Source organism: Narcine bancroftii, chromosome 1, assembly GCF_036971445.1.
Source record: "Narcine bancroftii isolate sNarBan1 chromosome 1, sNarBan1.hap1, whole genome shotgun sequence".
In the NCBI taxonomy this organism is placed as follows: domain Eukaryota; kingdom Metazoa; phylum Chordata; class Chondrichthyes; order Torpediniformes; family Narcinidae; genus Narcine; species Narcine bancroftii.
Genome location: NC_091469.1, coordinates 314089884 through 314160786, shown reverse-complemented (window position 1 = coordinate 314160786; position 70903 = coordinate 314089884).

Genomic DNA, 70903 nt, shown 5'->3' with positions numbered 1-70903 from the left:
GGTGATTAGAAGCAGGGAATAAGAGTTGGGGAATCAGAGGAGGGGAATCAGTATTGGGGATTCAGAGGCGGGGAATCAGCGATGGGGAATCAGAGTCGGGGAATCAGAGTTGGGGAATCAGAGGCAGGGAATCAGAGTTGGGGAATCAGAAGCGGGGAATCAGAGATGGGGAATCAGAGGTGGGAAATCAGAGATGGGGAATCAGAGGCGGGGAATCAGAGTTGGGGAATCAGAGGCGGGGAACCAGAGAGAGGGAATCAAACGCGGGGAATCAGAAATGGGGAATCATTAGTGGGGAATCAGAAATTGGGAATCAGAGGTGGGGAATCAGAGATGGGGATCAGAAGCAGGGAATCAGAGTTGGGGAATCAGAGGAGGGGAATCAGTATTGGGGATTCAGAGGCGGGGAATCAGAGATGGGGAATCAGAGGCAGGGAATCAGTGGCGGCAACCTGAGGCGGGTAATCAGAGTTGGGGAATCAGAGGTGGGGAATCAGAGGTGGGGCATCAGAGGCAGGTAATCAGAGTTGTGGAATCAGAGATGGGGAAACAGAGATGGGGAATCAGAGGCCGGAAATCAGAGTTTGGGAATCAGAGGTGGGGAATCAGAGGCGGGGAATCAGAGGTGGGGAATCAGAGGCGGGGAATCAGAGATGGGGGTCCAGAGGCAGGGAATCAGAGTTGGGGATCAGAGGCGGGTAATCAGAGTTGGGGAATCAGAGGTGGGGAATAAGAGATGGGGAATCAGAGGTGGGGAAACAGAGGCGGTGAATCAGAGGTTGGGAATCAGAGGCGGAAATCAGTGTTGGGTATCCGGCGCGGGGAATCAGAGTTGGCGAATCAGAGGTGGGAAATCAGAGTTGGTGAATCAGAGTTGGGGAAGCAGATGTGGGGAATCAGAGGTGATGAATCAGAGATGGGGAATCAGAGGCAGGGTATCAGAGGCGGGGAATCAAATGCGAGGAATCGGAGGTGGGGAATCAGAGTTGGTGAATCGGAGGCGGGGGAGCAGAGGCCGGGAAGCAGAGGAGGGGAATCAGAGGTGGGGAATCAGAGGCAGGGAATCAGAGGCGGGGAATCAGAGATGGGGAATCAGAGGCGAGGAATCAGAGGCGGGGAATCAGAGGCGGGGAATCAGAGGCCGGAAATCAGAGATGGGGAATCAGAGGCGGGGAATCAGAGGCTGGGAATCAGACGCGGGGGATCAGAGGCAGGGAATCAGAACTGGGGTATCAGTGGCGGTGAATCAGAGGCGGGGTATCAGAGGTGGGGAATCAGAGGCGAGGAATCAGAGGCAGGGAATCAGAGGCAGGAAATCAGATGTGGGGAATCAGAGGTGGGGAATCAGTGGCCGGGAATCAAAGGCCGGGAATCAGAGGGCGGGAATCAGAGGGCGGGAATCAGAGGCCGGGAATCAGAGGCCGGGAATCAGAGGCCGGGAATCAGAGGTGGGGAATCAAAGGCCGGGAATCAGAGATGGGGAATCAGAGGTGGAGAATCAGAGATGGGGAATCAGAGGCGGGGAATCAGCAGCGGGGAATCAGAGGCGGGGAATCAGAGGCAGGGAATCAGATGTGGGGAATCAGAGATGGGTAATCAGAGGCCAGGAATGGGAGGCCGGGAATCAGCGGCCGGGAATCAGAGGCCGGGAATCAGAGGTGGGGAATCAGAGGCCGGGAATGAGAGATGGGGAATCAGAGGTGGTGAAACAGAGATGTGGAATCAGAGGTGGCGAAGCAGTGGCGGGGAATCACATGCGGGGAATCAGAGGTGGGGAATCGGAGCTGGGGAATCAGAGGCGGGGAATCAGAAATTGGGAATCAGAGGCGGGGAATCAGAGATGGGGATCAGAAGCAGGGAATCAGAGTTGGGGAATCAGAGGAGGGGAATCAGTATTGGGGATTCAGAGGCGGGGAATCAGCAATGGGGAATCAGAGGTGGTGAATCAGAGGCGGGGAATCAGAGGTGGGGAATCAGAGGCGGGGAATCAGAGTTGGGGGTCCAGAGGCAGGGAATCAGAGTTGGGGATCAGAGGCGGGTAATCAGAGTTGGGGAATCAGAGGTGGGGAATAAGAGATGGGGAATCAGAGGTGGGGTATCAGAGGCAGGGAATCAGAGATGGGGATCAGAGGCAGGGAATAAGAGGCGGGGAATCAGAGGTGGGGAATCAGATATGGGGAATCAGAGTGGGGGTATCAGAGGAGGGGAATCAGCGATGGGGAATCAGAGGCGGGGAATCAGAGTTGGGGAATCAGAGGCGGGAAATCAGAGGCGGGGAATCAATGGCGGCAACCTGAGGTGGGTAATCAGAGTTGGGGAATCAGAGGTGGGGAATCAGAGTTGGGGAATCAGAGTCAGGGAATCAGAGATGGGGAATCAGAGGCGGGGAATAAGAGATGGGGAATCAGAGATGGGGAATAATAGGTGGGGCATCAGTGGTGAGGAATCAAAGTTGGGGAATCAGAGATTGGGAATCAGACATGGGGAATTAGAGGCGGGGAATCAGAGTTGGTGAATCAGAGATGGTGAGTCAGAGGTGGGGCATCTAAGGAGGGGAATCAGAGCTGGGGAAACAGAGATGGGGAATCAGAGATGGGAAATCATTGGCGGGGAATCAGCGTTGGGGAATCAGAGGTGGGGAATCAGAGGCGGTGAATCAGAGGTTGGGAATCAGAGGCGGAAATCAGTGATGGGTATCCGGCGCTGGGAATCAGAGTTGGCGAATCAGAGTTGGGGAAGCTTATGTGGGGAATAAGAGGTGATGAATCAGAGATGGGGAATCAGAGGCAGGGTATCAGAGGCGGGGAATCAAATGCGAGGAATCGGAGGTGGGGAATCAGAGTTGGTGACTCGGAGGCGGGGGAGCCGAGGCCGGGAAGCAGAGGAGGGGAATCAGAGGTGGGGAATCAGAGGCAGGGAATCAGAGGCGGGGAATCAGAGAAGGGGAATCAGAGGCGAGGAATCAGAGGCGGGTAATCAGAGGCGGGGAATCAGAGGCCGGAAATCAGAGATGGGGAATCAGAGGCGGGGAATCAGAGGCTGGGAATCAGACGCGGGGAATCAGAGGCGGGGAATGAGAACTGGGGTATCAGTGGCGGTGAATCAGAGGCGGGGTATCAGAGGTGGGGAATCAGAGGCGAGGAATCAGAGGCAGGGAATCAGAGGCAGGGAATCAGATGTGGGGAATCAGAGGTGGGGAATCAGTGGCCGGGAATCAGAGGCCGGGAATCAGAGGGCGGGAATCAGAGGCCGGGAATCAGAGGCCGGGAATCAGAGGCCGGGAATCAGAGGCCGGGAATCAGAGGTGGGGAATCAAAGGCCGGGAATCAGAGATGGGGAGTCAGAGGTGGAGAATGAGAGATGGGGAATCAGAGGCGGGGAATCAGCAGCGGGGAATCAGAGGCGGGGAATCAGAGGCCGGGAATCAGAGGTGGGGAATCAGAGGCCAGGAATGAGAGATGGGGAATCAGAGGTGGTAAAACAGAGATGTGGAATCAGAGGTGGCGACGCAGTGGCGGGGAATCAGATGCGGGGAATCAGAGGTGGGGAATCGGAGCTGGGGAATCAGAGGCGGGGAATCAGAAATTGGGAATCAGAGGCGGGGAATCAGAGATGGGGATCAGAAGCAGGGAATCAGAGTTGGGGAATAAGAGGAGGGGAATCAGTATTGGGGATTCAGAGGCGGGGAATCAGCGATGGGGAATCAGAGGCGGGGAATAAGAGTTGGGGAATCAGAGGCGGGGAATCAGAGGTGGGGAATCAATGGTGGAGAATCAGAGGTGGGAATCAGAGGTAGGGAATCAGAGGTGGGGAATCAGAGCTGGGGAATCAGAGCTGGGGAATCAGAGGCAGGAAAACAGAGATGGGGAATCAGAAGCGGGGAATAAGAGATGGGGAATCAGAAATGGGGAATCAGAGGTGGGGCATCAGTGGCGGTGAATCAGAGTTGGTGAATCAGAGATCGGGAATCAGAGATGGGGAATCAGATGCGGGGAATCAGATTTGGGGAATCAGAGATGGGGAATCAGAGGTGGGGCATCAGAGGCAGGGAATCAGAGTTGTGGAATCAGAGATGGGGAAACAGAGATGGGGAATCTGAGGCCGGAAATCAGAGTTTGGGAATCAGAGGTGGGGAATCAGAGGCGGGGAATCAGAGGTGGGGAATCAGAGGCGGGGAATCAGAGTTGGGAGTCCAGAGGCAGGGAATCTGAGTTGGGGAATCAGAGGCGGGTAATCAGAGTTGGGGAATCAGAGGTGGGGAATAAGAGATGGGGAATCAGAGGTGTGGTATCAGAGGCAGGGAATCAGAGATGGGGATCAGAGGCGGGGAATAAGAGGCGGGGAATCAGAGGTGGGGAATCAGATATGGGGAATCAGAGTGGGGGAATCAGAGGAGGGGAATCAGCGATGGGGAATCAGAGGCGGGTAACCAGAGTTGGGGAATCAGAGGCGGGGAATCAGAGGCAGGGAATCAGTGGCGGCAACCTGAGGCGGGTAATCAGATTTGGGGAATCAGAGGTGGGGAATCAGAGTTGGGCAATCAGAGGCAGGGAATCAGAGATGGGGAATCAGAGGCGTGGAATAAGAGATGGGGAATCAGAGATGGGGAATAAGAGGTGGGGCATCAGTGGCGAGGAATCAAAGTTGGGGAATCAGAGATTGGGAATTAGACATGGGGAATTACAGGCGGGGAATCAGAGTTGGGGAGTCAGAGGTGGGGCATCTAAGGCGGGGAATCAGAGTTGGGGAAACAGAGATGGGGAATCAGATATGGGAAATCATTGGCGGGGAATCAGCGTTGGGGAATCAGAGGTGGGGAATCAGAGGCGGTGAATCAGAGGTTGGGAATCAAAGGTGGGGAATCAGACTTGGGGAATTAGAGGCAGCGAATCAGAGGCGGGAAATCAGATATGGGGAGTTAGAGTTGGGGAATTAGAGGCGGGGAATCAGCGATGGGGAATCAGATATGGGGAATCAGAGGTGGGGAATCACAGGTGGGGAATCAGATGCGGGGAATCAGAGTTGGGGAATCAGAGTTGGGGAATCAGAGATGGGGAATTAGAGTCGGGGAATCAGAGGCGGGAATCAGAGGCGGGGAATAAGAGGCAGGCAATCAGAGGCTGTGAAAGAGTTGGGGAATCAGACGTGGGGAATCAAAGGTGGGGAATCAGAGGCTGCGAATCAGAGATGGGGAATCAGAGGCGGGGAATCAGTGTTGGGGAATCAGAAGCGCAGAATCAGAGATGGGGAATCAGAGGCGGGGAATCAGAGGCGGGGAATCAGACACGGGGAATCAGAGGCGGGGAATCAGAGATGGGAAATTAGAGGCAGCGAATCAGATGCGGGGAATCAGAGGCGGGGAATCAGATGCGGGGAATCAGAGGCGGGGAATCAGAGATGGGGAATCAGAGGTGGAGAATCAGAGATGGGGAATTAGAGGGGGGGAATCAGATGCGGGGAATCAGAGGTAGGGAATCAGACACGGGGAATCAGAGGCGGGGAATCAGAGATGGGAAATCAGAGGCAGCGAATCAGATGCGGGGAATCAGAGGCGGGGAATCAGATGCGGGGAATCAGAGGCGGGGAATCAGAGATGGGGAATGAGATGCGTGGAATCGGATTCGGGGAATCAGAGTTGGGGAATCAGAGGTGGGGAATAAGAGATGGGGAATCAGAGGTGGGGAATCAGAGGCGGGGAATCAGAGATGGGGAATGAGATGCGTGGAATCGGAGTCGGGGAATCAGAGGTGGTAAATCAGAGGCGGCGAAGGAGAGGCTGGAAATCAGATGAGGGGAATCAGAGGTGGGGAATCAGAGGCAGGGAATCAGAGGCCGGGAATCAGAGGTGGGGAATCAAAGGCCGGGAATCAGAGATGGGGAATCAGAGGTGGAGAATCAGAGATGGGGAATTAGAGGGGGGGAATCAGATGCGGGGAATCAGAGGTAGGGAATCAGACACGGGGAATCAGAGGCGGGGAATCAGAGATGGGAAATCAGAGGCAGCGAATCAGATGCGGGGAATCAGAGGCGGGGAATCAGATGCGGGGAATCAGAGGCGGGGAATCAGAGATGGGGAATGAGATGCGTGGAATCGGATTCGGGGAATCAGAGTTGGGGAATCAGAGGTGGGGAATAAGAGATGGGGAATCAGAGGTGGGGTATCAGAGGCAGGGAATCAGAGATGGGGATCAGAGGCAGGGAATAAGAGGCGGGGAATCAGAGGTGGGGAATCAGATATGGGGAATCAGAGTGGGGGAATCAGAGGAGGGGAATCAGCGATGGGGAATCAGAGGCGGGGAATCAGAGTTGGGGAATCAGAGGCGGGAAATCAGAGGCGGGGAATCAGTGGCGGCAACCTGAGGTGGGTAATCAGAGTTGGGGAATCAGAGGTGGGGAATCAGAGTTGGGGAATCAGAGGCAGGGAATCAGAGATGGGGAATCAGAGGCGGGGAATAAGAGATGGGGAATCAGAGATGGGGAATCAGAGGTGGCGAATCACAGGTGGGGAATCAGATGCGGGGAATCAGAGTTGGGGAATCAGAGTTGGGGAATCAGAGATGGGGAATTAGAGTCGGGGAATCAGAGGCGGGAATCAGAGGCGGGGAATCAGAGGCGGCGAATCAGAGATGGGGAATCAGAGGCGGGGAATCAGTGTTGGGGAATCAGAAGCGCAGAATCAGAGATGGGGAATCAGAGGCGGGGAATCAGAGGCGGGGAATCAGACACGGGGAATCAGAGGCGGGGAATCAGAGATGGGAAATCAGAGGCAGCGAATCAGATGCGGGGAATCAGAGGCGGGGAATCAGATGCGGGGAATCAGAGGCGGGGAATCAGAGATGGGGAATGAGATGCATGGAATCGGAGTCGGGGAATCAGAGGTGGTGAATCAGAGGCGGCGAAGGAGAGGCTGGAAATCAGATGAGGGGAATCAGAGGTGGGGAATCAGAGGCAGGGAATCAGAGGCCGGGAATCAGAGGTGGGGAATCAAAGGCCGGGAATCAGAGATGGGGAATCAGAGGTGGAGAATCAGAGATGGGGAATCAGAGGCGGGGAATCAGCGGCGGGGAATCAGAGGCGGGGAATCAGAGGCAGGGAATCAGATGTGGGGAATCAGAGATGGGGAATCAGAGGCCAGGAATGGGAGGCCGGGAATCAGAGGCCGGGAATCAGAGGCCGGAAATCAGAGGTGGGGAATCAGAAGCCGGGAATGAGAGATGGGGAATCAGAGGTGGCGAAGCAGTGGCGGGGAATCAGATGCGGGGAATCAGAGGTGGGGAATCGGAGCTGGGGAATCAGAGGCGGGGAATCAGAGTTGGTGATTCAGAGGCGGGGAATCAGAGATGGGGCATCAGAAGCGGGGAATCAGAATTGGGGAATCAGAGATGGGGAATCAGAGTTGGGGAATCCTAGGCGTTAAATCATAGATGGCGAATCCGTGGCGGGAATCAGAGGCGGGGAATCAGACGCGTGGAATCAGAGCTTGTGAATCAAAGATGGGGAATCAGAGGCGGGAAATCAGAGGCGGGGAATCAGAGGCGGGGAGTCAGACGCGGGGAATCAGAGGCAGGGAATCAGAGGCGGGGAATCAGAGGCCGGGATTCAAGTCCGGGAATCAGAGGCCGGGAATCAGAGGTGGGGAATCAGAGGCCGGGAATTAGAGATAGGGAATCAGAGGTGGTGAATCATAAATGGGGAATCAGAGGCGGGGAATCAGACGCGGGGAATCAGAGGTGGGGAATCATTAGCGGGGAATCAGAAATTGGGAATCAGAGGTTGGGAATCAGAGATGGTGATTAGAAGCAGGGAATAAGAGTTGGGGAATCAGAGGAGGGGAATCAGTATTGGGGATTCAGAGGCGGGGAATCAGCGATGGGGAATCAGAGTCGGGGAATCAGAGTTGGGGAATCAGAGGCAGGGAATCAGAGTTGGGGAATCAGAAGCGGGGAATCAGAGATGGGGAATCAGATGTGGGAAATCAGAGATGGGGAATCAGAGGCGGGGAATCAGAGTTGGGGAATCAGAGGCGGGGAACCAGAGAGAGGGAATCAAACGCGGGGAATCAGAAATGGGGAATCATTAGTGGGGAATCAGAAATTGGGAATCAGAGGTGGGGAATCAGAGATGGGGATCAGAAGCAGGGAATCAGAGTTGGGGAATCAGAGGAGGGGAATCAGTATTGGGGATTCAGAGGCGGGGAATCAGAGATGGGGAATCAGAGGCAGGGAATCAGTGGCGGCAACCTGAGGCGGGTAATCAGAGTTGGGGAATCAGAGGTGGGGAATCAGAGGTGGGGCATCAGAGGCAGGTAATCAGAGTTGGGGAATCAGAGGTGGGGAATAAGAGATGGGGAATCAGAGGTGGGGAAACAGAGGCGGTGAATCAGAGGTTGGGAATCAGAGGCGGAAATCAGTGTTGGGTATCCGGCGCGGGGAATCAGAGTTGGCGAATCAGAGGTGGGAAATCAGAGTTGGTGAATCAGAGTTGGGGAAGCAGATGTGGGGAATCAGAGGTGATGAATCAGAGATGGGGAATCAGAGGCAGGGTATCAGAGGCGGGGAATCAAATGCGAGGAATCGGAGGTGTGGAATCAGAGTTGGTGAATCGGAGGCGGGGGAGCAGAGGCCGGGAAGCAGAGGAGGGGAATCAGAGGTGGGGAATCAGAGGCAGGGAATCAGAGGCGGGGAATCAGAGATGGGGAATCAGAGGCGAGGAATCAGAGGCGGGGAATCAGAGGCGGGGAATCAGAGGCCGGAAATCAGAGATGGGGAATCAGAGGCGGGGAATCAGAACTGGGGTATCAGTGGCGGTGAATCAGAGGCGGGGTATCAGAGGTGGGGAATCAGAGGCGAGGAATCAGAGGCAGGGAATCAGAGGCAGGAAATCAGATGTGGGGAATCAGAGGTGGGGAATCAGTGGCCGGGAATCAAAGGCCGGGAATCAGAGGGCGGGAATCAGAGGGCGGGAATCAGAGGCCGGGAATCAGAGGCCGGGAATCAGAGGCCGGGAATCAGAGGTGGGGAATCAAAGGCCGGGAATCAGAGATGGGGAATCAGAGGTGGAGAATCAGAGATGGGGAATCAGAGGCGGGGAATCAGCAGCGGGGAATCAGAGGCGGGGAATCAGAGACAGGGAATCAGATGTGGGGAATCAGAGATGGGTAATCAGAGGCCAGGAATGGGAGGCCGGGAATCAGCGGCCGGGAATCAGAGGACGGGAATCAGAGGTGGGGAATCAGAGGCCGGGAATGAGAGATGGGGAATCAGAGGTGGTGAAACAGAGATGTGGAATCAGAGGTGGCGAAGAAGTGGCGGGGAATCAGATGCGGGGAATCAGAGGTGGGGAATCGGAGCTGGGGAATCAGAGGCGGGGAATCAGAAATTGGGAATCAGAGGCGGGGAATCAGAGATGGGGATCAGAAGCAGGGAATCAGAGTTGGGGAATCAGAGGAGGGGAATCAGTATTGGGGATTCAGAGGCGGGGAATCAGCAATGGGGAATCAGAGGTGGTGAATCAGAGGCGGGGAATCAGAGGTGGGGAATCAGAGGCGGGGAATCAGAGTTGGGGGTCCAGAGGCAGGGAATCAGATTTGGGGATCAGAGGCGGGTAATCAGAGTTGGGGAATCAGAGGTGGGGAATAAGAGATGGGTAATCAGAGGTGGGGTATCAGAGGCAGGGAATCAGAGATGGGGATCGGAGGCAGGGAATAAGAGGCGGGGAATCAGAGGTGGGGAATCATATATGGGGAATCAGAGTGGGGGTATCAGAGGAGGGGAATCAGCGATGGGGTATCAGAGGCGGGGAATCAGAGTTGGGGAATCAGAGGCGGGAAATCAGAGGCGGGGAATCAATGGCGGCAACCTGAGGTGGGTAATCAGAGTTGGGGAATCAGAGGTGGGGAATCAGAGTTGGGGAATCAGAGGCAGGGAATCAGAGATGGGGAATCAGAGGCGGGGAATAAGAGATGGGGAATCAGAGATGGGGAATAATAGGTGGGGCATCAGTGGTGAGGAATCAAAGTTGGGGAATCAGAGATTGGGAATCAGACATGGGGAATTAGAGGCGGGGAATCAGAGTTGGTGAATCAGAGATGGTGAGTCAGAGGTGGGGCATCTAATGAGGGGAATCAGAGCTGGGGAAACAGAGATGGGGAATCAGAGATGGGAAATCATTGGCGGGGAATCAGCGTTGGGGAATCAGAGGTGGGGAATCAGAGGCGGTGAATCAGAGGTTGGGAATCAGAGGCGGAAATCAGTGATGGGTATCCGGCGCTGGGAATCAGAGTTGGCGAATCAGAGTTGGGGAAGCTTATGTGGGGAATCAGAGGTGATGAATCAGAGATGGGGAATCAGAGGCAGGGTATCAGAGGCGGGGAATCAAATGCGAGGAATCGGAGGTGGGGAATCAGAGTTGGTGACTCGGAGGCGGGGGAGCCGAGGCCGGGAAGCAGAGGAGGGGAATCAGAGGTGGGGAATCAGAGGCAGGGAATCAGAGGCGGGGAATCAGAGAAGGGGAATCAGAGGCGAGGAATCAGAGGCGGGGAATCAGAGGCGGGGAATCAGAGGCCGGAAATCAGAGATGGGGAATCAGAGGCGGGGAATCAGAGGCTGGGAATCAGACGCGGGGAATCAGAGGCGGGGAATCAGAACTGGGGTATCAGTGGCGGTGAATCAGAGGCGGGGTATCAGAGGTGGGGAATCAGAGGCGAGGAATCAGAGGCAGGGAATCAGAGGCAGGGAATCAGATGTGGGGAATCAGAGGTGGGGAATCAGTGGCCGGGAATCAGAGGCCGGGAATCAGAGGGCGGGAATCAGAGGCCGGGAATCAGAGGCCGGGAATCAGAGGCCGGGAATCAGAGGCCGGGAATCAGAGGTGGGGAATCAAAGGCCGGGAATCAGAGATGGGGAGTCAGAGGTGGAGAATCAGAGATGGGGAATCAGAGGCGGGGAATCAGCAGCGGGGAATCAGAGGCGGGGAATCAGAGGCCGGGAATCAGAGGTGGGGAATCAGAGGCCAGGAATGAGAGATGGGGAATCAGAGGTGGTAAAACAGAGATGTGGAATCAGAGGTGGCGACGCAGTGGCGGGGAATCAGATGCGGGGAATCAGAGGTGGGGAATCGGAGCTGGGGAATCAGAGGCGGGGAATCAGAAATTGGGAATCAGAGGCGGGGAATCAGAGATGGGGATCAGAAGCAGGGAATCAGAGTTGGGGAATAAGAGGAGGGGAATCAGTATTGGGGATTCAGAGGCGGGGAATCAGCGATGGGGAATCAGAGGCGGGGAATAAGAGTTGGGGAATCAGAGGCGGGGAATCAGAGGTGGGGAATCAGTGGTGGAGAATCAGAGGTGGGAATCAGAGGTAGGGAATCAGAGGTGGGGAATCAGAGCTGGGGAATCAGAGCTGGGGAATCAGAGGCAGGAAAACAGAGATGGGGAATCAGAAGCGGGGAATAAGAGATGGGGAATCAGAAATGGGGAATCAGAGGTGGGGCATCAGTGGCGGTGAATCAGAGTTGGTGAATCAGAGATCGGGAATCAGAGATGGGGAATCAGATGCGGGGAATCAGATTTGGGGAATCAGAGATGGGGAATCAGAGGTGGGGCATCAGAGGCAGGGAATCAGAGTTGTGGAATCAGAGATGGGGAAACAGAGATGGGGAATCTGAGGCCGGAAATCAGAGTTTGGGAATCAGAGGTGGGGAATCAGAGGCGGGGAATCAGAGGTGGGGAATCAGAGGCGGGGAATCAGAGTTGGGAGTCCAGAGGCAGGGAATCTGAGTTGGGGAATCAGAGGCGGGTAATCAGAGTTGGGGAATCAGAGGTGGGGAATAAGAGATGGGGAATCAGAGGTGTGGTATCAGAGGCAGGGAATCAGAGATGGGGATCAGAGGCGGGGAATAAGAGGCGGGGAATCAGAGGTGGGGAATCAGATATGGGGAATCAGAGTGGGGGAATCAGAGGAGGGGAATCAGCGATGGGGAATCAGAGGCGGGTAACCAGAGTTGGGGAATCAGAGGCGGGGAATCAGAGGCAGGGAATCAGTGGCGGCAACCTGAGGCGGGTAATCAGATTTGGGGAATCAGAGGTGGGGAATCAGAGTTGGGGAATCAGAGGCAGGGAGTCAGAGATGGGGAATCAGAGGCGTGGAATAAGAGATGGGGAATCAGAGATGGGGAATAAGAGGTGGGGCATCAGTGGCGAGGAATCAAAGTTGGGGAATCAGAGATTGGGAATTAGACATGGGGAATTACAGGCGGGGAATCAGAGTTGGGGAGTCAGAGGTGGGGCATCTAAGGCGGGGAATCAGAGTTGGGGAAACAGAGATGGGGAATCAGATATGGGAAATCATTGGCGGGGAATCAGCGTTGGGGAATCAGAGGTGGGGAATCAGAGGCGGTGAATCAGAGGTTGGGAATCAAAGGTGGGGAATCAGACTTGGGGAATTAGAGGCAGCGAATCAGAGGCGGGAAATCAGATATGGGGAGTCAGAGTTGGGGAATTAGAGGCGGGGAATCAGCGATGGGGAATCAGATATGGGGAATCAGAGGTGGGGAATCACAGGTGGGGAATCAGATGCGGGGAATCAGAGTTGGGGAATCAGAGTTGGGGAATCAGAGATGGGGAATTAGAGTCGGGGAATCAGAGGCGGGAATCAGAGGCGGGGAATAAGAGGCAGGCAATCAGAGGCTGTGAAAGAGTTGGGGAATCAGACGTGGGGAATCAAAGGTGGGGAATCAGAGGCTGCGAATCAGAGATGGGGAATCAGAGGCGGGGAATCAGTGTTGGGGAATCAGAAGCGCAGAATCAGAGATGGGGAATCAGAGGCGGGGAATCAGAGGCGGGGAATCAGACACGGGGAATCAGAGGCGGGGAATCAGAGATGGGAAATCAGAGGCAGCGAATCAGATGCGGGGAATCAGAGGCGGGGAATCAGATGCGGGGAATCAGAGGCGGGGAATCAGAGATGGGGAATGAGATGCGTGGAATCGGAGTCGGGGAATCAGAGGTGGTAAATCAGAGGCGGCGAAGGAGAGGCTGGAAATCAGATGAGGGGAATCAGAGGTGGGGAATCAGAGGCAGGGAATCAGAGGCCGGGAATCAGAGGTGGGGAATCAAAGGCCGGGAATCAGAGATGGGGAATCAGAGGTGGAGAATCAGAGATGGGGAATCAGAGGCGGGGAATCAGCGGCGGGGAATCAGAGGCGGGGAATCAGAGGCAGGGAATCAGATGTGGGGAATCAGAGATGGGGAATCAGAGGCCAGGAATGGGAGGCCGGGAATCAGAGGCCGGGAATCAGAGGCCGGAAATCAGAGGTGGGGAATCAGAAGCCGGGAATGAGAGATGGGGAATCAGAGGTGGTGAAACAGAGATGGGGAATCAGAGGTGGCGAATCAGTGGCGGGGAATCAGATGCGGGGAATCAGAGGTGGGGAATCGGAGCTGGGGAATCAGAGGCGGGGAATCAGAGTTGGTAATTCAGAGGCGGGGAATCAGAGGTGGGGCATCAGAAGCGGGGAATCAGAATTGGGGAATCAGAGATGGGGAATCAGAGTTGGGGAATCCTAGGCGTTAAATCATAGATGGCGAATCCGTGGCGGGAATCAGAGGCGGGGAATCAGATGCGTGGAATCAGAGCTTGTGAATCAAAGATGGGGAATCAGAGGCGGGAAATCAGAGGCGGGGAATCAGAGGCGGGGAGTCAGACGCGGGGAATCAGAGGCAGGGAATCAGAGGCGGGGAATCAGAGGCCGGGATTCAAGTCCGGGAATCAGAGGCCGGGAATCAGAGGTGGGGAATCAGAGGCCGGGAATTAGAGATAGGGAATCAGAGGTGGTGAATCATAGATGGGGAATCAGAGGCGGGGAATCAGACGCGGGGAATCAGAGGTGGGGAATCATTAGCGGGGAATCAGAAATTGGGAATCAGAGGTTGGGAATCAGAGATGGTGATTAGAAGCAGGGAATCAGAGTTGGGGAATCAGAGGAGGGGAATCAGTATTGGGGATTCAGAGGCGGGGAATCAGCGATGGGGAATCAGAGTCGGGGAATCAGAGTTGGGAAATCAGAGGCAGGGAATCAGAGTTGGGGAATCAGAAGCGGGGAATCAGAGATGGGGAATCAGAGGTGGGAAATCAGAGATGGGGAATCAGAGGCGGGGAATCAGAGTTGGGGAATCAGAGGCGGGGAACCAGAGAGAGGGAATCAAACGCGGGGAATCAGAAATGGGGAATCATTAGTGGGGAATCAGAAATTGGGAATCAGAGGTGGGGAATCAGAGATGGGGATCAGAAGCAGGGAATCAGAGTTGGGGAATCAGAGGAGGGGAATCAGTATTGGGGATTCAGAGGCGGGGAATCAGAGATGGGGAATCAGAGGCAGGGAATCAGTGGCGGCAACCTGAGGCGGGTAATCAGAGTTGGGGAATCAGAGGTGGGGAATCAGAGGTGGGGCATCAGAGGCAGGTAATCAGAGTTGTGGAATCAGAGATGGGGAAACAGAGATGGGGAATCAGAGGCCGGAAATCAGAGTTGGGGAATCAGAGGTGGGGAATAAGAGATGGGGAATCAGAGGTGGGGAAACAGAGGCGGTGAATCAGAGGTTGGGAATCAGAGGCGGAAATCAGTGTTGGGTATCCGGCGCGGGGAATCAGAGTTAGCGAATCAGAGGTGGGAAATCAGAGTTGGTGAATCAGAGTTGGGGAAGCAGATGTGGGGAATCAGAGGTGATGAATCAGAGATGGGAATCAGAGGCAGGGTATCAGAGGCGGGGAATCAAATGCGAGGAATCGGAGGTTGGGAATCAGAGTTGGTGAATCGGAGGCGGGGGAGCAGAGGCCGGGAAGCAGAGGAGGGGAAACAGAGGTGGGGAATCAGAGGCAGGGAATCAGAGGCGGGGAATCAGAGATGGGGAATCAGAGGCGAGGAATCAGAGGCAGGGAATCAGAGGCGGGGAATCAGAGGCCGGAAATCAGAGATGGGGAATCAGAGGCGGGGAATCAGAGGTGGGGAATCAGACGCGGGGGATCAGAGGCAGGGAATCAGAACTGGGGTATCAGTGGCGGTGAATCAGAGGCGGGGTATCAGAGGTGGGGAATCAGAGGCGAGGAATCAGAGGCAGGGAATCAGAGGCAGGAAATCAGATGTGGGGAATCAGAGGTGGGGAATCAGTGGCCGGGAATCAAAGGCCGGGAATCAGAGGGCGGGAAGCAGAGGGCGGGAATCAGAGGCCGGGAATCAGAGGCCGGGAATCAGAGGCCGGGAATCAGAGGTGGGAAATCAAAGGCCGGGAATCAGAGATGGGGAATCAGAGGTGGAGAATCAGAGATGGGGAATCAGAGGCGGGGAATCAGCAGCGGGGAATCAGAGGCGGGGAATCAGAGGCAGGGAATCAGATGTGGGGAATCAGAGATGGGTAATCAGAGGCCAGGAATGGGAGGCCGGGAATCAGCGGCCGGGAATCAGAGGCCGGGAATCAGAGGTGGGGAATCAAAGGCCGGGAATGAGAGATGGGGAATCAGAGGTGGTGAAACAGAGATGTGGAATCAGAGGTGGCGAAGCAGTGGCGGGGAATCAGATGCGGGGAATCAGAGGTGGGGAATCGGAGCTGGGGAATCAGAGGCGGGGAATCAGAAATTGGGAATCAGAGGCGGGGAATCAGAGATGGGGATCAGAAGCAGGGAATCAGAGTTGGGGAATCAGAGGAGGGGAATCAGTATTGGGGATTCAGAGGCGGGGAATCAGCAATGGGGAATCAGAGGTGGTGAATCAGAGGCGGGGAATCAGAGGTGGGGAATCAGAGGCGGGGAATCAGAGTTGGGGGTCCAGAGGCAGGGAATCATAGTTGGGGATCAGAGGCGGGTAATCAGAGTTGGGGAATCAGAGGTGGGGAATAAGAGATGGGGAATCAGAGGTGGGGTATCAGAGGCAGGGAATCAGAGATGGGGATCAGAGGCAGGGAATAAGAGGCGGGGAATCAGAGGTGGGGAATCAGATATGGGGAATCAGAGTGGGGGAATCAGAGGAGGGGAATCAGCGATGGGGAATCAGAGGCGGGGAATCAGAGTTGGGGAATCAGAGGCGGGAAATCAGAGGCGGGGAATCAGTGGCGGCAACCTGAGGTGGGTAATCAGAGTTGGGGAATCAGAGGTGGGGAATCAGAGTTGGGGAATCAGAGGCAGGGAATCAGAGATGGGGAATCAGAGGCGGGGAATAAGAGGTGGGGAATCAGAGATGGGGAATAAGAGGTGGGGCATCAGTGGTGAGGAATCAAAGTTGGGGAATCAGAGATTGGGAATCAGACATGGGGAATTAGAGGCGGGGAATCAGAGTTGGTGAATCAGAGATGGTGAGTCAGAGGTGGGGCATCTAAGGAGGGGAATCAGAGCTGGGGAAACAGAGATGGGGAATCAGAGATGGGAAATCATTGGCGGGGAATCAGCGTTGGGGAATCAGAGGTGGGGAATCAGAGGCGGTGAATCAGAGGTTGGGAATCAGAGGCGGAAATCAGTGATGGGTATCCGGCGCTGGGAATCAGAGTTGGCGAATCAGAGTTGGGGAAGCTTATGTGGGGAATCAGAGGTGATGAATCAGAGATGGGGAATCAGAGGCAGGGTATCAGAGGCGGGGAATCAAATGCGAGGAATCGGAGGTGGGGAATCAGAGTTGGTGACTCGGAGGCGGGGGAGCCGAGGCCGGGAAGCAGAGGAGGGGAATCAGAGGTGGGGAATCAGAGGCAGGGAATCAGAGGCGGGGAATCAGAGAAGGGGAATCAGAGGCGAGGAATCAGAGGCGGGGAATCAGAGGCGGGGAATCAGAGGCCGGAAATCAGAGATGGGGAATCAGAGGCGGGGAATCAGATGCTGGGAATCAGACGCGGGGAATCAGAGGCGGGGAATCAGAACTGGGGTATCAGTGGCGGTGAATCAGAGGCGGGGTATCAGAGGTGGGGAATCAGAGGTGAAGAATCAGAGGCAGGGAATCAGAGGCAGGGAATCAGATGTGGGGAATCAGAGGTGGGGAATCAGTGGCCGGGAATCAGAGGCCGGGAATCAGAGGGCGGGAATCAGAGGCCGGGAATCAGAGGCCGGGAATCAGAGGCCGGGAATCAGAGGCCGGGAATCAGAGGTGGGGAATCAAAGGCCGGGAATCAGAGATGGGGAGTCAGAGGTGGAGAATCAGAGATGGGGAATCAGAGGCGGGGAATCAGCAGCGGGGAATCAGAGGCGGGGAATCAGAGGCCGGGAATCAGAGGTGGGGAATCAGAGGCCAGGAATGAGAGATGGGGAATCAGAGGTGGTAAAACAGAGATGTGGAATCAGAGGTGGCGACGCAGTGGCGGGGAATCAGATGCGGGGAATCAGAGGTGGGGAATCGGAGCTGGGGAATCAGAGGCGGGGAATCAGAAATTGGGAATCAGAGGCGGGGAATCAGAGATGGGGATCAGAAGCAGGGAATCAGAGTTGGGGAATAAGAGGAGGGGAATCAGTATTGGGGATTCAGAGGCGGGGAATCAGCGATGGGGAATCAGAGGCGGGGAATAAGAGTTGGGGAATCAGAGGCGGGGAATCAGAGGTGGGGAATCAGTGGTGGAGAATCAGAGGTGGGAATCAGAGGTAGGGAATCAGAGGTGGGGAATCAGAGCTGGGGAATCAGAGCTGGGGAATCAGAGGCAGGAAAACAGAGATGGGGAATCAGAAGCGGGGAATAAGAGATGGGGAATCAGAAATGGGGAATCAGAGGTGGGGCATCAGTGGCGGTGAATCAGAGTTGGTGAATCAGAGATCGGGAATCAGAGATGGGGAATCAGATGCGGGGAATCAGATTTGGGGAATCAGAGATGGGGAATCAGAGGTGGGGCATCAGAGGCAGGGAATCAGAGTTGTGGAATCAGAGATGGGGAAACAGAGATGGGGAATCTGAGGCCGGAAATCAGAGTTTGGGAATCAGAGGTGGGGAATCAGAGGCGGGGAATCAGAGGTGGGGAATCAGAGGCGGGGAATCAGAGTTGGGAGTCCAGAGGCAGGGAATCTGAGTTGGGGAATCAGAGGCGGGTAATCAGAGTTGGGGAATCAGAGGTGGGGAATAAGAGATGGGGAATCAGAGGTGTGGTATCAGAGGCAGGGAATCAGAGATGGGGATCAGAGGCGGGGAATAAGAGGCGGGGAATCAGAGGTGGGGAATCAGATATGGGGAATCAGAGTGGGGGAATCAGAGGAGGGGAATCAGCGATGGGGAATCAGAGGCGGGTAACCAGAGTTGGGGAATCAGAGGCGGGGAATCAGAGGCAGGGAATCAGTGGCGGCAACCTGAGGCGGGTAATCAGATTTGGGGAATCAGAGGTGGGGAATCAGAGTTGGGGAATCAGAGGCAGGGAGTCAGAGATGGGGAATCAGAGGCGTGGAATAAGAGATGGGGAATCAGAGATGGGGAATAAGAGGTGGGGCATCAGTGGCGAGGAATCAAAGTTGGGGAATCAGAGATTGGGAATTAGACATGGGGAATTACAGGCGGGGAATCAGAGTTGGGGAGTCAGAGGTGGGGCATCTAAGGCGGGGAATCAGAGTTGGGGAAACAGAGATGGGGAATCAGATATGGGAAATCATTGGCGGGGAATCAGCGTTGGGGAATCAGAGGTGGGGAATCAGAGGCGGTGAATCAGAGGTTGGGAATCAAAGGTGGGGAATCAGACTTGGGGAATTAGAGGCAGCGAATCAGAGGCGGGAAATCAGATATGGGGAGTCAGAGTTGGGGAATTAGAGGCGGGGAATCAGCGATGGGGAATCAGATATGGGGAATCAGAGGTGGGGAATCACAGGTGGGGAATCAGATGCGGGGAATCAGAGTTGGGGAATCAGAGTTGGGGAATCAGAGATGGGGAATTAGAGTCGGGGAATCAGAGGCGGGAATCAGAGGCGGGGAATAAGAGGCAGGCAATCAGAGGCTGTGAAAGAGTTGGGGAATCAGACGTGGGGAATCAAAGGTGGGGAATCAGAGGCTGCGAATCAGAGATGGGGAATCAGAGGCGGGGAATCAGTGTTGGGGAATCAGAAGCGCAGAATCAGAGATGGGGAATCAGAGGCGGGGAATCAGAGGCGGGGAATCAGACACGGGGAATCAGAGGCGGGGAATCAGAGATGGGAAATCAGAGGCAGCGAATCAGATGCGGGGAATCAGAGGCGGGGAATCAGATGCGGGGAATCAGAGGCGGGGAATCAGAGATGGGGAATGAGATGCGTGGAATCGGAGTCGGGGAATCAGAGGTGGTAAATCAGAGGCGGCGAAGGAGAGGCTGGAAATCAGATGAGGGGAATCAGAGGTGGGGAATCAGAGGCAGGGAATCAGAGGCCGGGAATCAGAGGTGGGGAATCAAAGGCCGGGAATCAGAGATGGGGAATCAGAGGTGGAGAATCAGAGATGGGGAATCAGAGGCGGGGAATCAGCGGCGGGGAATCAGAGGCGGGGAATCAGAGGCAGGGAATCAGATGTGGGGAATCAGAGATGGGGAATCAGAGGCCAGGAATGGGAGGCCGGGAATCAGAGGCCGGGAATCAGAGGCCGGAAATCAGAGGTGGGGAATCAGAAGCCGGGAATGAGAGATGGGGAATCAGAGGTGGTGAAACAGAGATGGGGAATCAGAGGTGGCGAATCAGTGGCGGGGAATCAGATGCGGGGAATCAGAGGTGGGGAATCGGAGCTGGGGAATCAGAGGCGGGGAATCAGAGTTGGTAATTCAGAGGCGGGGAATCAGAGGTGGGGCATCAGAAGCGGGGAATCAGAATTGGGGAATCAGAGATGGGGAATCAGAGTTGGGGAATCCTAGGCGTTAAATCATAGATGGCGAATCCGTGGCGGGAATCAGAGGCGGGGAATCAGATGCGTGGAATCAGAGCTTGTGAATCAAAGATGGGGAATCAGAGGCGGGAAATCAGAGGCGGGGAATCAGAGGCGGGGAGTCAGACGCGGGGAATCAGAGGCAGGGAATCAGAGGCGGGGAATCAGAGGCCGGGATTCAAGTCCGGGAATCAGAGGCCGGGAATCAGAGGTGGGGAATCAGAGGCCGGGAATTAGAGATAGGGAATCAGAGGTGGTGAATCATAGATGGGGAATCAGAGGCGGGGAATCAGACGCGGGGAATCAGAGGTGGGGAATCATTAGCGGGGAATCAGAAATTGGGAATCAGAGGTTGGGAATCAGAGATGGTGATTAGAAGCAGGGAATCAGAGTTGGGGAATCAGAGGAGGGGAATCAGTATTGGGGATTCAGAGGCGGGGAATCAGCGATGGGGAATCAGAGTCGGGGAATCAGAGTTGGGAAATCAGAGGCAGGGAATCAGAGTTGGGGAATCAGAAGCGGGGAATCAGAGATGGGGAATCAGAGGTGGGAAATCAGAGATGGGGAATCAGAGGCGGGGAATCAGAGTTGGGGAATCAGAGGCGGGGAACCAGAGAGAGGGAATCAAACGCGGGGAATCAGAAATGGGGAATCATTAGTGGGGAATCAGAAATTGGGAATCAGAGGTGGGGAATCAGAGATGGGGATCAGAAGCAGGGAATCAGAGTTGGGGAATCAGAGGAGGGGAATCAGTATTGGGGATTCAGAGGCGGGGAATCAGAGATGGGGAATCAGAGGCAGGGAATCAGTGGCGGCAACCTGAGGCGGGTAATCAGAGTTGGGGAATCAGAGGTGGGGAATCAGAGGTGGGGCATCAGAGGCAGGTAATCAGAGTTGTGGAATCAGAGATGGGGAAACAGAGATGGGGAATCAGAGGCCGGAAATCAGAGTTGGGGAATCAGAGGTGGGGAATAAGAGATGGGGAATCAGAGGTGGGGAAACAGAGGCGGTGAATCAGAGGTTGGGAATCAGAGGCGGAAATCAGTGTTGGGTATCCGGCGCGGGGAATCAGAGTTAGCGAATCAGAGGTGGGAAATCAGAGTTGGTGAATCAGAGTTGGGGAAGCAGATGTGGGGAATCAGAGGTGATGAATCAGAGATGGGAATCAGAGGCAGGGTATCAGAGGCGGGGAATCAAATGCGAGGAATCGGAGGTTGGGAATCAGAGTTGGTGAATCGGAGGCGGGGGAGCAGAGGCCGGGAAGCAGAGGAGGGGAAACAGAGGTGGGGAATCAGAGGCAGGGAATCAGAGGCGGGGAATCAGAGATGGGGAATCAGAGGCGAGGAATCAGAGGCAGGGAATCAGAGGCGGGGAATCAGAGGCCGGAAATCAGAGATGGGGAATCAGAGGCGGGGAATCAGAGGTGGGGAATCAGACGCGGGGGATCAGAGGCAGGGAATCAGAACTGGGGTATCAGTGGCGGTGAATCAGAGGCGGGGTATCAGAGGTGGGGAATCAGAGGCGAGGAATCAGAGGCAGGGAATCAGAGGCAGGAAATCAGATGTGGGGAATCAGAGGTGGGGAATCAGTGGCCGGGAATCAAAGGCCGGGAATCAGAGGGCGGGAAGCAGAGGGCGGGAATCAGAGGCCGGGAATCAGAGGCCGGGAATCAGAGGCCGGGAATCAGAGGTGGGAAATCAAAGGCCGGGAATCAGAGATGGGGAATCAGAGGTGGAGAATCAGAGATGGGGAATCAGAGGCGGGGAATCAGCAGCGGGGAATCAGAGGCGGGGAATCAGAGGCAGGGAATCAGATGTGGGGAATCAGAGATGGGTAATCAGAGGCCAGGAATGGGAGGCCGGGAATCAGCGGCCGGGAATCAGAGGCCGGGAATCAGAGGTGGGGAATCAAAGGCCGGGAATGAGAGATGGGGAATCAGAGGTGGTGAAACAGAGATGTGGAATCAGAGGTGGCGAAGCAGTGGCGGGGAATCAGATGCGGGGAATCAGAGGTGGGGAATCGGAGCTGGGGAATCAGAGGCGGGGAATCAGAAATTGGGAATCAGAGGCGGGGAATCAGAGATGGGGATCAGAAGCAGGGAATCAGAGTTGGGGAATCAGAGGAGGGGAATCAGTATTGGGGATTCAGAGGCGGGGAATCAGCAATGGGGAATCAGAGGTGGTGAATCAGAGGCGGGGAATCAGAGGTGGGGAATCAGAGGCGGGGAATCAGAGTTGGGGGTCCAGAGGCAGGGAATCATAGTTGGGGATCAGAGGCGGGTAATCAGAGTTGGGGAATCAGAGGTGGGGAATAAGAGATGGGGAATCAGAGGTGGGGTATCAGAGGCAGGGAATCAGAGATGGGGATCAGAGGCAGGGAATAAGAGGCGGGGAATCAGAGGTGGGGAATCAGATATGGGGAATCAGAGTGGGGGAATCAGAGGAGGGGAATCAGCGATGGGGAATCAGAGGCGGGGAATCAGAGTTGGGGAATCAGAGGCGGGAAATCAGAGGCGGGGAATCAGTGGCGGCAACCTGAGGTGGGTAATCAGAGTTGGGGAATCAGAGGTGGGGAATCAGAGTTGGGGAATCAGAGGCAGGGAATCAGAGATGGGGAATCAGAGGCGGGGAATAAGAGGTGGGGAATCAGAGATGGGGAATAAGAGGTGGGGCATCAGTGGTGAGGAATCAAAGTTGGGGAATCAGAGATTGGGAATCAGACATGGGGAATTAGAGGCGGGGAATCAGAGTTGGTGAATCAGAGATGGTGAGTCAGAGGTGGGGCATCTAAGGAGGGGAATCAGAGCTGGGGAAACAGAGATGGGGAATCAGAGATGGGAAATCATTGGCGGGGAATCAGCGTTGGGGAATCAGAGGTGGGGAATCAGAGGCGGTGAATCAGAGGTTGGGAATCAGAGGCGGAAATCAGTGATGGGTATCCGGCGCTGGGAATCAGAGTTGGCGAATCAGAGTTGGGGAAGCTTATGTGGGGAATCAGAGGTGATGAATCAGAGATGGGGAATCAGAGGCAGGGTATCAGAGGCGGGGAATCAAATGCGAGGAATCGGAGGTGGGGAATCAGAGTTGGTGACTCGGAGGCGGGGGAGCCGAGGCCGGGAAGCAGAGGAGGGGAATCAGAGGTGGGGAATCAGAGGCAGGGAATCAGAGGCGGGGAATCAGAGAAGGGGAATCAGAGGCGAGGAATCAGAGGCGGGGAATCAGAGGCGGGGAATCAGAGGCCGGAAATCAGAGATGGGGAATCAGAGGCGGGGAATCAGATGCTGGGAATCAGACGCGGGGAATCAGAGGCGGGGAATCAGAACTGGGGTATCAGTGGCGGTGAATCAGAGGCGGGGTATCAGAGGTGGGGAATCAGAGGTGAAGAATCAGAGGCAGGGAATCAGAGGCAGGGAATCAGATGTGGGGAATCAGAGGTGGGGAATCAGTGGCCGGGAATCAGAGGCCGGGAATCAGAGGGCGGGAATCAGAGGCCGGGAATCAGAGGCCGGGAATCAGAGGCCGGGAATCAGAGGCCGGGAATCAGAGGTGGGGAATCAAAGGCCGGGAATCAGAGATGGGGAGTCAGAGGTGGAGAATCAGAGATGGGGAATCAGAGGCGGGGAATCAGCAGCGGGGAATCAGAGGCGGGGAATCAGAGGCCCGGAATCAGAGGTGGGGAATCAGAGGCCAGGAATGAGAGATGGGGAATCAGAGGTGGTAAAACAGAGATGTGGAATCAGAGGTGGCGACGCAGTGGCGGGGAATCAGATGCGGGGAATCAGAGGTGGGGAATCGGAGCTGGGGAATCAGAGGCGGGGAATCAGAAATTGGGAATCAGAGGCGGGGAATCAGAGATGGGGATCAGAAGCAGGGAATCAGAGTTGGGGAATAAGAGGAGGGGAATCAGTATTGGGGATTCAGAGGCGGGGAATCAGCGATGGGGAATCAGAGGCGGGGAATAAGAGTTGGGGAATCAGAGGCGGGGAATCAGAGGTGGGGAATCAGTGGTGGAGAATCAGAGGTGGGAATCAGAGGTAGGGAATCAGAGGTGGGGAATCAGAGCTGGGGAATCAGAGCTGGGGAATCAGAGGCAGGAAAACAGACATGGGGAATCAGAAGCGGGGAATAAGAGATGGGGAATCAGAAATGGGGAATCAGAGGTGGGGCATCAGTGGCGGTGAATCAGAGTTGGTGAATCAGAGATCGGGAATCAGAGATGGGGAATCAGATGCGGGGAATCAGATTTGGGGAATCAGAGATGGGGAATCAGAGGTGGGGCATCAGAGGCAGGGAATCAGAGTTGTGGAATCAGAGATGGGGAAACAGAGATGGGGAATCTGAGGCCGGAAATCAGAGTTTGGGAATCAGAGGTGGGGAATCAGAGGCGGGGAATCAGAGGTGGGGAATCAGAGGCGGGGAATCAGAGTTGGGAGTCCAGAGGCAGGGAATCTGAGTTGGGGAATCAGAGGCGGGTAATCAGAGTTGGGGAATCAGAGGTGGGGAATAAGAGATGGGGAATCAGAGGTGTGGTATCAGAGGCAGGGAATCAGAGATGGGGATCAGAGGCGGGGAATAAGAGGCGGGGAATCAGAGGTGGGGAATCAGATATGGGGAATCAGAGTGGGGGAATCAGAGGAGGGGAATCAGCGATGGGGAATCAGAGGCGGGTAACCAGAGTTGGGGAATCAGAGGCGGGGAATCAGAGGCAGGGAATCAGTGGCGGCAACCTGAGGCGGGTAATCAGATTTGGGGAATCAGAGGTGGGGAATCAGAGTTGGGGAATCAGAGGCAGGGAATCAGAGATGGGGAATCAGAGGCGTGGAATAAGAGATGGGGAATCAGAGATGGGGAATAAGAGGTGGGGCATCAGTGGCGAGGAATCAAAGTTGGGGAATCAGAGATTGGGAATTAGACATGGGGAATTAGAGGCGGGGAATCAGAGTTGGGGAGTCAGAGGTGGGGCATCTAAGGCGGGGAATCAGAGTTGGGGAAACAGAGATGGGGAATCAGATATGGGAAATCATTGGCGGGGAATCAGCATTGGGGAATCAGAGGTGGGGAATCAGAGGCGGTGAATCAGAGGTTGGGAATCAAAGGTGGGGAATCAGAGGCAGCGAATCAGAGGCGGGAAATCAGATATGGGGAGTCAGAGTTGGGGAATTAGAGGCGGGGAATCAGCGATGGGGAATCAGATATGGGGAATCAGAGGTGGGGAATCACAGGTGGGGAATCAGATGCGGGGAATCAGAGTTGGGGAATCAGAGTTGGGGAATCAGAGATGGGGAATTAGAGTCGGGGAATCAGAGGCGGGAATCAGAGTCGGGGAATAAGAGGCAGGCAATCAGAGGCTGTGAAAGAGTTGGGGAATCAGACGTGGGGAATCAAAGGTGGGGAATCAGAGGCTTCGAATCAGAGATGGGGAATCAGAGGCGGGGAATCAGTGTTGGGGAATCAGAAGCGCAGAATCAGAGATGGGGAATCAGAGGCGGGGAATCAGAGGCGGGGAATCAGACACGGGGAATCAGAGGCGGGGAATCAGAGATGGGAAATCAGAGGCAGCGAATCAGATGCGGGGAATCAGAGGCGGGGAATCAGATGCGGGGAATCAGAGGCGGGGAATCAGAGATGGGGAATGAGATGCGTGGAATCGGAGTCGGGGAATCAGAGGTGGTAAATCAGAGGCGGCGAAGGAGAGGCTGGAAATCAGATGAGGGGAATCAGAGGTGGGGAATCAGAGGCAGGGAATCAGAGGCCGGGAATCAGAGGTGGGGAATCAAAGGCCGGGAATCAGAGATGGGGTATCAGAGGTGGAGAATCGGAGATGGGGAATCAGAGGCGGGGAATCAGCGGCGGGGAATCAGAGGCGGGGAATCAGAGGCAGGGAATCAGATGTGGGGAATCAGAGATGGGGAATCAGAGGCCAGGAATGGGAGGCCGGGAATCAGAGGCCGGGAATCAGAGGCCGGAAATCAGAGGTGGGGAATCAGAAGCCGGGAATGAGAGATGGGGAATCAGAGGTGGTGAAACAGAGATGGGGAATCAGAGGTGGCGAATCAGTGGCGGGGAATCAGATGCGGGGAATCAGAGGTGGGGAATCGGAGCTGGGGAATCAGAGGCGGGGAATCAGAGTTGGTAATTCAGAGGCGGGGAATCAGAGGTGGGGCATCAGAAGCGGGGAATCAGAATTGGGGAATCAGAGATGGGGAATCAGAGTTGGGGAATCCTAGGCGTTAAATCATAGATGGCGAATCCGTGGCGGGAATCAGAGGCGGGGAATCAGACGCGTGGAATCAGAGCTTGTGAATCAAAGATGGGGAATCAGAGGCGGGAAATCAGAGGCAGGGAATCAGAGGCGGGGAGTCAGACGCGGGGAATCAGAGGCAGGGAATCAGAGGCGGGGAATCAGAGGCCGGGATTCAAGTCCGGGAATCAGAGGCCGGGAATCAGAGGTGGGGAATCAGAGGCCGGGAATTAGAGATAGGGAATCAGAGGTGGTGAATCATAGATGGGGAATCAGAAGCGGGGAATCAGACGCGGGGAATCAGAGGTGGGGAATCATTAGCGGGGAATCAGAAATTGGGAATCAGAGGTTGGGAATCAGAGATGGTGATTAGAAGCAGGGAATCAGAGTTGGGGAATCAGAGGAGGGGAATCAGTATTGGGGATTCAGAGGCGGGGAATCAGCGATGGGGAATCAGAGTCGGGGAATCAGAGTTGGGGAATCAGAGGCAGGGAATCAGAGTTGGCGAATCAGAAGCGGGGAATCAGAGATGGGGAATCAGAGGTGGGAAATCAGAGATGGGGAATCAGAGGCGGGGAATCAGAGTTGGGGAATCAGAGGCGGGGAACCAGAGAGAGGGAATCAAACGCGGGGAATCAGAAATGGGGAATCATTAGTGGGGAATCAGAAATTGGGAATCAGAGGTGGGGAATCAGAGATGGGGATCAGAAGCAGGGAATCAGAGTTGGGGAATCAGAAGAGGGGAATCAGTATTGGGGATTCAGAGGCGGGGAATCAGAGATGGGGAATCAGAGGCAGGGAATCAGTGGCGGCAACCTGAAGCGGGTAATCAGAGTTGGGGAATCAGAGGTGGGGAATAAGAGATGGGGAATCAGAGGTGTGGTATCAGAGGCAGGGAATCAGAGATGGGGATCAGAGGCGGGGAATAAGAGGCGGGGAATCAGAGGTGGGGAATCAGATATGGGGAATCAGAGTGGGGGAATCAGAGGAGGGGAATCAGCGATGGGGATTCAGAGGCGGGTAACCAGAGTTGGGGAATCAGAGGCGGGGAATCAGAGGCAGGGAATCAGTGGCGGCAACCTGAGGCGGGTAATCAGATTTGGGGAATCAGAGGTGGGGAATCAGAGTTGGGGAATCAGAGGCAGGGAATCAGAGATGGGGAATCAGAGGCGTGGAATAAGAGATGGGGAATCAGAGATGGGGAATAAGAGGTGGGGCATCAGTGGCGAGGAATCAAAGTTGGGGAATCAGAGATTGGGAATTAGACATGGGGAATTAGAGGCGGGGAATCAGAGTTGGGGAGTCAGAGGTGGGGCATCTAAGGCGGGGAATCAGAGTTGGGGAAACAGAGATGGGGAATCAGATATGGGAAATCATTGGCGGGGAATCAGCGTTGGGGAATCAGAGGTGGGGAATCAGAGGCGGTGAATCAGAGGTTGGGAATCAAAGGTGGGGAATCAGACTTGGGGAATCAGAGGCAGCGAATCAGAGGCGGGAAATCAGATATGGGGAGTCAGAGTTGGGGAATTAGAGGCGGGGAATCAGCGATGGGGAATCAGATATGGGGAATCAGAGGTGGGGAATCACAGGTGGGGAATCAGATGCGGGGAATCAGAGTTGGGGAATCAGAGTTGGGGAATCAGAGATGGGGAATTAGAGTCGGGGAATCAGAGGCGGGAATCAGAGGCGGGGAATAAGAGGCAGGCAATCAGAGGCTGTGAAAGAGTTGGGGAATCAGACGTGGGGAATCAAAGGTGGGGAATCAGAGGCTTCGAATCAGAGATGGGGAATCAGAGGCGGGGAATCAGTGTTGGGGAATCAGAAGCGCAGAATCAGAGATGGGGAATCAGAGGCGGGGAATCAGAGGCGGGGAATCAGACACGGGGAATCAGAGGCGGGGAATCAGAGATGGGAAATCAGAGGCAGCGAATCAGATGCGGGGAATCAGAGGCGGGGAATCAGATGCGGGGAATCAGAGGCGGGGAATCAGAGATGGGGAATGAGATGCGTGGAATCGGAGTCGGGGAATCAGAGGTGGTAAATCAGAGGCGGCGAAGGAGAGGCTGGAAATCAGATGAGGGGAATCAGAGGTGGGGAATCAGAGGCAGGGAATCAGAGGCCGGGAATCAGAGGTGGGGAATCAAAGGCCGGGAATCAGAGATGGGGAATCAGAGGTGGAGAATCAGAGATGGGGAATCAGAGGCGGGGAATCAGCGGCGGGGAATCAGAGGCGGGGAATCAGAGGCAGGGAATCAGATGTGGGGAATCAGAGATGGGGAATCAGAGGCCAGGAATGGGAGGCCGGGAATCAGAGGCCGGGAATCAGAGGCCGGAAATCAGAGGTGGGGAATCAGAAGCCGGGAATGAGAGATGGGGAATCAGAGGTGGTGAAACAGAGATGGGGAATCAGAGGTGGCGAATCAGTGGCGGGGAATCAGATGCGGGGAATCAGAGGTGGGGAATCGGAGCTGGGGAATCAGAGGCGGGGTATCAGAGTTGGTAATTCAGAGGCGGGGAATCAGAGGTGGGGCATCAGAAGCGGGGAATCAGAATTGGGGAATCAGAGATGGGGAATCAGAGTTGGGGAATCCTAGGCGTTAAATCATAGATGGCGAATCCGTGGCGGGAATCAGAGGCGGGGAATCAGACGCGTGGAATCAGAGCTTGTGAATCAAAGATGGGGAATCAGAGGCGGGAAATCAGAGGCAGGGAATCAGAGGCGGGGAGTCAGACGCGGGGAATCAGAGGCAGGGAATCAGAGGCGGGGAATCAGAGGCCGGGATTCAAGTCCGGGAATCAGAGGCCGGGAATCAGAGGTGGGGAATCAGAGGCCGGGAATTAGAGATAGGGAATCAGAGGTGGTGAATCATAGATGGGGAATCAGAAGCGGGGAATCAGACGCGGGGAATCAGAGGTGGGGAATCATTAGCGGGGAATCAGAAATTGGGAATCAGAGGTTGGGAATCAGAGATGGTGATTAGAAGCAGGGAATCAGAGTTGGGGAATCAGAGGAGGGGAATCAGTATTGGGGATTCAGAGGCGGGGAATCAGCGATGGGGAATCAGAGTCGGGGAATCAGAGTTGGGGAATCAGAGGCAGGGAATCAGAAATGGGGAATCATTAGTGGGGAATCAGAAATTAGGAATCAGAGGTGGGGAATCAGAGATGGGGATCAGAAGCAGGGAATCAGAGTTGGGGAATCAGAAGAGGGGAATCAGTATTGGGGATTCAGAGGCGGGGAATCAGAGATGGGGAATCAGAGGCAGGGAATCAGTGGCGGCAACCTGAAGCGGGTAATCAGAGTTGGGGAATCAGAGGTGGGGAATCAGAGGTGGGGCATCAGAGGCAGGTAATCAGAGTTGTGGAATCAGAGATGGGGAAACTGAGATGGGGAATCAGAGGCCGGAAATCAGAGTTTGGGAATCAGAGGTGTGGAATCAGAGGCGGGGAATCAGAGGTGGGGAATCAGAGGCGGGGAATCAGAGATGGGGGTCCAGAGGCAGGGAATCAGAGTTGGGGATCAGAGGCGGGTAATCAGAGTTGGGGAATCAGAGGTGGGGAATAAGAGATGGGGAATCAGAGGTGGGGTATCAGAGGCAGGGAATCAGAGATGGGGATCAGAGGCGGGGAATAAGAGGCGGGGAATCAGAGGTGGGGTATCAGATATGGGGAATCAGAGTGCGGGAATCAGAGTAGGGGAATCAGCGATGGGGAATCAGAGGCGGGGAATCAGAGTTGGGGAATCAGAGGCGGGAAATCAGAGGCGGGGAATCAGTGGCGGCAACCTGAGGCGGGTAATCAGAGTTGGGGAATCAGAGGTGGGGAATCAGAGTTGGGGAATCAGAGGCAGGTAATCATTGATGGGGAATCAGAGGCGAGGAATAAGAGATGGAGAATCAGAGATGGGGAATAAGAGGTGGGGCATCAGTGGTGAGGAATCAAAGTTGGGGAATCAGAGATTGGGAATCAGACATGGGGAATTAGAGGCGGGGAATCAGAGTTGGTGAATCAGAGATGGTGAGTCAGAGGTGGGGCATCTAAGGCGGGGAATCAGAGCTGGGGAAACAGAGATGGGGAATCAGAGATGGGAAATCATTGGCGGGGAATCAGCGTAGGGGAATCAGAGGTGGGGAAACAGAGGCGGTTAATCAGAGGTTGGGAATCAGAGGCGGAAATCAGTGTTGGGTATCCGGCGCGGGGAATCAGAGTTGGCGAATCAGAGGTGGGGAATCAGAGTTGGTGAATCAGAGTTGGGGAAGCAAATGTGGGGAATCAGAGGTGATGAATCAGAGATGGGGAATCAGAGGCAGGGTATCAGAGGCGGGGAATCAAATGCGAGGAATCAGAGGTGGGGAATCAGAGTTGGTGTATTGGAGGCGGGGGAGCAGAGGCCGCGAAGCAGAGGAGGGGAATCAGAGGTGGGGAATCAGAGGCAGGGAATCAGAGGCGGGGAATCAGAGATGGGGAATCAGAGGCGAGGAATCAGAGGCGGGGAATCAGAGGCGGGGAATCAGAGGCCGGAAATCAGAGATGGGGAATCAGAGGCGGGGAATCAGAGGCTGGGAATCAGACGCGGGGAATCAGAGGCGGGGAATCAGAACTGGGGTATCAGTGGCGGTGAATCAGAGGCGGGGTATCAGAGGTGGGGAATCAGAGGCGAGGAATCAGAGGCAGGGAATCAGAGGCAGGAAATCAGATGTGGGGAATCAGAGGTGGGGAATCAGTGGCCGGGAATCAGAGGTCGGGAATCAGAGGGCGGGATCAGAGGGCGGGAATCAGAGGCCGGGAATCTGAGGCCGGGAATCAGAGGCCGGGAATCAGAGGTGGAGAATCAAAGGCCGGGAATCAGAGATGGGGAATCAGAGGTGGAGAATCAGAGATGGGGAATCAGAGGCGGGGAATCAGAAGCGGGGAATCAGAGGCGGGGAATCAGAGGCAGGGAATCAGATGTGGGGAATCAGAGATGGGTAATCAGAGGCCAGGAATGGGAGGCCGGGAATCAGCGGCCGGGAATCAGAGGCCGGGAATCAGAGGTGGGGAATCAGAGGCCGGGAATGAGAGATGGGGAATCAGAGGTGGTGAAACAGAGATGTGGAATCAAAGGTGGCGAAGCAGTGGCGGGGAATCAGATGCGGGGAATCAGAGGTAGGAAATCGGAGCTGGGGAATCAGAGGCGGGGAATCAGAAATTTGGAATCAGAGGCGGGGAATCAGAGATGGGGATCAGAAGCAGGGAATCAGAGTTGGGGAATCAGAGGAGGGGAATAAGTATTGGGGATTCAGAGGCGGGGAATCAGCGATGGGGAATCAGAGGTGGGGAATCAGAGGCGGGGAATCAGAGGTGGGGAATCAGAGGCGGGGAATCAGAGTTGGGGGTCCAGAGGCAGGGAATCAGAGTTGGGGATCAGAGGCGGGTAATCAGAGTTGGGGAATCAGAGGTGGGGAAGAAGAGATGGGGAATCAGAGGTGGGGTATCAGAGGCAGGGAATCAGAGATGGGGATCAGAGGCGGGGAATAAGAGGCGGGGAATCAGAGGTGGGGAATCAGATATGGGGAATCAGAGTGGGGGAATCAGAGGAGGGGAATCAGCGATGGGGAATCAGAGGCGGGGAATCAGAGTTGGGGAATCAGAGGCGGGAAATCAGAGTTGGGGAATCAGAGGCAGGGAATCAGAGGCGGGGAATAAGAGATGGGGAATCAGAGATGGGGAATAAGAGGTGGGGCATCAGTGGTGAGGAATCAAAGTTGGGGAATCAGAGATTGGGAATCAGACATGGGGAATTAGAGGCGGGGAATCAGAGTTGGTGAATCAGAGATGGTGAGTCAGAGGTGGGGCATCTAAGGCGGGGAATCAGAGCTGGGGAAACAGAGATGGGGAATCAGAGATGGGAAATCATTGGCGGGGAATCAGCGTTGGGGAATCAGAGGTGGGGAATCAGAGGCGGTGAATCAGAGGTTGGGAATCAGAGGCGGAAATCAGTGTTGGGTATCCGGCGCGGGGAATCAGAGTTGGCGAATCAGAGGTGGGGAATCAGAGTTGGTGAATCAGTGTTGGGGAAGCTGATGTGGGGAATCAGAGGTGATGAATCAGAGATGGGGAATCAGAGGCAGGGTATCAGAGGCGGGGAATCAAATGCGAGGAATCGGAGGTGGGGAATCAGAGTTGGAGACTCGGAGGCGGGGGAGCAGAGGCCGGGAAGCAGAGGAGGGGAATCAGAGGTGGGGAATCAGAGGCAGGGAATCAGAGGCGGGGAATCAGAGATGGGGAATCAGAGGCGAGGAATCAGAGGCGGGGAATCAGAGGCGGGGAATCAGAGGCCGGAAATCAGAGATGGGGAATCAGAGGCGGGGAATCAGAGGCTGGGAATCAGACGCGGGGTATCAGAGGCGGGGAATCAGAACTGGGGTATCAGTGGCGGTGAATCAGAGGCGGGGTATCAGAGGTGGGGAATCAGAGGCGAGGAATCAGAGGCAGGGAATCAGAGGCAGGGAATCAGATGTGGGGAATCAGAGGTGGGGAATCAGTGGCCGGGAATCAGAGGCCGGGAATCAGAGGGCGGGAATCAGAGGTGGGGAATCAAAGGCCGGGAATCAGAGATGGGGAATCAGAGGTGGAGAATCAGAGATGGGGAATCAGAGGCGGGGAATCAGCAGCGGGGAATCAGAGGCGGGGAATCAGAGGCCGGGAATCAGAGGTGGGGAATCAGAGGCCGGGAATGAGAGATGGGGAATCAGAGGTGGTGAAACAGAGATGTGGAATCAGAGGTGGCGAAGCAGTGGCGGGGAATCAGATGCGGGGAATCAGAGGTGGGGAATCAGAGCTGGGGAATCAGAGGCGGGGAATCAGAAATTGGGAATCAGAGGCGGGGAATCAGAGATGGGCATCAGAAGCAGGGAATCAGAGTTGGGGAATCAGAGGAGGGGAATCAGTATTGGGGATTCAGAGGCGGGGAATCAGCGATGGGGAATCAGAGGCGGGGAATAAGAGTTGGGGAATCAGAGGCGGGGAATCAGAGGTGGGGAATCAGTGGTGGAGAATCAGAGGTGGGAATCAAAGGTAGGGAATCAGAGGTGGGGAATCAGAGGTGGGGAATCATAGCTGGGGAATCAGAGGCAGGAAAACAGAGATGGGGAATCAGAAGCGGGGAATAAGAGATGGGGAATCAGAAATGGGGAATCAGAGGTGGGGCATCAGTGGCGAAAATCAGAGTTGGTGAATCAGAGATCGGGAATCAGAGATGGGGAATCAGAGGCGGGGAATCAGATTTGGGGAATCAGAGATGGGGAATTAGAGGTGGGGCATCAGAGGCAGGGAATCAGAGTTGTGGAATCAGAGATGGGGAAACAGAGATGGGGAATCAGAGGCCGGAAATCAGAGTTTGGGAATCAGAGTTGGGGAATCAGAGGCGGGGAATCAGAGGTGGGGAATCTGAGGCGGGGAATCAGAGTAGGGGGTCCAGAGGCATGGAATCAGAGTTGGGGAATCAGAGGCGGGTAATCAGAGTTGGGGAATCAGAGGTGGGGAATAAGAGATGGGGAATCAGAGGTGTGGTATCAGAGGCAGGGAATCAGAGATGGGGATCAGAGGCGGGGAATAAGAGGCGGGGAATCAGAGGTGGGGAATCAGATATGGGGAATCAGAGTGGGGGAATCAGAGGAGGGGAATCAGCGATGGGGAATCAGAGGCGGGGATCCAGAGTTGGGGAATCAGAGGCGGGGAATCAGAGGCGGGGAATCAGTGGCGGCAACCTGAGGCGGGTAATCAGATTTGGGGAATCAGAGGTGGGGAATCAGAGTTGGGGAATCAGAGGCAGGGAATCAGAGATGGGGAATCAGAGGCGGGGAATAAGAGATGGGGAATCAGAGATGGGGAATAAGAGGTGGGGCATCAGTGGCGAGGAATCAAAGTTGGGGAATCAGAGATTGGGAATTAGACATGGGGAATTAGAGGCGGGGAATCAGAGTTGGGGAGTCAGAGGTGGGGCATATAAGGAGGGGAATCAGAGTTGGGGAAACAGAGATGGGGTATCAGAGATGGGAAATCATTGGCGGGGAATCAGCGTTGGGGAATCAGAGGTGGGGAATCAGAGGCGGTGAATCAGAGGTTGGGAATCAGAGGTGGGGAATCAGACTTGGGTAATAAGAGGCAGCGAATCAGAGGCGGGAAATCAGATATGGGGAGTCAGAGTTGGGGAATTAGAGGCGGGGAATCAGCGATTGGGAATCAGATATGGGGAATCAGAGGTGGGGAATCACAGGTGGGGAATCAGATGCGGGGAATCAGAGTTGGGGAATCAGAGTTGGGGAATCAGAGATGGGGAATTAGAGTCGGGGAATCAGAGGCGGGAATCAGAGGCGGGGAATAAGAGGCAGGCAATCAGAGGCTGTGAAAGAGTTGGGGAATCAGACGTGGGGAATCAAAGGTGGGGAATCAGAGGCGGCGAATCAGAGATGGGGAATCAGAGGCGGGGAATCAGTGTTGGGGAATCAGAAGCGCAGAATCAGAGATGGGGAATCAGAGGCGGGGAATCAGAGGCGGGGAATCAGACACGGGGAATCAGAGGCAGGGAATCAGAGATGGGAAATCAGAGGCAGCGAATCAGATGCGGTGATTCAGAGGCGGGGAATCAGATGCGGGGAATCAGAGGCGGGGAATCAGAGATGGGGAATCAGATGCGTGGAATCGGAGTCGGGGAATCAGAGGTGGTGAATCAGAGGCGGCGAAGCAGAGGCTGGAAATCAGATGAGGGGAATCAGAGGTGGGGAATCAGAGGCAGGGAATCAGAGGCCGGGAATCAGAGGTGGGGAATCAAAGTCCGGGAATCAGAGATGGGGAATCAGAGGTGGAGAATCAGAGATGGGGAATCAGAGGCGGGGAATCAGCGGCGGGGAATCAGAGGCTGGGAATCAGAGGCAGGGAAACAGATGTGGGGAATCAGAGATGGGGAATCAGAGGCCAGGAATGGGAGGCCGGGAAACAGAGGCCGGGAATCAGAGGCCAGAAATCAGAGGTGGGGAATCAGAAGCCGGGAATGAGAGATGGGGAATCAGAGGTGGTGAAAGAGAGATGGGGAATCAGAGGTGGCGAAGCAGTGGCGGGGAATCAGATGCGGGGAATCAGAGGTGGGGAATCGGAGCTGGGGAATCAGAGGCGGGGAATCAGAGTTGGTGATTCAGAGGCGGGGAATCAGAGGTGGGGCATCAGATATGGGGAATCAGAGTGGGGGAATCAGAGGAGGGGAATCAGCGATGGGGAATCAGAGGCGGGGAACCAGAGTTGGGGAATCAGAGGCGGGGAATCAGAGGCGGGGAATCAGTGGCGGCAACCTGAGGCGGGTAATCAGATTTGGGGAATCAGAGGTGGGGAATCAGAGTTGGGGAATCAGAGGCAGGGAATCAGAGATGGGGAATCAGAGGCGGGGAATAAGAGATGGGGAATCAGAGATGGGGAATAAGAGGTGGGGCATCAGTGGCGAGGAATCAAAGTTGGGGAATCAGAGATTGGGAATTAGACATGGGGAATTAGAGCGGGGAATCAGAGTTGGGGAGTCAGAGGTGGGGCATATAAGGCGGGGAATCAGAGTTGGGGAAACAGAGATGGGGAATCAGAGATGGGAAATCATTGGCGGGGAATCAACGTTGGGGAATCAGAGGTGGGGAATCAGAGGCGGTGAATCAGAGGTTGGGAATCAGAGGTGGGGAATCAGACTTGGGGAATCAGAGGTGATGAATCAGAGATGGGGAATCAGAGGCAGGGTATCAGAGGCGGGGAATCAAATGCGAGGAATCGGAGGTGGGGAATCAGAGTTGGTGACTCGGAGGCGGGGGAGCAGAGGCCGGGAAGCAGAGGAGGGGAATCAGAGGTGGGGAATCAGAGGCAGGGAATCAGAGGCGGGGAATCAGAGATGGGGAATCAGAGGCGAGGAATCAGAGGCGGGGAATCAGAGGCGGGGAATCAGAGGCCGGAAATCAGAGATGGGGAATCAGAGGCGGGGAATCAGAGGCTGGGAATCAGACGCGGGGTATCAGAGGCGGGGAATCAGAACTGGGGTATCAGTGGCGGTGAATCAGAGGCGGGGTATCAGAGGTGGGGAATCAGAGGCGAGGAATCAGAGGCAGGGAATCAGAGGCAGGGAATCAGATGTGGGGAATCAGAGGTGGGGAATCAGTGGCCGGGAATCAGAGGCCGGGAATCAGAGGGCGGGAATCAGAGGTGGGGAATCAAAGGCCTGGAATCAGAGATGGGGAATCAGAGGTGGAGAATCAGAGATGGGGAATCAGAGGCGGGGAATCAGCAGCGGGGAATCAGAGGCGGGGAATCAGAGGCCGGGAATCAGAGGTGGGGAATCAGAGGCCGGGAATGAGAGATGGGGAATCAGAGGTGATGAAACAGAGATGTGGAATCAGAGGTGGCGAAGCAGTGGCGGGGAATCAGATGCGGGGAATCAGAGGTGGGGAATCAGAGCTGGGGAATCAGAGGCGGGGAATCAGAAATTGGGAATCAGAGGCGGGGAATCAGAGATGGGCATCAGAAGCAGGGAATCAGAGTTGGGGAATCAGAGGAGGGGAATCAGTATTGGGGATTCAGAGGCGGGGAATCAACGATGGGGAATCAGAGGCGGGGAATAAGAGTTGGGGAATCAGAGGCGGGGAATCAGAGGTGGGGAATCAGTGGTGGAGAATCAGAGGTGGGAATCAAAGGTAGGGAATCAGAGGTGGGGAATCAGAGGTGGGGAATCATAGCTGGGGAATCGGAGGCAGGAAAACAGAGATGGGGAATCAGAAGCGGGGAATAAGAGATGGGGAATCAGAAATGGGGAATCAGAGGTGGGGCATCAGTGGCGAAAATCAGAGTTGGTGAATCAGAGATCGGGAATCAGAGATGGGGAATCAGAGGCGGGGAATCAGATTTGGGGAATCAGAGATGGGGAATTAGAGGTGGGGCATCAGAGGCAGGGAATCAGATTTGTGGAATCAGAGATGGGGAAACAGAGATGGGGAATCAGAGGCCGGAAATCAGAGTTTGGGAATCAGAGTTGGGGAATCAGAGGCGGGGAATCAGAGGTGGGGAATCTGAGGCAGGGAATCAGAGTGTGGGAATCAGAGGCGGGTAATCAGAGTTGGGGAATCAGAGGTGGGGAATAAGAGATGGGGAATCAGAGGTGTGGTATCAGAGGCAGGGAATCAGAGATGGGGATCAGAGGCGGGGAATAAGAGGCGGGGAATCAGAGGTGGGGAATCAGATATGGGGAATCAGAGTGGGGGAATCAGAGGAGGGGAATCAGCGATGGGGAATCAGAGGCGGGGATCCAGAGTTGGGGAATCAGAGGCGGGGAATCAGAGGCGGGGAATCAGTGGCGGCAACCTGAGGCGGGTAATCAGATTTGGGGAATCAGAGGTGGGGAATCAGAGTTGGGGAATCAGAGGCAGGGAATCAGAGATGGGGAATCAGAGGCGGGGAATAAGAGATGGGGAATCAGAGATGGGGAATAAGAGGTGGGGCATCAGTGGCGAGGAATCAAAGTTGGGGAATCAGAGATTGGGAATTAGACATGGGGAATTAGAGGCGGGGAATCAGAGTTGGGGAGTCAGAGGTGGGGCATATAAGGCGAGGAATCAGAGTTGGGGAAACAGAGATGGGGAATCAGAGATGGGAAATCATTGGCGGGGAATCAGCGTTGGGGAATCAGAGGTGGGGAATCAGAGGCGGTGAATCAGAGGTTGGGAATCAGAGGTGGGGAATCAGACTTGGGTAATAAGAGGCAGCGAATCAGAGGCGGGAAATCAGATATGGGGAGTCAGAGTTGGGGAATTAGAGGCGGGGAATCAGCGATTGGGAATCAGATATGGGGAATCAGAGGTGGGGAATCACAGGTGGGGAATCAGATGCGGGGAATCAGAGTTGGGGAATCAGAGTTGGGGAATCAGAGATGGGGAATTAGAGTCGGGGAATCAGAGGCGGGAATCAGAGGCGGGGAATAAGAGGCAGGCAATCAGAGGCTGTGAAAGAGTTGGGGAATCAGACGTGGGGAATCAAAGGTGGGGAATCAGAGGCGGCGAATCAGAGATGGGGAATCAGAGGCGGGGAATCAGTGTTGGGGAATCAGAAGCGCAGAATCAGAGATGGGGAATCAGAGGCGGGGAATCAGAGGCGGGGAATCAGACACGGGGAATCAGAGGCAGGGAATCAGAGATGGGAAATCAGAGGCAGCGAATCAGATGCGGTGATTCAGAGGCGGGGAATCAGATGCGGGGAATCAGAGGCGGGGAATCAGAGATGGGGAATCAGATGCGTGGAATCGGAGTCGGGGAATCAGAGGTGGTGAATCAGAGGCGGCGAAGCAGAGGCTGGAAATCAGATGAGGGGAATCAGAGGTGGGGAATCAGAGGCAGGGAATCAGAGGCCGGGAATCAGAGGTGGGGAATCAAAGTCCGGGAATCAGAGATGGGGAATCAGAGGTGGAGAATCAGAGATGGGGAATCAGAGGCGGGGAATCAGCGGCGGGGAATCAGAGGCGGGGAATCAGAGGCAGGGAAACAGATGTGGGGAATCAGAGATGGGGAATCAGAGGCCAGGAATGGGAGGCCGGGAAACAGAGGCCGGGAATCAGAGGCCAGAAATCAGAGGTGGGGAATCAGAAGCCGGGAATGAGAGATGGGGAATCAGAGGTGGTGAAAGAGAGATGGGGAATCAGAGGTGGCGAAGCAGTGGCAGGGAATCAGATGCGGGGAATCAGAGGTGGGGAATCGGAGCTGGGGAATCAGAGGCGGGGAATCAGAGTTGGTGATTCAGAGGCGGGGAATCAGAGGTGGGGCATCAGATATGGGGAATCAGAGTGGGGGAATCAGAGGAGGGGAATCAGCGATGGGGAATCAGAGGCGGGGAGCCAGAGTTGGGGAATCAGAGGCGGGGAATCAGAGGCGGGGAATCAGTGGCGGCAACCTGAGGCGGGTAATCAGATTTGGGGAATCAGAGGTGGGGAATCAGAGTTGGGGAATCAGAGGCAGGGAATCAGAGATGGGGAATCAGAGGCGGGGAATAAGAGATGGGGAATCAGAGATGGGGAATAAGAGGTGGGGCATCAGTGGCGAGGAATCAAAGTTGGGGAATCAGAGATTGGGAATTAGACATGGGGAATTAGAGCGGGGAATCAGAGTTGGGGAGTCAGAGGTGGGGCATATAAGGCGGGGAATCAGAGTTGGGGAAACAGAGATGGGGAATCAGAGATGGGAAATCATTGGCGGGGAATCAACGTTGGGGAATCAGAGGTGGGGAATCAGAGGCGGTGAATCAGAGGTTGGGAATCAGAGGTGGGGAATCAGACTTGGGGAATCAGAGGCAGCGAATCAGAGGCGGGAAATCAGATATGGGGAGTCAGAGTTGGGGAATTAGAGGCGGGGAATCAGCGATTGGGAATCAGATATGGGGAATCAGAGGTGGGGAATCACAGGTGGGGAATCAGATGCGAGGAATCAGAGTTGGGGAATCAGAGTTGGGGAATCAGAGATGGGGAATTAGAGTCGGGGAATCAGAGGCGGGAATCAGAGGCGGGGAATAAGAGGCAGGCAATCAGAGGCTGTGAAAGAGTTGGGGAATCAGACGTGGGGAATCCAAGGTGGGGAATCAGAGGCGGCGAATCAGAGATGGGGAATCAGAGGCGGGGAATCAGTGTTGGGGAATCAGAAGCGCAGAATCAGAGATGGGGAAACAGAGATGGGGAATCAGAGGCCGGAAATCAGAGTTTGGGAATCACAGGTGGGGAATCAGAGGCGGGGAATCAGAGGTGGGGAATCAGAGGCGGGGAATCAGAGTTGGGGGTCCAGAGGCAGGGAATCAGAGTTGGGGATCAGAGGCGGGTAATCAGAGTTGGGGAATCAGAGGTGGGGAATAAGAGATGGGGAATCAGAGGTGGGGTGTCAGAGGCAGGGAATCAGAGATGGGGATCAGAGGCGGGGAATAAGAGGCGGGGAATCAGAGGTGGGGAATCAGATATGGGGAATCAGAGTGGGGGAATCAGAGGAGGGGAATCAGAGTTGGGGAATCAGAGGCGGGAAATGAGAGGTGGGGAATCAGTGGCGGCAACCTGAGGCGGGTAATCAGAGTTGGGGAATCAGAGGTGGGGAATCAGAGTTGGGGAATCAGAGGCAGGGAATCAGAGATGGGGAATCAGAGGCGGGGAATAAGAGATGGGGAATCAGAGATGGGGAATAAGAGGTGGGGCATCAGTGGTGAGGAATCAAAGTTGGGGAATCAGAGATTGGGAATCAGACATGGGGAATTAGAGGTGGGGAATCAGAGTTGGTGAATCAGAGATGGTGAGTCAGAGGTGGGGCATCTAAGGCGGGGAATCAGAGCTGGGGAAACAGAGATGGGGAATCAGAGATGGGAAATCATTGGCGGGGAATCAGCGTTGGGGAATCAGAGGTGGGTAAACAGAGGCGGTGAATCAGAGGTTGGGAATCAGAGGCGGAAATCAGTGTTGGGTATCCGGCGCGGGGAATCAGAGTTGGCGAATCAGAGGTGGGAAATCAGAGTTGGTGAATCAGAGTTGGGGAAGCAGATGTGGGGAATCAGAGGTGATGAATCAGAGATGTGGAATCAGAGGCAGGGTATCAGAGGCGGGGAATGAAATGCGAGGAATCGGAGGTGGGGAATCAGAGTTGGTGAATCGGAGGCGGGGGAGAAGAGGCCGGGAAGCAGAGGAGGGGAATCAGAGGTGGGGAATCAGAGGCAGGGAATCAGAGGCGGGGAATCAGAGATGGGGAATCAGAGGCGAGGAATCAGAGGCAGGGAATCAGAGGCGGGGAATCAGAGGCCGGAAATCATAGATGGGGAATCAGAGGCGGGGAATCAGAGGCTGGGAATCAGACGCGGGGGATCAGAGGCAGGGAATCAGAACTGGGGTATCAGTGGCGGTGAATCAGAGGCGGGGTATCAGAGGTGGGGAATCAGAGGCGAGGAATCAGAGGCAGGGAATCAGAGGCAGGAAATCAGATGTGGGGAATCAGAGGTGGGGAATCAGTGGCCGGGAATCAAAGGCCGGGAATCAGAGGGCGGGAATCAGAGGGCGGGAATCAGAGGCCGGGAATCAGAGGCCGGGAATCAGAGGCCGGGAATCAGAGGTGGGGAATCAAAGGCCGGGAATCAGAGATGGGGAATCAGAGGTGGAGAATCAGAGATGGGGAATCAGAGGCGGGGAATCAGCAGCGGGGAATCAGAGGCGGGGAATCAGAGGCAGGGAATCAGATGTGGGGAATCAGAGATGGGTAATCAGAGGCCAGGAATGGGAGGCCGGGAATCAGCGGCCGGGAATCAGAGGCCGGGAATCAGAGGTGGGGAATCAGAGGCCGGGAATGAGAGATGGGGAATCAGAGGTGGTGAAACAGAGATGTGGAATCAGAGGTGGCGAAGCAGTGGCGGGGAATCACATGCGGGGAATCAGAGGTGGGGAATCGGAGCTGGGGAATCAGAGGCGGGGAATCAGAAATTGGGAATCAGAGGCGGGGAATCAGAGATGGGGATCAGAAGCAGGGAATCAGAGTTGGGCAATCAGAGGAGGGGAATCAGTATTGGGGATTCAGAGGTGGGGAATCAGCAATGGGGAATCAGAGGTGGTGAATCAGAGGCGGGGAATCAGAGGTGGGGAATCAGAGGCGGGGAATCAGAGTTGGGGGTCCAGAGGCAGGGAATCATAGTTGGGGATCAGAGGCGGGTAATCAGAGTTGGGGAATCAGAGGTGGGGAATAAGAGATGGGGAATCAGAGGTGGGGTATCAGAGGCAGGGAATCAGAGATGGGGATCAGAGGCAGGGAATAAGAGGCGGGGAATCAGAGGTGGGGAATCAGATATGGGGAATCAGAGTGGGGGAATCAGAGGAGGGGAATCAGCGATGGGGAATCAGAGGCGGGGAATCAGTTGTGAGGAATCAAAGTTGGGGAATCAGAGATTGGGAATCAGACATGGGGAATTAGAGGCGGGGAATCAGAGTTGGTGAATCAGAGATGGTGAGTCAGAGGTGGGGCATCTAAGGCGGGGAATCAGAGCTGGGGAAACAGAGATGGGGAATCAGAGATGGGAAATCATTGGCGGGGAATCAGCGTTGGGGAATCAGAGGTGGGGAATCAGAGGCGGTGAATCAGAGGTTGGGAATCAGAGGCGGAAATCAGTGATGGGTATCCGGCGCGGGGAATCAGAGTTGGCGAATCAGAGGTGGGGAATCAGAGTTGGTGAATCAGAGTTGGGGAAGCTGATGTGGGGAATCAGAGGTGATGAATCAGAGATGGGGAATCAGAGGCAGGGTATCAGAGGCGGGGAATCAAATGCGAGGAATCGGAGGTGGGGAATCAGAGTTGGTGACTCGGAGGCGGGGGAGCCGAGGCCGGGAAGCAGAGGAGGGGAATCAGAGGTGGGGAATCAGAGGCAGGGAATCAGAGGCGGGTAATCAGAGAAGGGGAATCAGAGGCGAGGAATCAGAGGCGGGGAATCAGAGGCGGGGAATCAGAGGCCGGAAATCAGAGATGGGGAATCAGAGGCGGGGAATCAGAGGCTGGGAATCAGACGCGGGGAATCAGAGGCGGGGAATCAGAACTGGGGTATCAGTGGCGGTGAATCAGAGGCGGGGTATCAGAGGTGGGGAATCAGAGGCGAGGAATCAGAGGCAGGGAATCAGAGGCAGGGAATCAGATGTGGGGAATCAGAGGTGGGGAATCAGTGGCCGGGAATCAGAGGCCGGGAATCAGAGTGCGGGAATCAGAGGCCGGGAATCAGAGGCCTGGAATCAGAGGCCGGGAATCAGAGGCCGGGAATCAGAGGTGGGGAATCAAAGGCCGGGAATCAGAGATGGGGAGTCAGAGGTGGAGAATCAGAGATGGGGAATCAGAGGCGGGGAATCAGCAGCGGGGAATCAGAGGCGGGGAATCAGAGGCCGGGAATCAGAGGTGGGGAATCAGAGGCCAGGAATGAAAGATGGGGAATCAGAGGTGGTGAAACAGAGATGTGGAATCAGAGGTGGCGACGCAGTGGCGGGGAATCAGATGCGGGGAATCAGAGGTGGGGAATCGGAGCTGGGGAATCAGAGGCGGGGAATCAGAAATTGGGAATCAGAGGCGGGTAATCAGAGATGGGGATCAGAAGCAGGGAATCAGAGTTGGGGAATAAGAGGAGGGGAATCAGTATTGGGGATTCAGAGGCGGGGAATCAGCGATGGGGAATCAGAGGCGGGGAATAAGAGTTGGGGAATCAGAGGCGGGGAATCAGAGGTGGGGAATCAGTGGTGGAGAATCAGAGGTGGGAATCAGAGGTAGGGAATCAGAGGTGGGGAATCAGAGCTGGGGAATCAGAGCTGGGGAATCAGAGGCAGGAAAACAGAGATGGGGAATCAGAAGCGGGGAATAAGAGATGGGGAATCAGAAATGGGGAATCAGAGGTGGGGCATCAGTGGCGGTGAATCAGAGTTGGTGAATCAGAGATCGGGAATCAGAGATGGGGAATCAGATGCGGGGAATCAGATTTGGGGAATCAGAGATGGGGAATCAGAGGTGGGGCATCAGAGGCAGGGAATCAGAGTTGTGGAATCAGAGATGGGGAAACAGAGATGGGGAATCTGAGGCCGGAAATCAGAGTTTGGGAATCAGAGGTGGGGAATCAGAGGCGGGGAATCAGAGGTGGGGAATCAGAGGCGGGGAATCAGAGGCCGGGAATCAGAGGTGGGGAATCAAAGGCCGGGAATCAGAGATGGGGAGTCAGAGGTGGAGAATCAGAGATGGGGAATCAGAGGCGGGGAATCAGCAGCGGGGAATCAGAGGCGGGGAATCAGAGGCCGGGAATCAGAGGTGGGGAATCAGAGGCCAGGAATGAGAGATGGGGAATCAGAGGTGGTGAAACAGAGATGTGGAATCAGAGGTGGCGACGCAGTGGCGGGGAATCAGATGCGGGGAATCAGAGGTGGGGAATCGGAGCTGGGGAATCAGAGGCGGGGAATCAGAAATTGGGAATCAGAGGCGGGTAATCAGAGATGGGGAATCAGAGCTGGGGAATCAGAGCTGGGGAATCAGAGGCAGGAAAACAGAGATGGGGAATCAGAAGCGGGGAATAAGAGATGGGGAATCAGAAATGGGGAATCAGAGGTGGGGCATCAGTGGCGGTGAATCAGAGTTGGTGAATCAGAGATCGGGAATCAGAGATGGGGAATCAGATGCGGGGAATCAGATTTGGGGAATCAGAGATGGGGAATCAGAGGTGGGGCATCAGAGGCAGGGAATCAGAGTTGTGGAATCAGAGATGGGGAAACAGAGGTGGGGCATCTGAGGCCGGAAATCAGAGTTTGGGAATCAGAGGTGGGGAATCAGAGGTGGGGAATCAGATATGGGGAATCAGAGTGGGGGAATCAGAGGAGGGGAATCAGAGGTGGGGAATCAGATATGGGGAATCAGAGTGGGGGAATCAGAGGAGGGGAATCAGCGATGGGGAATCAGAGGTGGGGAATCAGATGTGGGGAATCAGAGATGGGGAATCAGAGGCCAGGAATGGAAGGCCGGGAATCAGAGGCCGGGAATCAGAGGCCGGAAATCAGAGGTGGGGAATCAGAGATGGGGATCAGAAGCAGGGAATCAGAGTTGGGGAATCAGAGGAGGGGAATCAGTATTGGGGATTCAGAGGCGGGGAATCAGAGATGGGGAATCAGAGGCAGGGAATCAGTGGCGGCAACCTGAGGCGGGTAATCAGAGTTGGGGAATAAGAGGTGGGGAATCAGAGGTGGGGCATCAGAGGCAGGTAATCAGAGTTGTGGAATCAGAGATGGGGAAACAGAGATGGGGAATCAGAGGCCGGAAATCAGAGTTTGGGAATCAGAGGTGGGGAATCAGAGGCGGGGAATCAGAGGTGGGGAATCAGAGGCGGGGAATCAGAGATGGGGGTCCAGAGGCAGGGAATCAGAGTTGGGGATCAGAGGCGGGTAATCAGAGTTGGGGAATCAGAGGTGGGGAATAAGAGATGGGGAATCAGAGGTGGGGTTTCAGAGGTGGGGATTCAGAGTTGGGGAATCAGAGGCAGGGAATCAGAGATGGGGAATCAGAGGCGGGGAATAAGAGATGGGGAATCAGAGATGGGGAATAAGAGGTGGGGCATCAGTGGTGAGGAATCAAAGTTGGGGAATCAGAGATTGGGAATCAGACATGGGGAATTAGAGGCGGGGAATCAGAGTTGGTGAATCAGAGATGGTGAGTCAGAGGTGGGGCATCTAAGGCGGGGAATCAGAGCTGGGGAAACAGAGATGGGGAATCAGAGATGGGAAATCATTGGCGGGGAATCAGCGTTGGGGAATCAGAGGTGGGGAAACAGAGGCGGTGAATCAGAGGTTGGGAATCAGAGGCGGAAATCAGTGTTGGGTATCCGGCGCGGGGAATCAGAGTTGGCGAATCAGAGGTGGGAAATCAGAGTTGGTGAATCAGAGTTGGGGAAGCAGATGTGGGGAATCAGAGGTGATGAATCAGAGATGGGGAATCAGAGGCAGGGTATCAGAGGCGGGGAATCAAATGCGAGGAATCGGAGGTGGGGAATCAGAGTTGGTGAATCGGAGGCGGGGGAGCAGAGGCCGGGAAGCAGAGGAGGGGAATCAGAGGTGGGGAATCAGAGGCAGGGAATCAGAGGCGGGGAATCAGAGATGGGGAATCAGAGGCGAGGAATCAGAGGCGGGGAATCAGAGGCGGGGAATCAGAGGCCGGAAATCAGAGATGGGGAATCTGAGGCGGGGAATCAGAGGCTGGGAATCAGACGCGGGGGATCAGAGGCAGGGAATCAGAGGCGGGGAATCAGAGATGGGGAATCAGAGGCGAGGAATCAGAGGCGGGGAATCAGAGGCGGGGAATCAGAGGCCGGAAATCAGAGATGGGGAATCAGAGGCGGGGAATCAGAGGCTGGGAATCAGACGCGGGGGATCAGAGGCAGGGAATCAGAACTGGGGTATCAGTGGCGGTGAATCAGAGGCGGGGTATCAGAGGTGGGGAATCAGAGGCGAGGAATCAGAGGCAGGGAATCAGAGGCAGGAAATCAGATGTGGGGAATCAGAGGTGGGGAATCAGTGGCCGGGAATCAAAGGCCGGGAATCAGAGGGCGGGAATCAGAGGGCGGGAATCAGAGGCCGGGAATCAGAGGCCGGGAATCAGAGGCCGGGAATCAGAGGTGGGGAATCAAAGGCCGGGAATCAGAGATGGGGAATCAGAGGTGGAGAATCAGAGATGGGGAATCAGAGGCGGGGAATCAGCAGCGGGGAATCAGAGGCGGGGAATCAGAGGCAGGGAATCAGATGTGGGGAATCAGAGATGGGTAATCAGAGGCCAGGAATGGGAGGCCGGGAATCAGCGGCCGGGAATCAGAGGCCGGGAATCAGAGGTGGGGAATCAGAGGCCGGGAATGAGAGATGGGGAATCAGAGGTGGTGAAACAGAGATGAGGAATCAGAGGTGGCGAAGCAGTGGCGGGGAATCAGATGCGGGGAATCAGAGGTGGGGAATCGGAGCTGGTGAATCAGAGGCGGGGAATAAGAAATTGGGAATCAGAGGCGGGGAATCAGAGATGGGGATCAGAAGCAGGGAATCAGAGTTGGGCAATCAGAGGAGGGGAATCAGTATTGGGGATTCAGAGGCGGGGAATCAGCAATGGGGAATCAGAGGTGGTGAATCAGAGGCGGGGAATCAGAGGCAGGGAATCAGATGTGGGGAATCAGAGATGGGGAATCAGAGGCCAGGAATGGGAGGCCGGGAATCAGAGGCCGGGAATCAGAGGCCGGAAATCAGAGGTGGGGAATCAGAGATGGGGATCAGAAGCAGGGAATCAGAGTTGGGGAATCAGAGGAGGGGAATCAGTATTGGGGATTCAGAGGCGGGGAATCAGAGATGGGGAATCAGAGGCAGGGAATCAGTGGCGGCAACCTGAGGCGGGTAATCAGAGTTGGGGAATCAGAGGTGGGGAATCAGAGGTGGGCCATCAGAGGCAGGTAATCAGAGTTGTGGAATCAGAGATGGGGAAACAGAGATGGGGAATAAGAAATTGGGAATCAGAGGCGGGGAATCAGAGATGGGGATCAGAAGCAGGGAATCAGAGTTGGGGAATCAGAGGAGGGGAATCAGTATTGGGGATTCAGAGGCGGGGAATCAGCAATGGGGAATCAGAGGTGGTGAATCAGAGGCGGGGAATCAGAGGTGGGGAATCAGAGGCGGGGAATCAGAGTTGGGGGTCCAGAGGCAGGGAATCAGAGTTGGGGATCAGAGGCGGGTAATCAGAGTTGGGGAATCAGAGGTGGGGAATAAGAGATGGGGAATCAGAGGTGGGGTATCAGAGGCAGGGAATCAGAGATGGGGATCAGAGGTGGGGAATCAAATGCGAGGAATCGGAGGTGGGGAATCAGAGTTGGTGAATCGGAGGCGGGGGAGAAGAGGCCGGGAAGCAGAGGAGGGGAATCAGAGGTGGGGAATCAGAGGCAGGGAATCAGAGGCGGGGAATCAGAGATGGGGAATCAGAGGCCGGGAATGAGAGATGGGGAATCAGAGGTGGTGAAACAGAGATGAGGAATCAGAGGTGGCGAAACAGTGGCGGGGAATCAGATGCGGGGAATCAGAGGTGGGGAATCGGAGCTGGTGAATCAGAGGCGGGGAATAAGAAATTGGGAATCAGAGGCGGGGAATCAGAGATGGGGATCAGAAGCAGGGAATCAGAGTTGGGGAATCAGAGGAGGGGAATCAGTATTGGGGATTCAGAGGCGGGGAATCAGCAATGGGGAATCAGAGGTGGTGAATCAGAGGCGGGGAATCAGAGGCAGGGAATCAGATGTGGGGAATCAGAGATGGGGAATCAGAGGCCAGGAATGGGAGGCCGGGAATCAGAGGCCGGGAATCAGAGGCCGGAAATCAGAGGTGGGGAATCAGAGATGGGGATCAGAAGCAGGGAATCAGAGTTGGGGAATCAGAGGAGGGGAATCAGTATTGGGGATTCAGAGGCGGGGAATCAGAGATGGGGAATCAGAGGCAGGGAATCAGTGGCGGCAACCTGAGGCGGGTAATCAGAGTTGGGGAATCAGAGGTGGGGAATCAGAGGTGGGCCATCAGAGGCAGGTAATCAGAGTTGTGGAATCAGAGATGGGGAAACAGAGATGGGGAATAAGAAATTGGGAATCAGAGGCGGGGAATCAGAGATGGGGATCAGAAGCAGGGAATCAGAGTTGGGGAATCAGAGGAGGGGAATCAGTATTGGGGATTCAGAGGCGGGGAATCAGCAATGGGGAATCAGAGGTGGTGAATCAGAGGCGGGGAATCAGAGGTGGGGAATCAGAGGCGGGGAATCAGAGTTGGGGGTCCAGAGGCAGGGAATCAGAGTTGGGGATCAGAGGCGGGTAATCAGAGTTGGGGAATCAGAGGTGGGGAATAAGAGATGGGGAATCAGAGGTGGGGTATCAGAGGCAGGGAATCAGAGATGGGGATCAGAGGCGGGGAATCAAATGCGAGGAATCGGAGGTGGGGAATCAGAGTTGGTGAATCGGAGGCGGGGGAGAAGAGGCCGGGAAGCAGAGGAGGGGAATCAGAGGTGGGGAATCAGAGGCAGGGAATCAGAGGCGGGGAATCAGAGATGGGGAATCAGAGGCGAGGAATCAGAGGCGGGGAATCAGAGGTGGGGAATCAGAGGCCGGAAATCATAGATGGGGAATCAGAGGCGGGGAATCAGAGGCTGGGAATCAGACGCGGGGGATCAGAGGCAGGGAATCAGAACTGGGGTATCAGTGGCGGTGAATCAGAGGCGGGGTATCAGAGGTGGGGAATCAGAGGCGAGGAATCAGAGGCAGGGAATCAGAGGCAGGAAATCAGATGTGGGGAATCAGAGGTGGGGAATCAGTGGCCGGGAATCAAAGGCCGGGAATCAGAGGGCGGGAATCAGAGGGCGGGAATCAGAGGCCGGGAATCAGAGGCCGGGAATCAGAGGCCGGGAATCAGAGGTGGGGAATCAAAGGCCGGGAATCAGAGATGGGGAATCAGAGGTGGAGAATCAGAGATGGGGAATCAGAGGCGGGGAATCAGCAGCGGGGAATCAGAGGCGGGGAATCAGAGGCAGGGAATCAGATGTGGGGAATCAGAGATGGGTAATCAGAGGCCAGGAATGGGAGGCCGGGAATCAGCGGCCGGGAATCAGAGGCCGGGAATCAGAGGTGGGGAATCAGAGGCCGGGAATGAGAGATGGGGAATCAGAGGTGGTGAAACAGAGATGTGGAATCAGAGGTGGCGAAGCAGTGGCGGGGAATCACATGCGGGGAATCAGAGGTGGGGAATCGGAGCTGGGGAATCAGAGGCGGGGAATCAGAAATTGGGAATCAGAGCCGGGGAATCAGAGATGGGGATCAGAAGCAGGGAATCAGAGTTGGGGAATCAGAGGAGGGGAATCAGTATTGGGGATTCAGAGGTGGGGAATCAGCAATGGGGAATCAGAGGTGGTGAATCAGAGGCGGGGAATCAGAGGTGGGGAATCAGAGGCGGGGAATCAGAGTTGGGGGTCCAGAGGCAGGGAATCAGAGTTGGGGATCAGAGGCGGGTAATCAGAGTTGGAGAATCAGAGGTGGGGAATAAGAGATGGGGAATCAGAGGTGGGGTATCAGAGGCAGGGAATCAGAGATGGGGATCAGAGGCAGGGAATAAGAGGCGGGGAATCAGAGGTGGGGAATCAGATATGGGGAATCAGAGTGGGGGAATCAGAGGAGGGGAATCAGCGATGGGGAATCAGAGGCGGGGAATCAGTTGTGAGGAATCAAAGTTGGGGAATCAGAGATTGGGAATCAGACATGGGGAATTAGAGGCGGGGAATCAGAGTTGGTGAATCAGAGATGGTGAGTCAGAGGTGGGGCATCTAAGGCGGGGAATCAGAGCTGGGGAAACAGAGATGGGGAATCAGAGATGGGAAATCATTGGCGGGGAATCAGCGTTGGGGAATCAGAGGTGGGGAATCAGAGGCGGTGAATCAGAGGTTGGGAATCAGAGGCGGAAATCAGTGATGGGTATCCGGCGCGGGGAATCAGAGTTGGCGAATCAGAGGTGGGGAATCAGAGTTGGTGAATCAGAGTTGGGGAAGCTGATGTGGGGAATCAGAGGTGATGAATCAGAGATGGGGAATCAGAGGCAGGGTATCAGAGGCGGGGAATCAAATGCGAGGAATCGGAGGTGGGGAATCAGAGTTGGTGACTCGGAGGCGGGGGAGCGGAGGCCGGGAAGCAGAGGAGGGGAATCAGAGGTGGGGAATCAGAGGCAGGGAATCAGAGGCGGGGAATCAGAGAAGGGGAATCAGAGGCGAGGAATCAGAGGCGGGGAATCAGAGGCGGGGAATCAGAGGCCGGAAATCAGAGATGGGGAATCAGAGGCGGGGAATCAGAGGCTGGGAATCAGACGCGGGGAATCAGAGGCGGGGAATCAGAACTGGGGTATCAGTGGCGGTGAATCAGAGGCGGGGTATCAGAGGTGGGGAATCAGAGGCGAGGAATCAGAGGCAGGGAATCAGAGGCAGGGAATCAGATGTGGGGAATCAGAGGTGGGGAATCAGTGGCCGGGAATCAGAGGCCGGGAATCAGAGGGCGGGAATCAGAGGCCGGGAATCAGAGGCCTGGAATCAGAGGCCGGGAATCAGAGGCCGGGAATCAGAGGTGGGGAATCAAAGGCCGGGAATCAGAGATGGGGAGTCAGAGGTGGAGAATCAGAGATGGGGAATCAGAGGCGGGGAATCAGCAGCGGGGAATCAGAGGCGGGGAATCAGAGGCCGGGAATCAGAGGTGGGGAATCAGAGGCGGGGAATCAGCAGCGGTGAATCAGAGGCGGGGTATCAGAGGTGGGGAATCAGAGGCGAGGAATCAGAGGCAGGGAATCAGAGGCCGGGAATCAGAGGTGGGGAATCAGAGGCGGGGAATCAGCAGCGGTGAATCAGAGGCGGGGTATCAGAGGTGGGGAATCAGAGGCGAGGAATCAGAGGCAGGGAATCAGAGGCAGGGAATCAGATGTGGGGAATCAGAGGTGGGGAATCAGTGGCCGGGAATCAGAGGCCGGGAATCAGAGGGCGGGAATCAGAGGCCGGGAATCAGAGGCCTGGAATCAGAGGCCGGGAATCAGAGGCCGGGAATCAGAGGTGGGGAATCAAAGGCCGGGAATCAGAGATGGGGAGTCAGAGGTGGAGAATCAGAGATGAGGAATCAGAGGTGGCGAAGCAGTGGCGGGGAATCAGATGCGGGGAATCAGAGGTGGGGAATCGGAGCTGGTGAATCAGAGGCGGGGAATAAGAAATTGGGAATCAGAGGCGGGGAATCAGAGATGGGGATCAGAAGCAGGGAATCAGAGTTGGGGAATCAGAGGAGGGGAATCAGTATTGGGGATTCAGAGGCGGGGAATCAGCAATGGGGAATCAGAGGTGGTGAATCAGAGGCGGGGAATCAGAGGCAGGGAATCAGATGTGGGGAATCAGAGATGGGGAATCAGAGGCCAGGAATGGGAGGCCGGGAATCAGAGGCCGGGAATCAGAGGCCGGAAATCAGAGGTGGGGAATCAGAGATGGGGATCAGAAGCAGGGAATCAGAGTTGGGGAATCAGAGGAGGGGAATCAGTATTGGGGATTCAGAGGCGGGGAATCAGAGATGGGGAATCAGAGGCAGGGAATCAGTGGCGGCAACCTGAGGCGGGTAATCAGAGTTGGGGAATCAGAGGTGGGGAATCAGAGGTGGGCCATCAGAGGCAGGTAATCAGAGTTGTGGAATCAGATATGGGGAAACAGAGATGGGGAATAAGAAATTGGGAATCAGAGGCGGGGAATCAGAGATGGGGATCAGAAGCAGGGAATCAGAGTTGGGGAATCAGAGGAGGGGAATCAGTATTGGGGATTCAGAGGCGGGGAATCAGCAATGGGGAATCAGAGGTGGTGAATCAGAAGCGGGGAATCAGAGGTGGGGAATCAGAGGCGGGGAATCAGAGTTGGGGGTCCAGAGGCAGGGAATCAGAGTTGGGGATCAGAGGCGGGTAATCAGAGTTGGGGAATCAGAGGTGGGGAATAAGAGATGGGGAATCAGAGGTGGGGTATCAGAGGCAGGGAATCAGAGATGGGGATCAGAGGTGGGGAATCAAATGCGAGGAATCGGAGGTGGGGAATCAGAGTTGGTGAATCGGAGGCGGGGGAGAAGAGGCCGGGAAGCAGAGGAGGGGAATCAGAGGTGGGGAATCAGAGGCAGGGAATCAGAGGCGGGGAATCAGAGATGGGGAATCAGAGGCCGGGAATGAGAGATGGGGAATCAGAGGTGGTGAAACAGAGATGAGGAATCAGAGGTGGCGAAGCAGTGGCGGGGAATCAGATGCGGGGAATCAGAGGTGGGGAATGGAAGTTGGTGAATCAGAGGCGGGGAATAAGAAATTGGGAATCAGAGGCGGGGAATCAGAGATGGGGATCAGAAGCAGGGAATCAGAGTTGGGGAATCAGAGGAGGGGAATCAGTATTGGGGATTCAGAGGCGGGGAATCAGCAATGGGGAATCAGAGGTGGTGAATCAGAGGCGGGGAATCAGAGGCAGGGAATCAGATGTGGGGAATCAGAGATGGGGAATCAGAGGCCAGGAATGGGAGGCCGGGAATCAGAGGCCGGGAATCAGAGGCCGGAAATCAGAGGTGGGGAATCAGAGATGGGGATCAGAAGCAGGGAATCAGAGTTGGGGAATCAGAGGAGGGGAATCAGTATTGGGGATTCAGAGGCGGGGAATCAGAGATGGGGAATCAGAGGCAGGGAATCAGTGGCGGCAACCTGAGGCGGGTAATCAGAGTTGGGGAATCAGAGGTGGGGAATCAGAGGTGGGCCATCAGAGGCAGGTAATCAGAGTTGTGGAATCAGAGATGGGGAAACAGAGATGGGGAATAAGAAATTGGGAATCAGAGGCGGGGAATCAGAGATGGGGATCAGAAGCAGGGAATCAGAGTTGGGGAATCAGAGGAGGGGAATCAGTATTGGGGATTCAGAGGCGGGGAATCAGCAATGGGGAATCAGAGGTGGTGAATCAGAGGCGGGGAATCAGAGGTGGGGAATCAGAGGCGGGGAATCAGAGTTGGGGGTCCAGAGGCAGGGAATCAGAGTTGGGGATCAGAGGCGGGTAATCAGAGTTGGGGAATCAGAGGTGGGGAATAAGAGATGGGGAATCAGAGGTGGGGTATCAGAGGCAGGGAATCAGAGATGGGGATCAGAGGCGGGGAATCAAATGCGAGGAATCGGAGGTGGGGAATCAGAGTTGGTGAATCGGAGGCGGGGGAGAAGAGGCCGGGAAGCAGAGGAGGGGAATCAGAGGTGGGGAATCAGAGGCAGGGAATCAGAGGCGGGGAATCAGAGATGGGGAATCAGAGGCGAGGAATCAGAGGCGGGGAATCAGAGGCGGGGAATCAGAGGCCGGAAATCATAGATGGGGAATCAGAGGCGGGGAATCAGAGGTGGGGAATCAGAGGCGGGGAATCAGAGTTGGGGGTCCAGAGGCAGGGAATCAGAGTTGGGGATCAGAGGCGGGTAATCAGAGTTGGGGAATCAGAGGTGGGGAATAAGAGATGGGGAATCAGAGGTGGGGTATCAGAGGCAGGGAATCAGAGATGGGGATCAGAGGTGGGGAATCAAATGCGAGGAATCGGAGGTGGGGAATCAGAGTTGGTGAATCGGAGGCGGGGGAGAAGAGGCCGGGAAGCAGAGGAGGGGAATCAGAGGTGGGGAATCAGAGGCAGGGAATCAGAGGCGGGGAATCAGAGATGGGGAATCAGAGGCCGGGAATGAGAGATGGGGAATCAGAGGTGGTGAAACAGAGATGAGGAATCAGAGGTGGCGAAACAGTGGCGGGGAATCAGATGCGGGGAATCAGAGGTGGGGAATCGGAGCTGGTGAATCAGAGGCGGGGAATAAGAAATTGGGAATCAGAGGCGGGGAATCAGAGATGGGGATCAGAAGCAGGGAATCAGAGTTGGGGAATCAGAGGAGGGGAATCAGTATTGGGGATTCAGAGGCGGGGAATCAGCAATGGGGAATCAGAGGTGGTGAATCAGAGGCGGGGAATCAGAGGCAGGGAATCAGATGTGGGGAATCAGAGATGGGGAATCAGAGGCCAGGAATGGGAGGCCGGGAATCAGAGGCCGGGAATCAGAGGCCGGAAATCAGAGGTGGGGAATCAGAGATGGGGATCAGAAGCAGGGAATCAGAGTTGGGGAATCAGAGGAGGGGAATCAGTATTGGGGATTCAGAGGCGGGGAATCAGAGATGGGGAATCAGAGGCAGGGAATCAGTGGCGGCAACCTGAGGCGGGTAATCAGAGTTGGGGAATCAGAGGTGGGGAATCAGAGGTGGGCCATCAGAGGCAGGTAATCAGAGTTGTGGAATCAGAGATGGGGAAACAGAGATGGGGAATAAGAAATTGGGAATCAGAGGCGGGGAATCAGAGATGGGGATCAGAAGCAGGGAATCAGAGTTGGGGAATCAGAGGAGGCGAATCAGTATTGGGGATTCAGAGGCGGGGAATCAGCAATGGGGAATCAGAGGTGGTGAATCAGAGGCGGGGAATCAGAGGTGGGGAATCAGAGGCGGGGAATCAGAGTTGGGGGTCCAGAGGCAGGGAATCAGAGTTGGGGATCAGAGGCGGGTAATCAGAGTTGGGGAATCAGAGGTGGGGAATAAGAGATGGGGAATCAGAGGTGGGGTATCAGAGGCAGGGAATCAGAGATGGGGATCAGAGGCGGGGAATCAAATGCGAGGAATCGGAGGTGGGGAATCAGAGTTGGTGAATCGGAGGAGGGGGAGAAGAGGCCGGGAAGCAGAGGAGGGGAATCAGAGGTGGGGAATCAGAGGCAGGGAATCAGAGGCGGGGAATCAGAGATGGGGAATCAGAGGCGAGGAATCAGAGGCGGGGAATCAGAGGCGGGGAATCAGAGGCCGGAAATCATAGATGGGGAATCAGAGGCGGGGAATCAGAGGCTGGGAATCAGACGCGGGGGATCAGAGGCAGGGAATCAGAACTGGGGTATCAGTGGCGGTGAATAAGAGGCGGGGTATCAGAGGTGGGGAATCAGAGGCGAGGAATCAGAGGCAGGGAATCAGAGGCAGGAAATCAGATGTGGGGAATCAGAGGTGGGGAATCAGTGGCCGGGAATCAAAGGCCGGGAATCAGAGGGCGGGAATCAGAGGGCGGGAATCAGAGGCCGGGAATCAGAGGCCGGGAATCAGAGGCCGGGAATCAGAGGTGGGGAATCAAAGGCCGGGAATCAGAGATGGGGAATCAGAGGTGGAGAATCAGAGATGGGGAATCAGAGGCGGGGAATCAGCAGCGGGGAATCAGAGGCGGGGAATCAGAGGCAGGGAATCAGATGTGGGGAATCAGAGATGGGTAATCAGAGGCCAGGAATGGGAGGCCGGGAATCAGCGGCCGGGAATCAGAGGCCGGGAATCAGAGGTGGGGAATCAGAGGCCGGGAATGAGAGATGGGGAATCAGAGGTGGTGAAATAGAGATGTGGAATCAGAGGTGGCGAAGCAGTGGCGGGGAATCACATGCGGGGAATCAGAGGTGGGGAATCGGAGCTGGGGAATCAGAGGCGGGGAATCAGAAATTGGGAATCAGAGGCGGGGAATCAGAGATGGGGATCAGAAGCAGGGAATCAGAGTTGGGGAATCAGAGGAGGGGAATCAGTATTGGGGATTCAGAGGTGGGGAATCAGCAATGGGGAATCAGAGGTGGTGAATCAGAGGCGGGGAATCAGAGGTGGGGAATCAGAGGCGGGTAATCAGAGTTGGAGAATCAGAGGTGGGGAATAAGAGATGGGGAATCAGAGGTGGGGTATCAGAGGCAGGGAATCAGAGATGGGGATCAGAGGCAGGGAATAAGAGGCGGGGAATCAGAGGTGGGGAATCAGATATGGGGAATCAGAGTGGGGGAATCAGAGGAGGGGAATCAGCGATGGGGAATCAGAGGCGGGGAATCAGTTGTGAGGAATCAAAGTTGGGGAATCAGAGATTGGGAATCAGACATGGGGAATTAGAGGCGGGGAATCAGAGTTGGTGAATCAGAGATGGTGAGTCAGAGGTGGGGCATCTAAGGCGGGGAATCAGAGCTGGGGAAACAGAGATGGGGAATCAGAGATGGGAAATCATTGGCGGGGAATCAGCGTTGGGGAATCAGAGGTGGGGAATCAGAGGCGGTGAATCAGAGGTTGGGAATTAGAGGCGGAAATCAGTGATGGGTATCCGGCGCGGGGAATCAGAGTTGGCGAATCAGAGGTGGGGAATCAGAGTTGGTGAATCAGAGTTGGGGAAGCTGATGTGGGGAATCAGAGGTGATGAATCAGAGATGGGGAATCAGAGGCAGGGTATCAGAGGCGGGGAATCAAATGCGAGGAATCGGAGGTGGGGAATCAGAGTTGGTGACTCGGAGGCGGGGGAGCGGAGGCCGGGAAGCAGAGGAGGGGAATCAGAGGTGGGGAATCAGAGGCAGGGAATCAGAGGCGGGGAATCAGAGAAGGGGAATCAGAGGCGAGGAATCAGAGGCGGGGAATCAGAGGCGGGGAATCAGAGGCCGGAAATCAGAGATGGGGAATCAGAGGCGGGGAATCAGAGGCTGGGAATCAGACGCGGGGAATCAGAGGCGGGGAATCAGAACTGGGGTATCAGTGGCGGTGAATCAGAGGCGGGGTATCAGAGGTGGGGAATCAGAGGCGAGGAATCAGAGGCAGGGAATCAGAGGCAGGGAATCAGATGTGGGGAATCAGAGGTGGGGAATCAGTGGCCGGGAATCAGAGGCCGGGAATCAGAGGGCGGGAATCAGAGGCCGGGAATCAGAGGCCTGGAATCAGAGGCCGGGAATCAGAGGCCGGGAATCAGAGGTGGGGAATCAAAGGCCGGGAATCAGAGATGGGGAGTCAGAGGTGGAGAATCAGAGATGGGGAATCAGAGGCGGGGAATCAGCAGCGGGGAATCAGAGGCGGGGAATCAGAGGCCGGGAATCAGAGGTGGGGAATCAGAGGCGGGGAATCAGCAGCGGTGAATCAGAGGCGGGGTATCAGAGGTGGGGAATCAGAGGCGAGGAATCAGAGGCAGGGAATCAGAGGCAGGGAATCAGATGTGGGGAATCAGAGGTGGGGAATCAGTGGCCGGGAATCAGAGGCCGGGAATCAGAGGGCGGGAATCAGAGGCCGGGAATCAGAGGCCTGGAATCAGAGGCCGGGAATCAGAGGCCGGGAATCAGAGGTGGGGAATCAAAGGCCGGGAATCAGAGATGGGGAGTCAGAGGTGGAGAATCAGAGATGAGGAATCAGAGGTGGTGAAGCAATGGCGGGGAATCAGATGCGGGGAATCAGAGGTGGGGAATCGGAGCTGGTGAATCAGAGGCGGGGAATAAGAAATTGGGAATCAGAGGCGGGGAATCAGAGATGGGGATCAGAAGCAGGGAATCAGAGTTGGGGAATCAGAGGAGGGGAATCAGTATTGGGGATTCAGAGGCGGGGAATCAGCAATGGGGAATCAGAGGTGGTGAATCAGAGGCGGGGAATCAGAGGCAGGGAATCAGATGTGGGGAATCAGAGATGGGGAATCAGAGGCCAGGAATGGGAGGCCGGGAATCAGAGGCCGGGAATCAGAGGCCGGAAATCAGAGGTGGGGAATCAGAGATGGGGATCAGAAGCAGGGAATCAGAGTTGGGGAATCAGAGGAGGGGAATCAGTATTGGGGATTCAGAGGCGGGGAATCAGAGATGGGGAATCAGAGGCAGGGAATCAGTGGCGGCAACCTGAGGCGGGTAATCAGAGTTGGGGAATCAGAGGTGGGGAATCAGAGGTGGGCCATCAGAGGCAGGTAATCAGAGTTGTGGAATCAGATATGGGGAAACAGAGATGGGGAATAAGAAATTGGGAATCAGAGGCGGGGAATCAGAGATGGGGATCAGAAGCAGGGAATCAGAGTTGGGGAATCAGAGGAGGGGAATCAGTATTGGGGATTCAGAGGCGGGGAATCAGCAATGGGGAATCAGAGGTGGTGAATCAGAGGCGGGGAATCAGAGGTGGGGAATCAGAGGCGGGGAATCAGAGTTGGGGGTCCAGAGGCAGGGAATCAGAGTTGGGGATCAGAGGCGGGTAATCAGAGTTGGGGAATCAGAGGTGGGGAATAAGAGATGGGGAATCAGAGGTGGGGTATCAGAGGCAGGGAATCAGAGATGGGGATCAGAGGTGGGGAATCAAATGCGAGGAATCGGAGGTGGGGAATCAGAGTTGGTGAATCGGAGGCGGGGGAGAAGAGGCCGGGAAGCAGAGGAGGGGAATCAGAGGTGGGGAATCAGAGGCAGGGAATCAGAGGCGGGGAATCAGAGATGGGGAATCAGAGGCCGGGAATGAGAGATGGGGAATCAGAGGTGGTGAAACAGAGATGAGGAATCAGAGGTGGCGAAGCAGTGGCGGGGAATCAGATGCGGGGAATCAGAGGTGGGGAATCGGAGCTGGTGAATCAGAGGCGGGGAATAAGAAATTGGGAATCAGAGGCGGGGAATCAGAGATGGGGATCAGAAGCAGGGAATCAGAGTTGGGGAATCAGAGGAGGGGAATCAGTATTGGGGATTCAGAGGCGGGGAATCAGCAATGGGGAATCAGAGGTGGTGAATCAGAGGCGGGGAATCAGAGGCAGGGAATCAGATGTGGGGAATCAGAGATGGGGAATCAGAGGCCAGGAATGGGAGGCCGGGAATCAGAGGCCGGGAATCAGAGGCCGGAAATCAGAGGTGGGGAATCAGAGATGGGGATCAGAAGCAGGGAATCAGAGTTGGGGAATCAGAGGAGGGGAATCAGTATTGGGGATTCAGAGGCGGGGAATCAGAGATGGGGAATCAGAGGCAGGGAATCAGTGGCGGCAACCTGAGGCGGGTAATCAGAGTTGGGGAATCAGAGGTGGGGAATCAGAGGTGGGCCATCAGAGGCAGGTAATCAGAGTTGTGGAATCAGAGATGGGGAAACAGAGATGGGGAATAAGAAATTGGGAATCAGAGGCGGGGAATCAGAGATGGGGATCAGAAGCAGGGAATCAGAGTTGGGGAATCAGAGGAGGGGAATCAGTATTGGGGATTCAGAGGCGGGGAATCAGCAATGGGGAATCAGAGGTGGTGAATCAGAGGCGGGGAATCAGAGGTGGGGAATCAGAGGCGGGGAATCAGAGTTGGGGGTCCAGAGGCAGGGAATCAGAGTTGGGGATCAGAGGCGGGTAATCAGAGTTGGGGAATCAGAGGTGGGGAATAAGAGATGGGGAATCAGAGGTGGGGTATCAGAGGCAGGGAATCAGAGATGGGGATCAGAGGCGGGGAATCAAATGCGAGGAATCGGAGGTGGGGAATCAGAGTTGGTGAATCGGAGGCGGGGGAGAAGAGGCCGGGAAGCAGAGGAGGGGAATCAGAGGTGGGGAATCAGAGGCAGGGAATCAGAGGCGGGGAATCAGAGATGGGGAATCAGAGGCGAGGAATCAGAGGCGGGGAATCAGAGGTGGGGAATCAAAGGCCGGGAATCAGAGATGGGGAATCAGAGGTGGAGAATCAGAGATGGGGAATCAGAGGCGGGGAATCAGCAGCGGGGAATCAGAGGCGGGGAATCAGAGGCAGGGAATCAGATGTGGGGAATCAGAGATGGGTAATCAGAGGCCAGGAATGGGAGGCCGGGAATCAGCGGCCGGGAATCAGAGGCCGGGAATCAGAGGTGGGGAATCAGAGGCCGGGAATGAGAGATGGGGAATCAGAGGTGGTGAAACAGAGATGTGGAATCAGAGGTGGCGAAGCAGTGGCGGGGAATCACATGCGGGGAATCAGAGGTGGGGAATCGGAGCTGGGGAATCAGAGGCGGGGAATCAGAAATTGGGAATCAGAGGCGGGGAATCAGAGATGGGGATCAGAAGCAGGGAATCAGAGTTGGGGAATCAGAGGAGGGGAATCAGTATTGGGGATTCAGAGGTGGGGAATCAGCAATGGGGAATCAGAGGTGGTGAATCAGAGGCGGGGAATCAGAGGTGGGGAATCAGAGGCGGGGAATCAGAGTTGGGGGTCCAGAGGCAGGGAATCAGAGTTGGGGATCAGAGGCGGGTAATCAGAGTTGGAGAATCAGAGGTGGGGAATAAGAGATGGGGAATCAGAGGTGGGGTATCAGAGGCAGGGAATCAGAGATGGGGATCAGAGGCAGGGAATAAGAGGCGGGGAATCAGAGGTGGGGAATCAGATATGGGGAATCAGAGTGGGGGAATCAGAGGAGGGGATTCAGCGATGGGGAATCAGAGGCGGGGAATCAGTTGTGAGGAATCAAAGTTGGGGAATCAGAGATTGGGAATCAGACATGGGGAATTAGAGGCGGGGAATCAGAGTTGGTGAATCAGAGATGGTGAGTCAGAGGTGGGGCATCTAAGGCGGGGAATCAGAGCTGGGGAAACAGAGATGGGGAATCAGAGATGGGAAATCATTGGCGGGGAATCAGCGTTGGGGAATCAGAGGTGGGGAATCAGAGGCGGTGAATCAGAGGTTGGGAATCAGAGGCGGAAATCAGTGATGGGTATCCGGCGCGGGGAATCAGAGTTGGCGAATCAGAGGTGGGGAATCAGAGTTGGTGAATCAGAGTTGGGGAAGCTGATGTGGGGAATCAGAGGTGATGAATCAGAGATGGGGAATCAGAGGCAGGGTATCAGAGGCGGGGAATCAAATGCGAGGAATCGGAGGTGGGGAATCAGAGTTGGTGACTCGGAGGCGGGGGAGCGGAGGCCGGGAAGCAGAGGAGGGGAATCAGAGGTGGGGAATCAGAGGCAGGGAATCAGAGGCGGGGAATCAGAGAAGGGGAATCAGAGGCGAGGAATCAGAGGCGGGGAATCAGAGGCGGGGAATCAGAGGCCGGAAATCAGAGATGGGGAATCAGAGGCGGGGAATCAGAGGCTGGGAATCAGACGCGGGGAATCAGAGGCGGGGAATCAGAACTGGGGTATCAGTGGCGGTGAATCAGAGGCGGGGTATCAGAGGTGGGGAATCAGAGGCGAGGAATCAGAGGCAGGGAATCAGAGGCAGGGCATCAGATGTGGGGAATCAGAGGTGGGGAATCAGTGGCCGGGAATCAGAGGCCGGGAATCAGAGGGCGGGAATCAGAGGCCGGTAATCAGAGGCCTGGAATCAGAGGCCGGGAATCAGAGGCCGGGAATCAGAGGTGGGGAATCAAAGGCCGGGAATCAGAGATGGGGAGTCAGAGGTGGAGAATCAGAGATGGGGAATCAGAGGCGGGGAATCAGCAGCGGGGAATCAGAGGCGGGGAATCAGAGGCCGGGAATCAGAGGTGGGGAATCAGAGGCGGGGAATCAGCAGCGGTGAATCAGAGGCGGGGTATCAGAGGTGGGGAATCAGAGGCGAGGAATCAGAGGCAGGGAATCAGAGGCAGGGAATCAGATGTGGGGAATCAGAGGTGGGGAATCAGTGGCCGGGAATCAGAGGCCGGGAATCAGAGGGCGGGAATCAGAGGCCGGGAATCAGAGGCCTGGAATCAGAGGCCGGGAATCAGAGGCCGGGAATCAGAGGTGGGGAATCAAAGGCCGGGAATCAGAGATGGGGAGTCAGAGGTGGAGAATCAGAGATGAGGAATCAGAGGTGGCGAAGCAGTGGCGGGGAATCAGATGCGGGGAATCAGAGGTGGGGAATCGGAGCTGGTGAATCAGAGGCGGGGAATAAGAAATTGGGAATCAGAGGCGGGGAATCAGAGATGGGGATCAGAAGCAGGGAATCAGAGTTGGGGAATCAGAGGAGGGGAATCAGTATTGGGGATTCAGAGGCGGGGAATCAGCAATGGGGAATCAGAGGTGGTGAATCAGAGGCGGGGAATCAGAGGCAGGGAATCAGATGTGGGGAATCAGAGATGGGGAATCAGAGGCCAGGAATGGGAGGCCGGGAATCAGAGGCCGGGAATCAGAGGCCGGAAATCAGAGGTGGGGAATCAGAGATGGGGATCAGAAGCAGGGAATCAGAGTTGGGGAATCAGAGGAGGGGAATCAGTATTGGGGATTCAGAGGCGGGGAATCAGAGATGGGGAATCAGAGGCAGGGAATCAGTGGCGGCAACCTGAGGCGGGTAATCAGAGTTGGGGAATCAGAGGTGGGGAATCAGAGGTGGGCCATCAGAGGCAGGTAATCAGAGTTGTGGAATCAGATATGGGGAAACAGAGATGGGGAATAAGAAATTGGGAATCAGAGGCGGGGAATCAGAGATGGGGATCAGAAGCAGGGAATCAGAGTTGGGGAATCAGAGGAGGGGAATCAGTATTGGGGATTCAGAGGCGGGGAATCAGCAATGGGGAATCAGAGGTGGTGAATCAGAGGCGGGGAATCAGAGGTGGGGAATCAGAGGCGGGGAATCAGAGTTGGGGGTCCAGAGGCAGGGAATCAGAGTTGGGGATCAGAGGCGGGTAATCAGAGTTGGGGAATCAGAGGTGGGGAATAAGAGATGGGGAATCAGAGGTGGGGTATCAGAGGCAGGGAATCAGAGATGGGGATCAGAGGTGGGGAATCAAATGCGAGGAATCGGAGGTGGGGAATCAGAGTTGGTGAATCGGAGGCGGGGGAGAAGAGGCCGGGAAGCAGAGGAGGGGAATCAGAGGTGGGGAATCAGAGGCAGGGAATCAGAGGCGGGGAATCAGAGATGGGGAATCAGAGGCCGGGAATGAGAGATGGGGAATCAGAGGTGGTGAAACAGAGATGAGGAATCAGAGGTGGCGAAGCAGTGGCGGGGAATCAGATGCGGGGAATCAGAGGTGGGGAATCGGAGCTGGTGAATCAGAGGCGGGGAATAAGAAATTGGGAATCAGAGGCGGGGAATCAGAGATGGGGATCAGAAGCAGGGAATCAGAGTTGGGGAATCAGAGGAGGGGAATCAGTATTGGGGATTCAGAGGCGGGGAATCAGCAATGGGGAATCAGAGGTGGTGAATCAGAGGCGGGGAATCAGAGGCAGGGAATCAGATGTGGGGAATCAGAGATGGGGAATCAGAGGCCAGGAATGGGAGGCCGGGAATCAGAGGCCGGGAATCAGAGGCCGGAAATCAGAGGTGGGGAATCAGAGATGGGGATCAGAAGCAGGGAATCAGAGTTGGGGAATCAGAGGAGGGGAATCAGTATTGGGGATTCAGAGGCGGGGAATCAGAGATGGGGAATCAGAGGCAGGGAATCAGTGGCGGCAACCTGAGGCGGGTAATCAGAGTTGGGGAATCAGAGGTGGGGAATCAGAGGTGGGCCATCAGAGGCAGGTAATCAGAGTTGTGGAATCAGAGATGGGGAAACAGAGATGGGGAATAAGAAATTGGGAATCAGAGGCGGGGAATCAGAGATGGGGATCAGAAGCAGGGAATCAGAGTTGGGGAATCAGAGGAGGGGAATCAGTATTGGGGATTCAGAGGCGGGGAATCAGCAATGGGGAATCAGAGGTGGTGAATCAGAGGCGGGGAATCAGAGGTGGGGAATCAGAGGCGGGGAATCAGAGTTGGGGGACCAGAGGCAGGGAATCAGAGTTGGGGATCAGAGGCGGGTAATCAGAGTTGGGGAATCAGAGGTGGGGAATAAGAGATGGGGAATCAGAGGTGGGGTATCAGAGGCAGGGAATCAGAGATGGGGATCAGAGGCGGGGAATCAAATGCGAGGAATCGGAGGTGGGGAATCAGAGTTGGTGAATCGGAGGCGGGGGAGAAGAGGCCGGGAAGCAGAGGAGGGGAATCAGAGGTGGGGAATCAGAGGCAGGGAATCAGAGGCGGGGAATCAGAGATGGGGAATCAGAGGCGAGGAATCAGAGGCGGGGAATCAGAGGCGGGGAATCAGAGGCCGGAAATCATAGATGGGGAATCAGAGGCGGGGAATCAGAGGCTGGGAATCAGACGCGGGGGATCAGAGGCAGGGAATCAGAACTGGGGTATCAGTGGCGGTGAATCAGAGGCGGGGTATCAGAGGTGGGGAATCAGAGGCGAGGAATCAGAGGCAGGGAATCAGAGGCAGGAAATCAGATGTGGGGAATCAGAGGTGGGGAATCAGTGGCCGGGAATCAAAGGCCGGGAATCAGAGGGCGGGAATCAGAGGGCGGGAATCAGAGGCCGGGAATCAGAGGCCGGGAATCAGAGGCCGGGAATCAGAGGTGGGGAATCAAAGGCCGGGAATCAGAGATGGGGAATCAGAGGTGGAGAATCAGAGATGGGGAATCAGAGGCGGGGAATCAGCAGCGGGGAATCAGAGGCGGGGAATCAGAGGCAGGGAATCAGATGTGGGGAATCAGAGATGGGTAATCAGAGGCCAGGAATGGGAGGCCGGGAATCAGCGGCCGGGAATCAGAGGCCGGGAATCAGAGGTGGGGAATCAGAGGCCGGGAATGAGAGATGGGGAATCAGAGGTGGTGAAACAGAGATGTGGAATCAGAGGTGGCGAAGCAGTGGCGGGGAATCACATGCGGGGAATCAGAGGTGGGGAATCGGAGCTGGGGAATCAGAGGCGGGGAATCAGAAATTGGGAATCAGAGGCGGGGAATCAGAGATGGGGATCAGAAGCAGGGAATCAGAGTTGGGGAATCAGAGGAGGGGAATCAGTATTGGGGATTCAGAGGTGGGGAATCAGCAATGGGGAATCAGAGGTGGTGAATCAGAGGCGGGGAATCAGAGGTGGGGAATCAGAGGCGGGGAATCAGAGTTGGGGGTCCAGAGGCAGGGAATCAGAGTTGGGGATCAGAGGCGGGTAATCAGAGTTGGAGAATCAGAGGTGGGGAATAAGAGATGGGGAATCAGAGGTGGGGTATCAGAGGCAGGGAATCAGAGATGGGGATCAGAGGCAGGGAATAAGAGGCGGGGAATCAGAGGTGGGGAATCAGATATGGGGAATCAGAGTGGGGGAATCAGAGGAGGGGAATCAGCGATGGGGAATCAGAGGCGGGGAATCAGTTGTGAGGAATCAAAGTTGGGGAATCAGAGATTGGGAATCAGACATGGGGAATTAGAGGCGGGGAATCAGAGTTGGTGAATCAGAGATGGTGAGTCAGAGGTGGGGCATCTAAGGCGGGGAATCAGAGCTGGGGAAACAGAGATGGGGAATCAGAGATGGGAAATCATTGGCGGGGAATCAGCGTTGGGGAATCAGAGGTGGGGAATCAGAGGCGGTGAATCAGAGGTTGGGAATCAGAGGCGGAAATCAGTGATGGGTATCCGGCGCGGGGAATCAGAGTTGGCGAATCAGAGGTGGGGAATCAGAGTTGGTGAATCAGAGTTGGGGAAGCTGATGTGGGGAATCAGAGGTGATGAATCAGAGATGGGGAATCAGAGGCAGGGTATCAGAGGCGGGGAATCAAATGCGAGGAATCGGAGGTGGGGAATCAGAGTTGGTGACTCGGAGGCGGGGGAGCGGAGGCCGGGAAGCAGAGGAGGGGAATCAGAGGTGGGGAATCAGAGGCAGGGAATCAGAGGCGGGGAATCAGAGAAGGGGAATCAGAGGCGAGGAATCAGAGGCGGGGAATCAGAGGCGGGGAATCAGAGGCCGGAAATCAGAGATGGGGAATCAGAGGCGGGGAATCAGAGGCTGGGAATCAGACGCGGGGAATCAGAGGCGGGGAATCAGAACTGGGGTATCAGTGGCGGTGAATCAGAGGCGGGGTATCAGAGGTGGGGAATCAGAGGCGAGGAATCAGAGGCAGGGAATCAGAGGCAGGGAATCAGATGTGGGGAATCAGAGGTGGGGAATCAGTGGCCGGGAATCAGAGGCCGGGAATCAGAGGGCGGGAATCAGAGGCCGGGAATCAGAGGCCTGGAATCAGAGGCCGGGAATCAGAGGCCGGGAATCAGAGGTGGGGAATCAAAGGCCGGGAATCAGAGATGGGGAGTCAGAGGTGGAGAATCAGAGATGGGGAATCAGAGGCGGGGAATCAGCAGCGGGGAATCAGAGGCGGGGAATCAGAGGCCGGGAATCAGAGGTGGGGAATCAGAGGCCAGGAATGAGAGATGGGGAATCAGAGGTGGTGAAACAGAGATGTGGAATCAGAGGTGGCGACGCAGTGGCGGGGAATCAGATGCGGCGAATCAGAGGTGGGGAATCGGAGCTGGGGAATCAGAGGCGGGGAATCAGAAATTGGGAATCAGAGGCGGGTAATCAGAGATGGGGATCAGAAGCAGGGAATCAGAGTTGGGGAATAAGAGGAGGAAAATCAGTATTGGGGATTCAGAGGCGGGGAATCAGCGATGGGGAATCAGAGGCGGGGAATAAGAGTTGGGGAATCAGAGGCGGGGAATCAGAGGAGGGGAATCAGTGGTGGAGAATCAGAGGTGGGAATCAGAGGTGGGGAATCAGAGGCGGGGAATCAGAGTTGGGGGTCCAGAGGCAGGGAATCAGAGTTGGGGATCAGAGGCGGGTAATCAGAGTTGGGGAATCAGAGGTGGGGAATAAGAGATGGGGAATCAGAGGTGGGGTATCAGAGGCAGGGAATCAGAGATGGGGATCAGAGGCGGGGAATCAAATGCGAGGAATCGGAGGTGGGGAATCAGAGTTGGTGAATCGGAGGCGGGGGAGAAGAGGCCGGGAAGCAGAGGAGGGGAATCAGAGGTGGGGAATCAGAGGCAGGGAATCAGAGGCGGGGAATCAGAGATGGGGAATCAGAGGCGAGGAATCAGAGGCGGGGAATCAGAGGTGGGGAATCAAAGGCCGGGAATCAGAGATGGGGAATCAGAGGTGGAGAATCAGAGATGGGGAATCAGAGGCGGGGAATCAGCAGCGGGGAATCAGAGGCGGGGAATCAGAGGCAGGGAATCAGATGTGGGGAATCAGAGATGGGTAATCAGAGGCCAGGAATGGGAGGCCGGGAATCAGCGGCCGGGAATCAGAGGCCGGGAATCAGAGGTGGGGAATCAGAGGCCGGGAATGAGAGATGGGGAATCAGAGGTGGTGAAACAGAGATGTGGAATCAGAGGTGGCGAAGCAGTGGCGGGGAATCACATGCGGGGAATCAGAGGTGGGGAATCGGAGCTGGGGAATCAGAGGCGGGGAATCAGAAATTGGGAATCAGAGGCGGGGAATCAGAGATGGGGATCAGAAGCAGGGAATCAGAGTTGGGGAATCAGAGGAGGGGAATCAGTATTGGGGATTCAGAGGTGGGGAATCAGCAATGGGGAATCAGAGGTGGTGAATCAGAGGCGGGGAATCAGAGGTGGGGAATCAGAGGCGGGGAATCAGAGTTGGGGGTCCAGAGGCAGGGAATCAGAGTTGGGGATCAGAGGCGGGTAATCAGAGTTGGAGAATCAGAGGTGGGGAATAAGAGATGGGGAATCAGAGGTGGGGTATCAGAGGCAGGGAATCAGAGATGGGGATCAGAGGCAGGGAATAAGAGGCGGGGAATCAGAGGTGGGGAATCAGATATGGGGAATCAGAGTGGGGGAATCAGAGGAGGGGAATCAGCGATGGGGAATCAGAGGCGGGGAATCAGTTGTGAGGAATCAAAGTTGGGGAATCAGAGATTGGGAATCAGACATGGGGAATTAGAGGCGGGGAATCAGAGTTGGTGAATCAGAGATGGTGAGTCAGAGGTGGGGCATCTAAGGCGGGGAATCAGAGCTGGGGAAACAGAGATGGGGAATCAGAGATGGGAAATCATTGGCGGGGAATCAGCGTTGGGGAATCAGAGGTGGGGAATCAGAGGCGGTGAATCAGAGGTTGGGAATCAGAGGCGGAAATCAGTGATGGGTATCCGGCGCGGGGAATCAGAGTTGGCGAATCAGAGGTGGGGAATCAGAGTTGGTGAATCAGAGTTGGGGAAGCTGATGTGGGGAATCAGAGGTGATGAATCAGAGATGGGGAATCAGAGGCAGGGTATCAGAGGCGGGGAATCAAATGCGAGGAATCGGAGGTGGGGAATCAGAGTTGGTGACTCGGAGGCGGGGGAGCGGAGGCCGGGAAGCAGAGGAGGGGAATCAGAGGTGGGGAATCAGAGGCAGGGAATCAGAGGCGGGGAATCAGAGAAGGGGAATCAGAGGCGAGGAATCAGAGGCGGGGAATCAGAGGCGGGGAATCAGAGGCCGGAAATCAGAGATGGGGAATCAGAGGCGGGGAATCAGAGGCTGGGAATCAGACGCGGGGAATCAGAGGCGGGGAATCAGAACTGGGGTATCAGTGGCGGTGAATCAGAGGCGGGGTATCAGAGGTGGGGAATCAGAGGCGAGGAATCAGAGGCAGGGAATCAGAGGCAGGGAATCAGATGTGGGGAATCAGAGGTGGGGAATCAGTGGCCGGGAATCAGAGGCCGGGAATCAGAGGGCGGGAATCAGAGGCCGGGAATCAGAGGCCTGGAATCAGAGGCTGGGAATCAGAGGCCGGGAATCAGAGGTGGGGAATCAAAGGCCGGGAATCAGAGATGGGGAGTCAGAGGTGGAGAATCAGAGATGGGGAATCAGAGGCGGGGAATCAGCAGCGGGGAATCAGAGGCGGGGAATCAGAGGCCGGGAATCAGAGGTGGGGAATCAGAGGCGGGGAATCAGCAGCGGTGAATCAGAGGCGGGGTATCAGAGGTGGGGAATCAGAGGCGAGGAATCAGAGGCAGGGAATCAGAGGCAGGGAATCAGATGTGGGGAATCAGAGGTGGGGAATCAGTGGCCGGGAATCAGAGGCCGGGAATCAGAGGGCGGGAATCAGAGGCCGGGAATCAGAGGCCTGGAATCAGAGGCCGGGAATCAGAGGCCGGGAATCAGAGGTGGGGAATCAAAGGCCGGGAATCAGAGATGGGGAGTCAGAGGTGGAGAATCAGAGATGAGGAATCAGAGGTGGCGAAGCAGTGGCGGGGAATCAGATGCGGGGAATCAGAGGTGGGGAATCGGAGCTGGTGAATCAGAGGCGGGGAATAAGAAATTGGGAATCAGAGGCGGGGAATCAGAGATGGGGATCAGAAGCAGGGAATCAGAGTTGGGGAATCAGAGGAGGGGAATCAGTATTGGGGATTCAGAGGCGGGGAATCAGCAATGGGGAATCAGAGGTGGTGAATCAGAGGCGGGGAATCAGAGGCAGGGAATCAGATGTGGGGAATCAGAGATGGGGAATCAGAGGCCAGGAATGGGAGGCCGGGAATCAGAGGCCGGGAATCAGAGGCCGGAAATCAGAGGTGGGGAATCAGAGATGGGGATCAGAAGCAGGGAATCAGAGTTGGGGAATCAGAGGAGGGGAATCAGTATTGGGGATTCAGAGGCGGGGAATCAGAGATGGGGAATCAGAGGCAGGGAATCAGTGGCGGCAACCTGAGGCGGGTAATCAGAGTTGGGGAATCAGAGGTGGGGAATCAGAGGTGGGCCATCAGAGGCAGGTAATCAGAGTTGTGGAATCAGATATGGGGAAACAGAGATGGGGAATAAGAAATTGGGAATCAGAGGCGGGGAATCAGAGATGGGGATCAGAAGCAGGGAATCAGAGTTGGGGAATCAGAGGAGGGGAATCAGTATTGGGGATTCAGAGGCGGGGAATCAGCAATGGGGAATCAGAGGTGGTGAATCAGAGGCGGGGAATCAGAGGTGGGGAATCAGAGGCGGGGAATCAGAGATGGGGGTCCAGAGGCAGGGAATCAGAGTTGGGGATCAGAGGCGGGTAATCAGAGTTGGGGAATCAGAGGTGGGGAATAAGAGATGGGGAATCAGAGGTGGGGTATCAGAGGCAGGGAATCAGAGATGGGGATCAGAGGTGGGGAATCAAATGCGAGGAATCGGAGGTGGGGAATCAGAGTTGGTGAATCGGAGGCGGGGGAGAAGAGGCCGGGAAGCAGAGGAGGGGAATCAGAGGTGGGGAATCAGAGGCAGGGAATCAGAGGCGGGGAATCAGAGATGGGGAATCAGAGGCCGGGAATGAGAGATGGGGAATCAGAGGTGGTGAAACAGAGATGAGGAATCAGAGGTGGCGAAGCAGTGGCGGGGAATCAGATGCGGGGAATCAGAGGTGGGGAATCGGAGCTGGTGAATCAGAGGCGGGGAATAAGAAATTGGGAATCAGAGGCGGGGAATCAGAGATGGGGATCAGAAGCAGGGAATCAGAGTTGGGGAATCAGAGGAGGGGAATCAGTATTGGGGATTCAGAGGCGGGGAATCAGCAATGGGGAATCAGAGGTGGTGAATCAGAGGCGGGGAATCAGAGGCAGGGAATCAGATGTGGGGAATCAGAGATGGGGAATCAGAGGCCAGGAATGGGAGGCCGGGAATCAGAGGCCGGGAATCAGAGGCCGGAAATCAGAGGTGGGGAATCAGAGATGGGGATCAGAAGCAGGGAATCAGAGTTGGGGAATCAGAGGAGGGGAATCAGTATTGGGGATTCAGAGGCGGGGAATCAGAGATGGGGAATCAGAGGCAGGGAATCAGTGGCGGCAACCTGAGGCGGGTAATCAGAGTTGGGGAATCAGAGGTGGGGAATCAGAGGTGGGCCATCAGAGGCAGGTAATCAGAGTTGTGGAATCAGAGATGGGGAAACAGAGATGGGGAATAAGAAATTGGGAATCAGAGGCGGGGAATCAGAGATGGGGATCAGAAGCAGGGAATCAGAGTTGGGGAATCAGAGGAGGGGAATCAGTATTGGGGATTCAGAGGCGGGGAATCAGCAATGGGGAATCAGAGGTGGTGAATCAGAGGCGGGGAATCAGAGGTGGGGAATCAGAGGCGGGGAATCAGAGTTGGGGGTCCAGAGGCAGGGAATCAGAGTTGGGGATCAGAGGCGGGTAATCAGAGTTGGGGAATCAGAGGTGGGGAATAAGAGATGGGGAATCAGAGGTGGGGTATCAGAGGCAGGGAATCAGAGATGGGGATCAGAGGCG